The 72,089-nt window shown below is 36.3% G+C and overlaps 2 protein-coding genes across 2 annotated transcripts; both read left to right on the plus strand.

Moving 5' to 3' along the window:
• Nucleotides 1-24,009: 24,009 nt before the first annotated feature.
• LOC121420623 lies at nucleotides 24,010-26,304 on the plus strand. Its single transcript, XM_041615285.1, has one exon. It carries the CDS (start codon nucleotides 24,010-24,012, stop codon nucleotides 26,302-26,304), a length of 2,295 nt encoding a protein of 764 aa, XP_041471219.1.
• Nucleotides 26,305-32,871: 6,567 nt separating this feature from the next.
• LOC121420624 lies at nucleotides 32,872-58,462 on the plus strand. The gene is made up of 8 exons (XM_041615286.1): nucleotides 32,872-33,274; nucleotides 34,296-34,433; nucleotides 35,776-36,117; nucleotides 40,333-40,580; nucleotides 43,101-43,232; nucleotides 50,406-50,598; nucleotides 52,452-52,509; nucleotides 58,054-58,462. Exons 1-8 carry the CDS (start codon nucleotides 32,872-32,874, stop codon nucleotides 58,346-58,348), a joined length of 1,809 nt encoding a protein of 602 aa, XP_041471220.1. The 3' UTR covers nucleotides 58,349-58,462.
• Nucleotides 58,463-72,089: the final 13,627 nt, after the last annotated feature.

Consider the following 72,089-nt stretch of genomic DNA (forward strand, 5'->3'; position numbering starts at 1 on the left):
AGTGCTTGAAATTTTAAACAGCGTTTTTACATGCAGTGTATTATCCGATAATTCAATTCAATTCAAAAATGGTCTTTATCGATAATCAAACATGTTATCTTATAACTGATTTTGTAAGAATAGCGCTTCAATTGCATCTTGGAAAAAAATAACTTTAAAAAAATCAACAAGTATAAGGGAGCTATGATATTTATATATACTTATTTGTTATTATAAAGGATCAGCAGTTAATATAAAATACAGGCCACTGAAATGTTGTTGTAAGATTATAATGGTGGATAATTATCGAGTATAAATATTTTATTAACGCTGTAGAGCTCGGCTCTTTAAGATTATTTTTAAGAGCTGATCGGCTCTGACAAAGTCTCTAAATACCACTGTCAATTTTTTTCAACTCACTTGTGCTGTGACTCAGTGGTGTAACTACAAAAAAACTTTGGAAAAGGAGAAAAGGGAGGAGAAAGAAAGAGATACGTAGTGGGTGGGGGGGGGGAGAAAATATTGTACATAATATTTTTATTACATAAGATTTTGTTTAGATAACTTAATGAAACATAATTTTATTAAAGGGCCTATGGGTTCATCATTCATTTCATTGTCTGCTTAATGGGATTTATAATCCTGTTATAAACGTTCCGTTTTCATTTTAATATACACCAAATATATTTCGTCGCACTTCGAGTTATTATCTTTTTTATTTAGCGACATAGCACTATGCTTCTTCCCCTTCTTAATGTCTAAATATAAAACATTTCCAATCGGTGCTTACTTTCGCGTTTATAATGGATTGGTAAGACAATTATTGTCTGCTCTTCGTGAATTCCTAAGAAAAGTCCCTAAAATGTCAATTTTTGTGGTGTGAGTATATATTAAAATTTTCAGTTCGAGCTTCGCGTTCGCATCATTTGGTTAGTGAAATATGCAAGACCCCCTTGTCTTAGTTAATTCCTACAAACAAATCTTAGAATGCCCTTCTTCGGGTCTGAATTTAAAAAAAAAATCAGCTCGCCCTTCGCGCTCGCCATATTTAATTACTAAGATGCATGACATGTTCATGATTACAATGACTACGAAAAGTGCTTCATGTCATGCAGGTGTATAGGTGTAACAAAATCAGTATGTACATGAGGTGGCAATGGTGAGATAAATTATGTACGCTCTTCATGAATTCTTCAATAATAGTCCTAAGGAAATGGCCCTGGCTGGAAATATTCATATCCCAATAAATAGCGTAAAATGCACAGAGCAAAGTGTTGAAAATCTGATCAAAATCGGATAACAAATAAGGAAGTTATTGAATTTTAAAAATTTGCATTATTCCGGTGAAACAGTTCTAGGCATGTCTTCATTGCTCTTTGAATATTCATTAGATGGGCTGATGATTTCATTTCCCCATTTGTTCTTTTGTATTTTGTTATATGAAATTAGGTTTATTCAAAACTGTTCTACCAAGGGATAAAATAATTTGATTGACAACTGAAGAACTGATAAAGTGCATTAGTTGTTTATTGCCGCATCTTATTTCATCGTAATGGAGACATTATTTACACATGTATGAAAATGAAACAATTATGACTTCATGTAATAACATAAGAAAAGGAAAGTGGGGATATGACATCGTCAGCCCAACTAATACGTATTCATGACGATGTGCATATAACATAACTGTTTCACAAAATATTGATAAACTTTAACAGTCAACATGTTAATTCGTTATTTGCTATTCGATTTGGATAAATTTTTCAGCATTTTACTTGGTGAATTTTACTCTATTTATTTAGCTATGAATATTTTCAGCCTGGATCATCCCTTTAAAATGTCTCTGTTTCAGGTTAAAAATGTCAGCTCGCGCTTCACGCTCGCATTGTTTGTTTAGTGAGACAGGTGCGTAGCATGATTGAAAAAATGCTTATAATGTCTCTATTTAGGTTTGAATATCAAATATTTTCAGCTCGCCCTTCTCGCTCGCATTATTTTATCAGTAACATACATATTCGTTTCATGGCACAGTCCTTAAAATTATAGGTTAGTATACCTGGCAAGTGAGCGCGATTTGCGCGCCTATACTCAGTGACTCAAAATTTGTATTGGTGCCCCCCCCCCCCGGCCACTGATGTGACTTAGTTGATAAATTCTGTCAGCTCCTTTGGAGATAAATCCCCCCAAAAATAAATAATACAACCAAGAAACAAATAAATAAACAAATATTTGGTATAAAAGTGCTGAGAAATATATGGATAACATAAATGGATAGGAAACAAAATAGACCAAGCAACATACAGTTGTCCTCAAAATTATTCATACCCCTTGTGGAAAAACATTCTTTGGTAGATTCTTTACTTGTAAAAGCTATTGTGATGTAACTTTCTTTGTATCTTTTGTCTGCTTGTTGCTATGCATGATTTGACATATGAGCTGGCAAGTCTCATTAGCATAATAATAAATAGGGTCGAAAGTTATTTTTTGCACTTGTTCAAAATTATTCATACCCTTGCCAATACCTCAACAAAAATGTCCTTTTATGACAATGCGCATTATTTTCACTGTCTGGGAATGTGCTATTCTTTGTTCTATAGTTATTTCAAGATGTTCCAATGAATTAAATACCCTCTTTGTTAAACAAGCCATTAAACAATGATGGAAAATAGCATCTTTCTAAAAGGGTATAAATAGAGGAAAGCATTCTGGTTATTCTCAGTCTCTGATAATCATGGCCAAGAAGAAAGAGCTCAGTGAGGACCTACGGCAACGTCTGTGAATGCCCACATTGAGGGAAAAGGTTACAAGGCCATTTCAAAGCAGTATGACGTCCCTGTGGCAACAGTCCAGAGCGTAATCAAGAAGCACAAGAGGTACAACACTGTGAAGAACCTTAGTGGGCGTGGCAGGAAGTGCAAGGTGTCCCCTAAACTTGCCAGGAAAATCTGCAGAGAGGTCAACAACAACCCCCGGACCACAACCAAGGCCCTACTTGAAACGCTTGACCGGTCAGGGACGAAGGTGTCCCGGTCCACCATCGAGCGAGTCTTGCACAAAGGAGGTCTCCATGGACGCAGGCCTCGGAAGACACCATTGCTCAGGAAGAAACACCTGAAGGCTCGACTGGCCTTTGCTAGAGGTCATCTGAAGCAAAATCCAAGCTTTTGGTCAACCATCCTGTGGTCTGATGAGACGAAGTTGGGAGTTATTTGGCCATATGGATGTTGAATACGTCTGGAGGAAGAAAGGGGAAGAATACAATCCAAAGAACACTGTGCCAACCGTCAAGCATGGTGGTGGGCACATAATGCTATGGGGATGTTTCTCTTCCAGTGGCACAGGGAACCTCGTTAGAGTCAAAGGAATCATGAAAAAGGAGGATTACATCCAGATCCTTGATGAGAACTTGAAGGAATCTGCCGAAAAACTCCAGCTTGGCCCCAACTGGAAGTACCAACAAGACAATGACCCAAAGCATACCGCCAAGCTGGTGAAGAAATGGTTCAAGGACCATGATGTCAACGTCCTAGAATGGCCAAGTCAGAGTCCTGACCTGAATCTGATCGAGAACTTGTGGCAAGACCTGAAAGTCAGAGTGATGGCTAGGAACCCGACTAACCTGACCCAGCTTGAGGCCTACGCCAAGGGAGAATGGGCCAACATCCCGCAGGAGATGTGCAGGAAGCTTGTGGACACTTACAGGAATCGTCTAGAAGCAGTCGTAAAGAACAAAGGCTATGCTATTGGCTATTAATGAAAGACATTGGACTCAGAAAACCTAGGGTATGAATAATTTTGAACATGACATTGTTTGAATATCTATTAATAAAATACCCCTAAAAAGAGAAATTTCTTGAATTGTGCATTGTTGTTATTCTTTCACTAGTAGGTCACACATAAATCATAGAGAAACTTGATAAAATGCATTCATTTCATCACAAACATGAAAAATCACAAATATCAACAAGGGTATGAATAATTTTTAGGACGACTGTATGAGGAGAATTCAGCACTGTAAACATGAATCAACTTGAATTAGGCTTGCACAGTGGCCATTTTGCCTCAAATTTCATGAAATGAAAGCAAAATTAAAGGTCAAGACCACATCAGAAAAAATGTTGATTAAAACAACCTATTGTCTTTTTCAGGGGCCGCCGAACGGTTTTCAAAGTGGGGGGAGGGGGGCTGAGCCAAAAGTGGGGTGGCTGACCATGCAAAAAATCACAATCGTATGGTCATTTTTGCGTTTTTGTACACAGTTTTGGAAAAAAGTGGGGGGAGGCTGTTGCACCCACAAATGTAATAACGCCCACAAATGTAATAAAACTTTACCCACAAATGTAATAACACCCACAAATGTGATAACACTTTACCCACAAATGTAATAATTTCACCCACAAATGTAATAATGCACTTTACCCACAAATGTAATAATTTTTGATCGCCCACAAATGTAATAATGACTTTACCCACAAATGTTATAAATTTGAAGGGATTTTTGTTAATTAACCGGGTCAGGAAAAGAGACTTTGCACTTGTATGCTATATGAACGAATTACTATAGGATTTTAGTTTAGAACGGATTTGCCAAAAGCCCTTCAAATTTCCGGGGGGGGGGGGGGTAACAGTCCCCGACGATAAAAATATGGGGATAATATTTTCCTTGAAGTAGTTGTGAGGGGGCGATTGTCCATTGGGTCATCGTTACAGAACCCCATGGACTCGTATCATTGACCTTTGGACCTCTTAAAGACATTTGATCTCACTATATCCTGATAATAATTTTACACACACCGCGGACTATCGGACCCACGGTCTATCGGACCCGCGGCCTATCGGACTGTAACCCATTTATGGCACTGTAGAATTCCGATGTTGAATAATAAGAAGTTTTGGCAATTAAAATTTTCTAATTAGTAATTAGTAAATGGACATCTGCAGTGGTCATGGTGGTAAAGCAAGTGATGTACTACATGACGTTACAAAGTCTGTATTCTATTTTGATAATAATGATAATAATAATAATATACAGTTCTTGTATAGCGCATATCACATTATTAAAACTCTATAATTACCCACCCCTCAAACATTGATCATATATTGATTGTTAATGTTGTCATGCTGACCGGTGTAAATAGAGGGCTCCATGACATTTGCTCCGGCGAAAAGTGCTCCACACTAATGGAATGACCAATTTCAACCCTGGATTTAAAGGACAAGTCCACCCTCACAAAAAGTTGATTTGACTGAAAAGAGAAAAATCCAAAAAGCATAATACTGAAAATTTCATCAAAGCCGGATGTAAAATAAGAAAGCTATGTTTTTAAAGTTTTGCCTAATATCACAAAACAGTTATATGCACGCCCTGGTCGGTATGCAAATGAGGAGACTAGTGACGTCATCCACTACTTCTTTTGTATTTCATTATATAGAAAAGGGAATATTCTATTTTTCTCCTCATTGTCAAGTGAAACTATTAATTTCCCCCTAAACATGTGGAATTAGCATTGATTAAAAACTATATGGTTCAGTCGAGTTGGTCCTTACTGTCAAATCTGTAAGAAATGAAATATTGTGTAATTCAAACAATAAGAAACAAAATAAATAGTGAGTGAGTGACATATCAACTTTCTCATTTGAGTTGTCCATATCACCGTTTTGTGAAAAATAAGCGTCAAAACTTTTTTATTTTACATCCGATTTTGATGAAATTTTCAGCGTTTTGCTAGTTTGATTTTTCTGGGGTGGACTTGACCTTTAACGCTTTATACCCTATTCTAAACCTATTCTTAAACTATAACATTAAACCCTATTGCAACCACATAACCCTAACGCTATGTCTTCGAAGAAATAAAGCCGGAACAATTGTCGCCGGAGCAACTGTCGTGTCACCGCATAACGGAAAATTTATTTACCAGTCATTTTACTCCAGTGTTAAAATTACGGTGTTAGTTAAACACGTATCCATAGGTGTTTAGTTTAGTACAATTCATTACAGCACCTTAAGTTGCTATTTTAACCCTCCTCGGTGTTATGTTGAAAGTATAGGATATGATTTTGACGCCTAAGGGATTGACGTGTATATAGCACATCAAACTGGTGTCAGTTTAACACCCTATCAATTGTTTTACAGTGTGTATATTTTGACTAGTGTCCAACACAACTCACTGCAGTACGGTCTCTGTTGTAAAAATTTTCTCCCTCATTCACTTTAACAATATAGATTGAACTTGGAGCTGGGTTTCTTGGACAATACCAGGCCAGCGTCCCTTTGTCAGTATGATGTTTATTCTCATATATCCTTTTCAATAAGTGCAGCAGTGCTTGTCATTTCTTTTCATATTTCCTTCTCACTGAGTGCAATACTTATTTATCATAAACCTGTACATGGGGCGGTGGCTTCGGAGTGCACTAATCATGTTCTTGCTATTACCCAGTAATGCACCAAAACTTAGCGGTCGCTACTTTACCGAGCGCCATTTTGATCGCGAAGTAAAACATTAAATGGAATTGATGAGGTTTCTGTCTGGTAAGACGTTGTTATAGTGCCATTTGTTGGCCTTGCCACTGTTCTGCTATGGTTACATTTCCGAGTGAAGACTGTAATAGTTTTGCTGCCAATCAACTTGGGTAAGAGGACAACATTTACTATCTATTACGCTGACTTTTAACAGATTTATATAACACGGAAATCAATAAAATGCACATGTACAAAAGTTGCCTATTCAAATTAAACTGTCAGTTTTCATACATTTCAGTTTTGCAGAGTGGGGCAGGCCAATAAGCTGCAATTAAAACATTGCTTTCCTTTAGAAAGCAAAGAAGAACATGGTGATATAGGTATCCATAATTGAGGGATGTTTGACATAATTTCAAAGACTCAATGTTTTATGAAAACTGTGTATGATTTCACGATTCAATCTTGAAGATATGTATAGTACAATGGTAAGCTAATGCTACGGTCACTTTTCCCCTACGGCGATTCGAAAACGGCCGTTTTATTTTTTTTTTAACAAACCACTCATGGTACAAAACATGTTGAAATGGCTCTTTTTTGCCTTGCCGTACTGCCGCCGTACAGTAAATTTGACTGAGGTATTAGCCTTAAATTGTTGTGCTCACTCTAAACGTAAGGACAGCGAACACCCAACACCACATAAATCCAAAATATTTAGATAGAAGTACAGTTCATAGATCACTTTTTAATAATGTCACAACTCTGCCTAGGGACACCGTTAAAACTCTTACCCTCTTTGAAGTTGAAGACGTTTTCTTGTAGATAAGCACATATTATTGGTGAGAAATTAGAACCTCGTATCTCATTTTTTTAAAGGAAATCATTAAAACTCACAAACTTCTGTTTTAGAGTTCAAAATATATAGGCCTTAGTGGTATACTTCTTTTTATATACATTTTTATACTTATATTTTTTTCAATTAATTGAAAATCTATGAAAAGTGTATCAAGTGACAACAGTTAATAAATGTATTGCTGCTGTATAATGATACATTGTTATAGACTCTAAAAACACTGAGTAAAAATTTACCTAATATTGGTAGAAAGAGAAGAAGCATGATTGATGGGTTTTTTTAAATATATTTTTACCCAACCAACATGCATGTTTCCAATTTACCCAATGCTGGGTAAACCCTTTTTAGAGTGTAATCATTTGATGTTATTGTATATATATTATACATAAAAAATCATGTCAAGTGGATAAATTTGATTATAAATTCAAATTCACCTTCGTACAGTCATGTACATAAAATATGAGACCGTCCTCAAACGAATATATTAGGCACCTTTCGCAAATCTCTACAACGCGAGAATAGAGTCGGGTAACTCAAAAGTTAACGATTAATGGAGGGCGCCCTAGACCATCTGTCATGAAAGTTGTGAGTGAAATTTAATCCCACATTTTCACTAAAAACCGGCGGAGGACACACGATTGGTGACAAGAAAAGTTATTGGTCTTTTTGAACAGTGTTTCGTGAATTTTTGGGGACGAGATGAGTCTTAAGAGGCAGCTGAATACTCCAGAAAAGCCGAATCCGAATACGAAAATGGGGAAATCGAATATGTTTGAAGTGCTACGGGATGAGCTGATGGACTCCCCCGCGTCTTCGGCAAAGAAACCTGATGAATCTCCGATGAAGCAGAAAGTCGATAAAGATTTAGCTGATGCCAAGAACAGTGCAGCCAACGTCAGGCGAGGGCTCACTCTTACGTTTGATGAACAAGAAGGAGATGCCGATTCACCTCCACGATGGTTCAGTAAGTTCACCAGCATGTTAGATCAAAGATTTACTAATCTAGAACATTATATGGAGATGCTTGTGGTGGAAAAGGTTGAGAAAATCAATGAGAAAGTAAAAGCCAACGAGGAAAAAATATCAGCTTGTACTATCCAGTTGGATGAGGTTGTCAGGGAAGTGAACAAATTGAAAGCTGAGAACGAGGTTTTGGTATCAAAGCTGGACGACCTTGAGAATCGCAGCAGGAGAAATAATCTGGTATTCCATGGGATCCCAGAAAGCCGTGGAGAAAACACCCAAAAGCTCGTGGAGAATCTCATTCGTGATTTTGTCGGAGTTCAGCCATCCAGTGATGTTCCCAAGATATCTATTGAGCGTTGTCATCGCACACCCACTGTCCTACGAGCAGATTTACAAGCAGCCAAATCCCCAAGGGTCATCCATGTAGCTTTCTCAACATACGCTGGGAAAGAATTTGTGCGCAAAGCATGCATTGCTAACTTTAAGCAGAGCACCTACCAGGGGCAAAAAATCTATGTTTCTAACGCGTGGCTGAGCTGAGAAGGGGAAAACTAGACCAACTCAAGAACTTGAAAAGAGAGGGCAAGAAAGCATTTTTTATGTACCCGGCAAGGTTGGCTTTTAGAGACGCTGCAGGGAAACTTCATGTTGTTGGTTAAATATTTATTAGCTTATGTACAAGGAAACCTCATTTTATAGGAAAGCTGTTTACACAGTATACAGCCAGTCGGTTTAGCTGAATCATGGTATTTACAGTTGACCTTCTATTGGGTCTTTTTATTTTTATGTTATATTTTATCTTTAAAGGGGAATCCAACCCAAATAAAAACTTGTTTTTATAAGGAAAAGAAAAATTAGACAAGTTGATAGGTGAAAGTTTGAACAATATTGGACAAACAACAAGAAAGTTATGAATTTTTAAAAGTTGTAAATATTGGTAATCACTATACCCATGGAGACTTCAAATTGGCCGCATATGGGATGTCTTTGTGATGTAAGGCAAGGACTACTCTTCCATGTACTCCAATACATATTATGGCTAAAATGTCATTTTCCCAAAAGTTTTATTTCAAATTATATTTTTCTTTCATGAGGACATACTACAATATACTACCTGGGTTATATTTAGATTACTGCCCCAGGGGAATGGGTACTTAGAGAAAACCACAAATCCCTGATAATAAAGTACATGGCCTATGGGAAAGTTGTCCTTGCCCCTTGTCATAATTTACTTACACAGTTGCCAATTTGAAATCTACATAGTATTAGTGATCTCAATTTTAAAGCAGCTATAACTTTCTCATTGCTTGTCCGATTTCTTTCAAACTTTCACCATTCTGTTTAATTTATTTTTCTCCTTCCCAACATAACATTTTATGGCCAAGGCTGGATTCCCCTTTAAGTAGACCAAACAGATTAATTATTTTCTTTTGCCAGAAGTCGGTTTTAAGTGCATTTGTGTGTGTGTGTTTTTTTTTCCTATCTTTTCATCAGTGCACATATGAACAGGACTGTGTTTTGATTTGAAGTCCTGTCCTTTTATCATGTGCCCGCCTTCTTTTGTCTTTAATAAGAGTTTTCAATCTTTTCTGTTTTTTATTTATATTTATTAATTGTGAGAAGAAATACCCATATGTCATGAAGATCAACTATAATTTGTTGCTTGTGTTTTTCAATTATTATTATCCTTTTTTACAAAGCATGGTTAATATTTTCCTATGTGATGATTTTTACAATGAACTGCAGATAACATTCATATTGTGTAATTTTTGTATGCTTTGCTTGCTGGCAGTACCTTATTTCTGTTTGAAGAATTCAGCAGGCCTGCCTGTATGCATCAAGGTGGTTATTCAATTGGAATTATGGACATGAAATTCCTTACTTTTAACTGTAGGGGCTTACCAGATTTTGTTAAAAGACGAAAAATATTTCATTATTTAAGATCACTTGAGTCGGACATAATTTTTCTTCAAGAGACTCACTCTTCAAAATCAGACGAAGTTACCTGGAAACAGCAATGGGGTGAAAGAATTTGGTTTTCGAGTCATAATTCTAATAGTAGAGGAGTCGCTATTTTAATTCGTAATTCTGTGTCTTTTACTTTTAAATCACTGTATAATGACCCGAATGGTAGATATTTATTGTTATCTGCTAGTATCAATGATGTACCATTTATTTTAATGAACGTATATGGTCCCAATAACGATGACCCAGACTTCTTTCTGAAATTGTTTAGCAAATTGGACAATTTTGAGTATTCATCCATAATTTGTGCAGGGGATTTTAATGTTGTTTTAGGGCCTTTGGATTATCAAGGAACCAAAGAGAGACACTCAAATGTGAATGCAAGTAATATGTTACTTGCACTCATTGAGGAATTTAATTTATGTGACATCTGGCGGAATTTACACCAGAATGTTAAACAATATTCCAGACATCAAAAAAACAATCCCAAAGTCTTATCTCGTCTTGATTTTATTCTGGTTTCAGATAACTTTATTACAAATTTTTTGCAATCTAAAATAATTCGTGGTATTCAATCTGACCATTCTGCAGTTATACTGAAATTTAAAGGAATCCATCCAGTTAGAGGTAAATCTTTTTGGAAGTTAAATTGCAAATACCTGCACAATGATTCAAACTTTATTGAAACCATAAAACACAAAATTGAAGAATTTAAGATGATTCATATAGACTCAAAATGTAATGCTAACGTTTTATGGGATGCCTTGAAATGTACTTTGACAGGAACATGTCTGGAGTATTGTGCGAGGAAAAAGAAGGAAAAAAACTTTGCTAAAAATCATTTGTTGAAGGAAATAGAAGAAATTGATGGAAAATTGAAGGTTGATTCTGATAATGAAGCTTTGCTTGTTGAAATGGAATTTTTGACCAAGGTACAATAAAAATGTCAGATCTAAGTCAAAGCAGTATTTCTTGTATCAGAATTGGCTAAATAATGGAATTGTATTTATTTCTGATTTACTGAACCCCCCTCTCCCTGGCAGTATGTTATTTGAAGAGTTGATACTAGAGTATGATATAGCCCCTCATGAGAGGAGAAAATATAATTTCCTGATGAAGAATATTCCTGAAGACTGACTGTCCTACTCTGAGTTCACACCTGACACAATATTTGAGGAAATTAAAAGAAAACTTCTTGCAAGTCACAAAATCCCAAAATATGCTTATGGTGTCATGTTGAAAACTTTTTTACCTGAAAAACAAATTGAATATTGGGGGAATTTCAGTGAATGAGGTATAAATGATTGGGAGAAAATTCATTTAAGTAATTTGAAATCTACAAATATTACACGTATTCGTTCATTTTACTTCAAACTGTTTCATAGGGCTATAGCCCTGAACAATTTTTTATATAAAATAAAAAGGAAAGATTCCCCAGATTGTGTTTTTGTTCCTCATCACCAGAGACCTATATTCACTTATTTGTGGAATGCCCTGTAATTAAACCCATTTGGAACGAGATTATTCATGTTATGAGTAAGAAAATGAATACAGTGGTGAACCCCTCGATCTTTGAGAAGATGTTTGGTTGTGAGAAGGACAAATTTGTTACATTTCTGTTTCTCTTACTTAAATATTACATATATATATATATATATAAATTTCAAGGGAAAATTCCATCATTTGATGGTTACAAAACATATATTGTTACAAAAATTTAGAATATGCTATTGCAAAAAAGAATAACAAATTGCCTCTTCATTTCAAGAAATGGAGGTTTATATTTTGAATCCTCTATTGTATTTTTTATAAGGTGCCACAAATTTTAATGGCTGTAGAGTATTGCCCCTATACCCAAAATAATATTCAACTGACCTACCCTACTAGACGAAAACACTCATAAGAAAGTTGTACAGGATAATCAATACTGAGAAGGATGCTATCTGACAAAAAGGTGTAATATTTTGGTTTCTTTATAATGTTTACATTTTGCCATTTAATATGGTAGAAAGCTATTTTTTCACATAATGATGCTGAGCTTCAGCTTGTTTTGGCTTGCAGAGGTCATTGGCTCGCAGAGGTCATTCGCATCCTGTTAATGTGTTTTCTTTCCCCCCTTAATTCCACCAATAGGGCAGACATCATCCATTCAATCCTGATCTATATTCTGATTAATGATTGTGAAGCTTAGCGTGTAGTTTTACCAAGCAGACACCATGCTTTGTATTGTGTTTTCTCTAACTTTTTCCCTTTTTTTTTTGTTTTTTTGTTTTGTTATATTGTAACTATTGTTTTACATCTATTTTAAATCATTGTAACAATCACTTGTAAATTTGTAATTTTGTTGATTCAATAAAACATATAAAAAAAAGTTAACGATTAATCATAGACTCGAATTTCTAGATTGATTATACATTACAGTCAATACAATCAAACGTAGAAAACTGTTTTACAATCATTACCAAGCTTTATGTTACAGGCCCTATAGATCTTGCTTTTCCTTTGCAAAGCTCTTTCATACGATACCAGCATGCCATGCCATGCCGTTTGCCTGCCTAAGCTCGCGGCGGGACTGTACCTGTATCATGGCTATGACTCCAGCTGGCTGGAGTCATGCGAAATGTAGATTATGACATGAATAAGAAATTGGTTTTTCAAACAAATCGAGTACATATTGAGTAAGGAAAAAGTTACCGAATATAGGCTTGGATATAGATAATTACAGTCCATCGAATCGATATTGCATTTAATGTGCATTATTTGTGGATCACTGGCAATTGATTCCATGGGTCAGATCACCTCTCAAGCCGAATCATTTCCCATGCGTTGTCATGTACACAGCATGCAACAGGCCATAAACCGTCTAAATTTGCGTTTTTTTCTTTTGCCAGCACCGTCTACATAAACGATATGCCTCTAGCACACAATGTAATGGGCAGTATGTTTTACTTTTCCGCAGAAATGGGGGGTTTGCCAGGGGGTACACTTCCATTGATGAGTGGATACCAGGCGCGACCATGGGGTTTTGAAAAGCACCCTAAACAAGGGAAGGTCTTTTCCAGATTATGAAAATGCATCTCTCAACAAGTATTTGGGTTGTGACACCCTACAGGTAGTGGAAATATATCCCTTTTCACTATTTTAATCATTGTTTCTCACACCCTCATAACGCTGCATAGGCCTATACGTATACCAGGGACATGCACTCTTTCCCTTTTTTACGTGTGGTCGCGCCTGGTATCCACCATTCAATGGAAGTGGGTCCCCCGGGATGCCTCTCGAGCTCTGGGAGGAACCAAATTTGGATTTGGAAAGTCGTCCTAAATCAAATATATCGCTGTTATCATTAGTAGCAACCAGAATTTTGCACACGAAACGCAAATTGAATGTTTCCGTTCCAGATGCGAAACGAAAAAAAATCTCATGTCACACAATTTTCATTACAGGCCCTTACGTGACGGAGTTTTACGACCATGACGACGGGCCAAAAGTCTCTCCCAAAATGAACTACCGTTCTAAATAAGCGTACGCGTCCTCAAACGAAAGGTCGGGAATGTTTCATTGACAACAACTACTGAGCCCTTCCAACAGACATCAAAAAGATGTCCAGGATGTAAAATTAAGGGAATTTAAGCAAAAATTGTACTCTTCACTTCTATTTCCATTTCTATGCAGAACACCATTTGCATAGCAGAGATGGCCGATGATCGAACAGAGGATCCTACGTTGCTGAATAAGGTATAAAGATATTAATATTACTGGAATATCGTGTATCAACCTCTTTGGTTCAAACAAAGAACATATTGAATTTAGGATACAAAGCGTAAAAATAATATCAATAAAAAACATATGGAGTAATCGAATTTGGGGGTTATGGATTTAGCTTGTGTTCAGACTGATATTTTTACTGTCCCCGCATGTGGAGGATAACAGTACAAAGGTAAATAAAGACGTTTAGCGCTTCAATAAGTCATTACAGATTTTCTTTAGCCCTTCCTTGCTGCATAAGATACATAACACATATCTTAATTTCTTATATTATTTAAATTCATTTTCAGTTGGAAGGGGTAACGATAATTGCCAAGTCATCGAGTGAAGTGATTGGTCCATCAAAGGTATGTGTATAAATACAATTTCAACTATGTATTCTTTGCCATCAAGAAAAACAAAGATGTGGGTAGGACAAATCCCTAAGAGTAAAAATTCCAGTTTATGCTAATGCAGGTGTATCTTAATAGGCAAATAGTGCATGATTATGAACCAAAAATTAGATCTATTTACTCATTGTGTTATACATACTCTTTATCTGTAGTCTATTATGACAACAATCATTTATCATTTATCGTCCTTGAATTTAAAGATTACAATATGGTTTTCGTAAATACCAATTTAGTTTGATCATGTCCATAGCAACTGAAGATTTTGAAATATTAAATTATCCTACTTAAAGAATAATCAACTCAAGATGTTCTGCATCTACGTTTGACAATAAGAGAGATACATGTAGGAGACAATCATTCATTCAGACTGATGCATATGCCACGCATATACACCAACTCAATTGTATAGGAACTATAGTAGGGTTCCATCCAACGGTAACTACCATGGCAACTAACAGTATATATTATCCAATTAAAATCGAGCATCACATTGAAGTTATTGGCTGGAAGTACTGTTGTATTTTTATGCAAGGGGTCAAGGTATTGTTAGTGCTTCATTCACATCAATAATATGTAAAATATTTTATTTTCAGGTTAAAGGGCCGATGGGACTTAAGACACCAGTTCATCCACAGAAAGAGATGTCTGGTTTATCCCAGGTTTGTGTATGTTAAATTGTTGATATCATTTCAATCATAGATACATGTTTATTATGTGTGTATTCTTTGATATCAATATAGACATATGATGACATACACTGAAATGGGTTGGGTTAGAACTTGCGAGTGATTGGATCACCAGCACCTTTCATGCAGGAGCTGTAAATCAGGCTATATACACTGTAAAATGAAGTGCTAATTTAACACTTACAGTGCTTGTATAGTGACTGCAATACTAGTGCTGATTTTCTAGTTTAAATTTGAACTAGAAAATCAGCACTCGTATACGAAGTGCAGTCACTATACAAGCACTGTTAGCACTTCATTTTTTACAGTGCGTAGAAGCATTAATAGGGAGAATTAATATGATCACAGTTTGAGCACAATATTTGATTAATTGATATTGAAATATTAAATGTAAAGAAACCATGCACGTTCTACCACAAACAGAATGAAATTTTCGCAATGAGGTAAAAAATACTTTCTTTCAGATACCATCCCCTGTCAATAAATAAAATGTAATAAATTCATGAAACTATTAAAAAAAAGTTCAACACATGAAATCAACGATGTGTTACGGTTTATGTTTTAGATTCTAACAGCATCCACACTGTTTTGTTTGTTTTATCCAAAGTTATAATGAATAAGATTCCTTTTAAACCAGTCTCATTTTAATGGCTTTTCTAGCCTTTATATGCAATCATGGTTGCTGACCGAATTACTTATGCTTTTACTTAGTAACAAGTTCCATCCCATTTCCGTATTTTGTCTTTACTCTAATAGTTTGTTTTGTAATAAATCATATGTATTCAGGTCGATTTTACTACTATGGAAAAATGAAATGTATTTGAACTTGGAATTTAATAAAATGAACAAATTGACGTATATGATCAGTATTTTCTTTGGGACACACTGTAAGCATATCTCCCCGTTGTCTTAAGCATAATGTGCTAAATTAGCATTCATTTTTTACAAAATAATATTTTTTACAATTTTTTTATCAACATTAGAGGGAAAAAACTGTTACCTCCATTGAAAACAAACGCTTTCAATCAGCGACATAGGCCTTGCTTGGTTTATTTTTTTCCCATAACATCATTACACCTTCGACTACAATCGATCTATATAAATAACACCCCATTACAATGTGTAACTGCAGTGAAAAATCCTAAGAATTACAATAATATTCAAATGATGAAAAAAGCAACAGAAAATCTACCATGTCTACCAGAATTAAACAGTGTATAAAGGGTAAAAAAGACCTATTCCAGGTTATTGTGTTCGAGTACCTCTTTCCGCTGCTTCTCTAACTTTGAAACAAATAAACGTTATGGAAACTCCAGAAAATGGCATGCAAGATAGTATTAGGAGCACAGTATGTATCATATGACATGGCTCTAAAGCACTGATTTCGTGAGAACGTCTATAAAACCAAGGTTAAGTATTACTATATCATCGTCGATCTAGATCTGGTATAGTTACATGTACATAAACTGAACTTTGTGAAATCATGAAATCTAAGCTGAAAAACAATCACACTGAAGTTCGCCAATACAGATAGGCACACGTGGGACAGTGTATATTATATTGCTAGAATAAAGACCCAATGGAAGTGCCCGAATCCGCGCTTATTTTGCTTATTTCTCACAATTTCTTCCAGAATCCTTCGGCAAATATTTTTTATTCATATAGACAGACACTGGGGTGGTCATTATATTGGATTATGTCAAAAGTCATTTTAAGATCGTTACCACAACCGGAATTTATCTTTAAATTTGATTTAACTTTAAAGTCGAAGAGAAAAACTTACCACACATTTCGCTTTGAAATTAGAATTTAAAAAAAATGTTACCTCCACTGAAAACAAACGCTTTCAATTAGCGACATATAAATAAATATAAGGTGATTCCATGTAAAAAAAATCAGATATGCTTTCTTCCTAGTCTGACAAGGTTATTAAACACATTACATGGTGACCAAGTCTGCGATTTGTGTGATAATTGTGCAATATTGTGCTATTTATCATGTTTTATCAATTTTAACTATTCTTAACAGCACATATTGTGATTAAAATTGTATATTTATTGCCCATCTTAACTATATTTATATATTAGCATTGTGTAAAACATGTATAATTCAGTCTATGACTGCAAGTTTTGTCTTTGTTGTTTAAATAAAACTGAATTGATTTGAATTAATGAATTGAATTGAATGTATTAATTACTATTATTTTGTATCAGATCAGAAGCATATTTGCAATTTGATTTTCAGGTCAAAGAGCGGATAGAAGTAAACCTACGAGGCATGATAAGTGTACGTGACATGATAAAAATGTTTGATTAAAAAAATACAAGAGCTTGAGTGATGAAGAGTTAAATTCAATGGTTATCTTGAAGAAATTTTTTGAACTTATATTTGAAAGAATTAAGGCTTGGAGATTCTTTGATGTTACTATTGATAGTTCCCCAGAGTCTAGGGCCTTCAAAAGTAAAAATTGATTTTGCAAGGATGGTCCGGGGTAGTGGTAAATGAAATTCATCGGAATGGTTTTGTTTTTTTTGTTAAATGAAAAATTGAATATGGGTGGTAACATATTATTGTTTAACTGATACATGAATTGACCTAAATTATATTGGTACATCGCTCATTTGCTTTAGTTAAAAGAAAATAGTTATACATTGGTCCCATTTGTTCTACGGCGGCCGTACGGCGTTGAAAACAGTCGTTTTATTTATTTTTTTATTTAAATCACCTATATGTAACTGATACGTAAAAATGTTAATTGGCTGTTTTCGACTCGCCGTTCGACCGCCGTAGGACAAATGTGACCAAGGTATCAAGGATACAAAGCGTCAAAGTAATATTAATTATGAACCATATTATGGAGTAATCGAAATTGGGGGTTTAGATTTGGCTTCAAGGACAAATCCACCCAAACAAATAGCTGATTTGTCTTCAAGGACAAATCCACCCCAACAAATAGCTGAATAGAAAGAGAAAAATCGAACAAGCAGAACACTGGAAATCTAAAATAAGAAAGTTTTAACATTTTAAAGTTTCGCTTAATTTCACATAAGCACATTCTGGTCGACATGCTAATGAGGGGACTGATGACATCACTCACTCACTATTTCTTTTGTATTTTATCATATGAAATATGAAATATTATGCGGAACAAAGTTTTATTCATCCCTAAAACTGTGGAATTCCATTGTTTTAACATTTTGTGGTTCAAACAAGAGGTTCGTAATCGTCAAAACCCGACTCTCTCATTGCATATCACTGATATTGTATAATATCATATTAGCTGTTTTGTGAAAAATAAGTGAAACTTCAAAGTGTCATAACTTTCTTATTTTACATCCGATTTTAATGAAGTTTTCAGCATTATTCTTTATTGATTTTTTTCTTTTCATGGGGTGGATATATTTGGTGTTCCCGCAATGCTTGTGGGTGATGACTGTTAAAAAAATGTCAGCAGAATAGCGCTTCGAGAAGTCACTGCATATTTTATTTTGTCCGTCCTTGCTGTAATGTTGGAGTGTGATGTGAAAAACATGTCATAATTTGTATTTCTATTTTCAGGTGGTAGATTTAGAGATGTACGACGAGCCATCGTCGCCCGGTTTTTTTAAGGTATGTGTTAATGTTACGTCAACCATATGTTCTTTGCAATCCAGGATAAAAATGGATGTGGAATAAAGGCGAAACCAAGGAAAGTTTGTTTTCCAGTTTGTTGATGGAATCTCAATTATACTAATGCAGGTGTATTTTAATAGGCAAAAAGTGCATGATTATGAAACCAAAATGAGAAATATTAACTCATTATGTTATACATACTATTCATTTGTATCTGTAGTCTATTATGACAACAATCATTTATCATTTATCGTCCTTGAATTAAAAGATTACAATATGGTTTTCGTAAATACCAATTTACTTTCATCATGGCCATAGCAATTAAAGATTTTGAAATATTTTATTATATTTACAACCAAAAAAAGGGACAAAAATCATGCCAATTTTCAGACTGATTACTTTGAGTGATACATAGGCCACGCATAGACACCAAAATCAATTACTAAGGAACTAGTGGAGGATTCCATCCAACGGTCACTACCATGGCAACTAACAGTATACATTATCCAATCATAATCGAGCATCAAATTGAAGTTATTGGATGGAAGTACTGTAGTAACTTTTATGCAAGTGGCCAAGGTATTGTTAGTGCTTCATTCACATTAATGATATGTAAAATATTTTTGTTCAAGTTAAAGAGCCGATGGGACTTAAGACATCACTCCTTCCACATAAAGAGATGTCTAGTTTATCCCAGGTTTGTTTGTTTGTTATATTGTTGATATCATTTAAATCATAGATACATGTATATTATGTGTGTATTCTTTGATATAAATATAGACCTATGATGACATGACATACACTTAAATGCGTTGGGTTAGAACTTGCATATGATTGGATCACCAGCACCTTTTATGCAGGAGCTGTAAACCAGGCTATATACACTGTAAAAATGAAGTGCTAATTTAGCACTTACAGTGCTTGTATAGTGACTGCACTACTAGTGCTGATTTTCTAGTTTAAATTTGAACTAGAAAATCAGCACTCGTATACGTAGTGCAGTCACTATACAAGCACTGTAAGTGCTAAATTAGCACTTAATTTTTTACAATGCATAGTATCATTAATAGGGAGAATATATGATCACAGTATATAGACAATATTTGATTAATTGATATTGTAATATTATGAAAAGATACCATACACGTTATACCAGAAACAAAATGAAATCTTCGCAATGAGGTAAACAGTACTTTCTTTCAGATGTCAATATGGAATCTGGCAATAAATAAAATGTAATAATATTCATGAATCTATTAAAAAAAAAGTTTAACACATGTAATCAATGATGTGTTATGGTTTATATCTGAGATTCTAACAACATCCACACTGTCTTGTTTGTTTTATCCATAGTTATAATGAATAAGATTCATTTTAAACCAGTCTCATTTTCTTATGACTTTGCTAGGCTTTATATGCAATCATGGTTGCATGAACCGAATTACTCATGCTTTCACACAGTAACAATTGCCATCCCATTTCCGTACTTTGTCTTTACTGTAATAATTTTTTTTTATAATAAATCATACGTAGGCCTACTCCCGTTGATTTTACTACCATGGAAAAATGAAATGTATTTGAACTTGGAATTGAATTAAATGAACAAATTGTCGTATATGATCAGTATATTCTATGGGATACACCGTAAGCATATCTCCTCGTTCTTTTAGGCATAATGTGTATTCTATGTTTGGTTTATTTTTTATCCCATAACATCATTACCTCTTCAACTACAATCGATCTATATAAATAACACCCCATTACAGTGTGTAACTACAGTGAAAAATCCTAAGAATTACAATAATATTCAAATGATGAAAAAAGCAAAAGAAAATCTACCATGTCTACCAGAATTAAACAGTGTATAAAGGGTAGGTAAGACCAATTCCAGGTTATAGTGTTCGAGTACCTCTTTTCGCTGCTTCTCTAACTTTGAAACAAATAAACGTTATGGAAACTGTCCAGAAAATGGCATGCAAGATAGTATTAGGAGCACAGTATGTATCATATGACATGGCTCTAAAACACTGATTTCGTGAAAACGTCTATAAAACCAAGGTTAAGTATTATTATATCATCGTCGATCTAGATCTGGTACAGTTACATAAACTGAACTTTGTGAAATCATGAAATCTAAGCTGAAAAACAATCACACTGAAGTTCGCCAATACAGATAGGCACACGTGGGACAGTGTATATTATATTGCTAGAATAAAGACCCAATGGAAGTGCCCGAATCCGCGCTTATTTTGCTTATTTCTCACAATTTCTTCCAGAATCCTTCGGCAAATATTTTTTTATTCATATAGACAGACACTGGGGTGGTCATTATATTGGATTATGTCAAAAGTCATTTTAAGATCGTTACCACAACCGGAATTTATCTTTAAATTTGATTTAACTTTAAAGTCGAAGAGAAAAACTTACCACACATTTCGCTTTGAAATTAGAATTTAAAAAAAATGTTACCTCCACTGAAAACAAACGCTTTCAATTAGCGACATATAAATAAATATAAGGTGATTCCATGTAAAAAAAATCAGATATGCTTTCTTCCTAGTCTGACAAGGTTATTAAACACATTTACATGGTGACCAAGTCTGCGATTTGTGTGATAATTGTGCAATATTGTGCTATTTATCATGTTTTATCAATTTTAACTATTCTTAACAGCACATATTGTGATTAAAATTGTATATTTATTGCCCATCTTAACTATATTAATATATTAGCATTGTGTAAAACATGTACAATTCAGTCTATGACTGCCAGTTTTGTCTTTGTTGTTTAAATAAAACTGAATTGATTTGAATTAATGAATTGAATGTATTGATTACTATTATTTTGTATCAGATCAGGAATTCCCAATAATTTTCACATAAAGCATATTTGCAATTTGATTTTCAGGTCAAAGAGCGGATAAAAGTAATCCTACGAGGCCAGGCACCGATAGAAATAAAGTTTGTACGTTTGATATTAGTGATACTTAATTACATTTCTCTTAATTCAAACCATGAAAAAGCATTAACGCCTTCGGGGTGAAAATATCTAAAGGATATTGGGTGAGTGATCAAATGATGTTTAGATTTTGTCATTGTTGACGTTTTTTTTAAATCTAATTTTTAACACACAAGACTATGGGGAAAGATTAGTGTGTGACCTGAACAGGGCACCATGGGCATCAGGACACATTGCTAGAGTGCCCACTTCACCGACAAAACCAAATGCCTCCTATTTGCAAATATCCATATAAAATCACGATGCACATCTGCATGAAAAACACCACTACTGGATCTGTTCATTCCCACGGGAGACCAGTAATTTGTCCCTGGTGGATTTTATGCGAACTTTATTAGTGGCCCAGGAAATCCAGTGAGCACTGTAAATGCAACGTAACCAAGTTTGCCCATAGTCTGATTTTTAGCCCTTATAGCGCAAAAAATGCAGAAAAACATCATGTCACAATTTTTGAAGCATATTGGGTGAACTACAAAATGATAAAGGTTCGGATGGTTTCATTATTAACAATTAGTTTTGTTATTTTTTCCCAAATTTCGTTTTAACACACAAGTGAATGGGGGAATAGTTAGTAGTGTGTACGTGACCTGAACCGGCCACCATGGGCATGAGGGCACAATGCTAGAGCGCCTATTTCATCAATGACGCAAGAATAGGAGGCAGTGGGTTTAATCTTTAACTGATCGAATGATACCAAAGGGATGATACCTTCACCTTTTAAGGTTGGTGCTAAGAATTTAAAGTGCAGCAGGGTGATCATAACAATATATCACGCAAAGTTCATTGGTAGAACAGTTTTGTAAATTAGGTGGCTGCCAATATAAAATCTAATGTCCTTATTAGGTTAAAATTGATTTCCGAAGTCAGATAACTTGGTGTATGGGCTGCTTGTCTGTGAGCTTTGCCTATCAAGAGCGTTCTGTTCAATATCGCCTTTCTGTTTTTAGATAAAAACATGGAGGGAGGAATTTGTTCCTTGTTTAGTAATCCTGGAGGGCCTATATTTCATAAAGTTTGGGTAGGATCGTATTTAAAGAGTACGATTTTGCGTGTGTGATTTAAATTTCATATTATCTATTTCAACAGCCAAGCGAGTTGAAAGACGCCCTTTCCGACACACAGAGACTACATGTTTTTGATCATTTTGAATGGTTTGGGTATAAAATACATCGCTACCTAAAACCTGAACATAATGGTAAGTGGATTAATATCGGACTGGACTCAAAGTGCAAAAAGAAGTTCATATAAAGTATTATACAAGTATGTAATTATACAGCCCAACCATGTATGTTTTTTATGAAAGTATTTCATTTTGCAAGTTGATAATTGTACACGGAAAATGATTATGGATTTTGTGTTGTTCTCTAATGGCATTATTATTTTTTGAACGGATTAGCACACAAGGTCATATGGTTATAAGTATACATTAGCTTCATTATGAAAATCCTCCCATGGGTTGCGATTTTCAGTCAAGCCCTGGAAATTGAATCCGGTGGAAAATGAAAATACCATTCCACTATTTAGTGGAACATTCGAAAGTGACTTTGTATATTGATCATGTATACACAACAAAAAAAGTAAGTCCCCCCTTAAACAAACATCAATAATTTACAAACCAATGCGAGTTTTAATATATTTTACATGAGCGTCTAGGTAATTTATAAGCTACCCTCTGAGTAAATGAAAATGACCCTCTGGTCATTTGGCCTCCGAAGAAGATTCTGCTAGGATCGAAAGTTTAGGCCCCTTTTGACTCTTATTTACTCCATTGGCTCTTTTTTTAGATAAGCAGTTTACAGCAGCTTCTTTTTGTCATTGAATATTATGGACGTATTTTACGTCATGCTTCAGTGAGCACCATCAGAAGGCAAAAATGTCACTTTTCAAAAGTCACAAGCCAAATATCACGACTTTGATTCCATTTTATTGGAACTTATTCCACATTTTCATCATGAAAAATGTCAGAAGGCTAGTAAAAAGTTCTTTCTAAAAGACAATACAACTTTTTTGCTAAATTTCACGGTTGAATAAACACACGTCCAAATTGGATATTTTACTCGTTTCTATCAATAAAAATGATAGAATGAGGGCGCTATTTGAGTTGCAGCCTGGTATCTCCGTTTTACCTCTGATTTTATCATATTTTTATTGGCGTTTGATACTGTGATATTCATTATTTCGATGATATGAGTTGGACTTTGATACCAAAGAAGCAATAGGACAAATTTGGAAATGAGCTGGTACGTCTTGTTAATATATTTTGTGATCTTACTTTTTGGATGGTCATCGTCCATTACATGTACTGCTAAAGGCATGGAGCCATGGACCATCAAGCCCTATACGCCGGCCTCTTCTCAAAAGCCGATGAACTTGGATCCATCAGTGAATACACAGCTTCACTACACCCGCGAGCAGCTCCTCTCGTTACGTAATACAACAATGAAGCCTTTAGAACCCGTACGTAAAATCAGTAAAGAGTTGGGAATCACCAGACAAAAACGGGGTAAGCGTGCGGGGCGTCGTGTTCATCGCCCGATCAAATCATGGATCTCATACAGGAAAAATCAAATAAGGAACATTCCCTTGAGATCAAATGCTAATTTGAGGTTTGTGCAACGAGTAGTTGATACAAGATGTGAAAAGAACTACCCATCAATCATGTTGACTAATGTACGATCTATGAACAGAAAGTTTGATGAATTGTGTGCAACTATCAGTCATTACAATGCTGATATAATCGGTGTAACCGAAACTTGGTTCAGTGATTCGAATCCAGCTTCAGCCAATGCTATCCAAGATTTCAATCTGTTTCATAGGGACAGAACTGCACAACGGGGTGGGGGCATAGCTCTCTATGCAAGAGATGATCTAGAACCTGAAACCTATGAACTTGACCTTGTCCCGCCTCATCTTGAAATAATTTGGATTAAAGTTAATCTGCATGCTTACGGCAGAGGAAATGTCGTTCTCTTTGTCTGTGTGGTGTACTCACCACCTCGTACACAACATCATGATGATTATTATCAACCATCTGATCATTATGGGGATCATATTAGAACCACTCATCCTGATTCATCAATTATGATCATGGGAGACTTTAACGATCTACAAGTTGAAGAGTTTGTCACACACTTGAGTTTATCACAGATGGTCAAGCAACCCACAAGGAATGATCGCATTTTAGATATGATATTTACAGATCATCCAGAGCATTATAGTGAACCTGTTATCAAGGCTCCTATAGCAACTTCAGATCATGCTACTGTATTGATGATTGGGTCGTCTCAACTCTCTTCATCTAATGTCATCAAGAGTTTTGGACGCCCTCTTCGTGATTCCAACATTCGATCTTTTGGGAGATGGATAATCAACTACAATTTTGATTGGTTACAGTCGATCGATACTGCCGATGAAATGGTAGATGCCTTTCAAGACGTGCTCACCCAGGCAGAGGCTTACTACGAGCACTTCCCAATAGTCATCTCTCGTCGAAAGTCATCTGACAAACCATGGATTACACACCGCATCAAGGATCTTATCAGTAAGCGACAACGGGCCTATGATTCTGGTAATGGTGAGATGTTTCGTAAGGTACGGAATCTTGTTCAAAGAGATAGATCAAAGTGCAAGGAATTGTTCTATGTTCGGAGGGTTCAAGATCTAAGGAAGAGTGAACCTTCCCAATGGCATCGTCAAATCCGAAGCATGGCTGGGGTCAGCAAAGCCTCACTTAAATTACCAACCTGCTTTGGCCACAATGACTCACAGAAAGCTGCTAGGGTCAATGAGCACTTCGCTGGGGTTTGTAGCCAGCTTCCATCATTAAATCTTGGTTCCTTACCATCCTACCTACCTTCTTCTTCAAGACCACCTACGATCTATGCACATGAAGTATTCAATATCTTGCGCAATTTGGATGCTTCCAAGGCAATCATGACGGGGGATATCCCTATTAAACTTATCAAGGAATTCGCGTTGGAGTTAGCGGAGCCACTTTCGAATATATTCAATGTTATTCTTCGAACTGGTAGCTACCCTTCCTGTTGGAAAAGAGCAGTGATTACCCCCATTCCAAAGAAACAACAAGTTTCGCAACTGTCAGACCTGCGGCCTATCTCCATTACTGCAGTATTTTCAAGAGTGTTGGAGACTTTCATCTCAAAATGGATCAGTCGTGACCTCTCTCCTGTGATTGACAAGAAGCAATTTGGAAATGTTACTGGCAGTTCCACCACACATTACTTGATTAGTCTTCTGGACTCTATCGGGAAGAGCTTCGACAAGCCGGGTCACTGTGCATCCTTGTGCGCCATTGATTTCTCCAAGGCGTTTGATCATGTCAATCACAACATCGTGGTGAGAAAACTGATTGACTATGGTGTAAAACCTGCACTTGTGCCAGTTATTTGTGGTTTCCTTGATGGACGTAAACAAGCTGTCAAAGTTGGTTCTTCCATATCATGTGACCTGGGAGTTACATGCGGTGTTCCTCAGGGTACAAAATTGGGGCCAGTGCTATTTCTTACCATGATCAACGACGCCATGTCAGATTGCTACAACAGGTGGAAATATGTTGATAGTCTCGTTTGGCCGAAATTCGTCGTGTAAGTGAACCATCCATTCTTCAATCTCAGCTTGATCAACTCGTCCACTGGTGTGAATCAAATGACATGAAACCTAACCCGTCCAAATGTTCAGTTATGAACATATCATTCTCCAAACAGGCACAGTTTACGACTCTCCAGATTGCTGATGCTAAATTAGCCGCTGTTTAGCTTGACATTATTGGAAGTAATTCTTCAATCTGACCTCAAATGGGATATGAATGTTGCCACTGTGATATCCAAAGCTAGCAGGCGACTGTTTATCTTATATCGCCTAAAGAGGTGCAGAATCGAAACATCTGACTTGGTTGCTACCTATACTACGTACATCAGACCGGTATTAGAGTATGCATCACCTGTTTGGTCTTCATCCATAACTGCTCGCCAGTCTGATGACATTGAAAGGGTGCAAAAGCGAGTTTGTAGGATCATTCTTGGTGGATATCATTCCTACAGCTGGGCTCTGGACCAGCCTAATCTTGAATCGCTTAGATCCCGCCGAGAGGGTATTCTTCTTTCCTTTTCGCGTGATCTCCTCAGGTCGTCGCGCCATCGTGACTTTCTCCCCCAATCTCGTCAGTTTGTGTCTGGAAGGCAGTTACGGAACTCTCACCTACTACAGGAACTCAAATGTAGGACTGCTAGGTATTATCAATCTTGCATTCCATCTGTCGTCCGCCTGCTTAACAATGATATAAAGCCCAATGTCTAATTGTTATCATCCCGAAAGACACTTAATGACTTTTCATGAAACTTTTAATGATACATTTCAATGCAAGTAATATTCATATAACAATTTCTACATGTATACTGACATATAATTCCTCTGGGTGTAATCATGGTAATGGGTTCAGGTGTGAATATAAATTTGAGAATATTTCCCCATTCTATTTATTGTCTGTTTAATTTTGTATTTATATTACTAGATTATAATGAATTTTTATATTTTAATATTGACTAATCTGTTCAAAATTGCATTAATAACTCGTTTACTTGCGCAAAAATTTAATATATAATACTTCAACTTTGTATTGATTACTGAATTTTGTATTTATTGCACTGTTTTTTAAAGGTATTGTTTAACTTTGTGAGCAGCCGATTTAAAAAATTCTCAAACCAAGATGAAACATGTGTACAAGTGCATGTATTAGAACTAATAAACCCTGAAAACAACAATTATTGAGAATGAAAAGCTAAAACTACAAGGCAAACCCCGATCTTGTAAATAGGCGTCTTATAGACGCCTAAATAGTACACATAACTGTATGGGATGAAATTAAGATGGTGTTTCCGGTCACTTTATATTTCAATTTTTGAAGCACTAAATAATGATTTTCGACCGCAATTTTTTCAGGGCTTCATTTTTGTAACATATCACAGACACAGGTGATAAATGTGACCTTCTAGCTAAGATTTTTTAAAAGTCAAACCAATGTTAAACAATCACTTTAATATGCATTTCCTTTTGAACGATTTGTGGCAAATTATGATTAATCTATTCACTACTTTCAACGGACTCAACATTGTCATCATATCAAAATTTTAAGTGAATGAGGTCTAATACATGTATCATTTTAAATTTGTATCTTTTTTAAAACAATATATACACAACAAAAAAAGTAAGTCCCCCCTTGAACAAACATCAATAATTTCCGAACCGATTCGAATTATTGATATATTTTTACATGCGCGTGTAGGTAATTTTATAGGCTACCCTCTGAGTAAATGTTATGGACGTATTTTACGTCATGCTTCAGTGAGCACTGTCAGAAGGCAAAAATGTCACTTTTCAAAAGTCACAAGCCAAATATCATGACTTTGATTCCATTTTACTGGAACTAATTCCACATTCTCATCATGAAAGATAGTCAGAAGGCTTGTAAAAGGTACTTTCTAAAGTACGATACAACTTTTTTGCTAAATTTCATGGTTGAATAAACACAAGTCCAAATTTGCAACAATTGAATTTTTTACACATTTATATCACTAAGAATGAAAGAATATGATGACAGTTATTTTTGGGAAGAGTATCTTGAACAATATTCATCGCTTCACGGTTCAATGAACATTTATTAAAAACAAAAAATACGATTTTCAAATATCATAGAAAAGTATTGTTTCATTTTGGTAACTGAAATTGATCTTTTCTCAACTTTTTCGTTATGTTCACGACCATTTAACATGCTCCAATGATTCAAAGGCGTTTAATTAAACATTCACGCTTGAATGAACATGTGGAATGTGATCCTCTCTTTTTTACGTTATTGGAAAAATGCAGTTCGTAACTATGGATATCTGTTAAAAACCTCCTTGCATAGTTCATTTGATTTGATTTTTATGAAAATCCCGACGTTTAATGCATCAGTGAGCACATAATATTCGAAAATTATGCAAATGAGAAGAAAGTTCAAAGCCTTGGCCCCACTCTATGCCGTGTTGAATGGTTATTTTGGTGTGCACGCCTTTTGGATAGTGTTACTCTGAAGCCATGTGCAAAGTTTCATGAAAAAACTGTTGGCAGAAGTAGCAAAAACCGTCCATGAAACAAACCCTCATTTCATATTTATGAAAATGTTGACTTCTTCTCTCATAGACTTGTGTACATTATGAGTGCATATGTTTAAGAATAAGTAAACCCTCATTCAATATGGTGGAACTTTTTTTTCAAGGCTGTCTTTAGCAATGTCATTTGGCAGTAATGTTTATTAACCTATGGGCAGAATTCTGTGCAAAAATGAAATCGATATGTTTATTCATGGATGAGTGAGCACGCATCAAAGTGGGAAAATTGGTATTTTCAATGTCAGAGACTCATTTTAAAGGGTCATAAAGTGTATATTGAGGGCAAATTCGGTTTCAAATGTTTTTGTTTTATCATCCATCATTTCTATCACCACACACTTTTCGAACTTAAAACATTTTCATGGTTGAGCGAGCACATTCGAAAACTTAGGAATGAATACTCTTTATACGGCATAAATGTATTCTTTTCGTAACATTTTTTCATGATCAGTTTAATTTATGGGAAAATTAGTGGTGGACCCAGAATCTTAAAATGGGGGAGGGGTCTATAATCGGGGGAGCCACCAACATTTTCAAATTTTAACATGATCTATAGCAAGTTGTAAAGGATACTACCATAACCCCCTATGATGATACGTCACAGTACAGGGGCCGCGGAACGGTTTTCAAAGTGGGGGAGGGGAGGTGGGGGGTAGCTGAGCCAAAAGTGGGAGGGTGGGGGCTGACCATGCAAAAAATCACAATCGTATGGTCATTTTACATTTTTGTACATGCATTTTGAAAAAAGTGGGGGGGGGGCTGAACCCCCTCCCCCTGCTTCCGCGGCCCCTGCAATACAATGTGCTCACTCAACACTGAACATACGGTGTCAAAATTGTGTGTGGAGTGGCTAAATGAGGGAAAACCAGTATAACACCATACAATTCACCTAAAAAACAACTTTTGTCCAACATTGTATTTGCACAATCTGAAACACGACTCTTGTGACTTTCAAAAATGGTCATTTTTAATTAAATCTTTGATTATTCATGCATGACTCAACCGATCAATTTCATATTTACCCAGGAGTTGCCTAATGAGTGCAAAAATCCACCTACGAAAAATCATATCTCAAAATAATTCTGTTCAAATGTTACAGCAATTCGATTTAGGGGGGACTTACTTTTTTTGTTGTGTATATATATGTGAACCATTTGTAAACATTTTTTTTTTAGCCATTGGCTGCCAAATGTGTATTGTTTTTGGAATAAATAAACCATGAATAATATAATATGATAACAGTTATTTTTGGAAAGAGTTTCTTCAACAGTATTCATCGTTTCACGGTTCAATGAACATTTATTGAAAACAAAAAATACGATTTTCAAATATCATAGGCAAGTACTCTTTCATTTTGGTAACTGAAAATGATATTTTCTCTACTTTTTCGTTGTGTTCATGACCAATTAACATGCTTCAATGATTCAAAGGCGTTTAATTAAACATTCACGCTTGAATGAACATGTGGAATGTCATTAGCTGTTTTTTACGTTATTGGAAAAAAAATGCAATTTGTAACTATGGATATCTGTCACAGACCTCCTTGCATAGTTCCTTTGATTTGATTTTTATGAAAATCCCGATGTTTAATCCATCAATGAGCACACAATACTCGAAAATTATGCAAATGAGAAGAAAGTTCAAGGCCTTGGCCCCACTCTGTGCCGTATCGAATGGTTATTTTGGTGTGCGCACCTCTTGGATAGTGTTATGATTCTGAAGCCATGTGCGAAGTTTCATGAAATAACTGTTGGCAGAAGTAACCAAAATCGTCCATGAAACAAACCCTCATTTCAAAATTTTGACTTCCTCTCTCATAGACTTGTGTACATTATGGGGGCATATGTTTACGAATAAGTAACCCCTTATTCAATATGGTGGAACTTTTTTTCAAGGCTGTCTTTAGCAATGTCGTTTGGCAGTAATGTTTATCAACCTATGGGCAAAATTCTGTGCAAAAATGAAATCGATTTGTTTATTCATGGATGAGTGAGCACGCATCAAAGTGGGAAAATGGGTATTTTCACTATCATAGACGCCTTTTAAAGGGTAATTAAGTGATTTTGTGGGGAAATTCGGTTTCAAATGTGACTTCAATTGCTGTTGTTTTATCATCCATCATTTCTATCACCACACACTTTCCGAACTTTAAACATTTTTATGGTTGAGCGAGCACAATGGAAAACTTAGGAATGAATTCTCTTTATACTGCATAAATGTATTCTTTTCCTAACAATTTCTCAGGATCAGTTGAATGTATGGACAAATCAGTGGTGGATCCAGAATTTTAAAATGGGGGAGGGGCCTATAATCGGGGGAGCCACCAACATTTTCAAATTTTAACATGATCTAACAAGTTGTAGATGATACTACCATAAACCCCTATGATGATACGTCACAATTTGGGGGCCACGGAACGGTTTCCAAAGTTGGGGGGGACTGAGCCAAAAGTGAGGGGGGGGGGCTGATCATGCAAAAAATCAAAATCGTATGGTCATTTTTACATTTTTATACATGCATTTGGAAAAAAGTTTGGGCTGAAGACCACCCCCCCCCCCCCGCTTCCGCAGCCCCTGCAATACATTGTGCTCACTCAACCATGAACATACGATATAAATCTGGTCTGAAGTTGTTGAATGATGGATAGTAAAGAACAATGGATAGTAACACCATAAAATTCACCTGAAAACAACATTTGCCCAACTTTGTATTTGAACAAACTGAAAGAATCTTGTCATGGTCATTTTTAATTCAATCTTTAATTACTCATGCATGACTGAACCGATCGATCTCATTTTTCCCCAGAAGTTGCGTAATGAATTAAGAAAACCACCTATGAAATATCATATCTCAAACTAATTCGGTTCAAAAGTTACAGCAATTTGATTTAGGGGGGACTTACTTTTTTTGTTGTGTATATATCGAAAATATAGTACAAACAACATATTAAGAGACACTTTCAGAATAGATGAAATTTGGATCGTTTGTTGAATTATGTAACCCTTTGCAGCTGACTTAGCACACAAGAACAAAAAAATAAACAACTTCCGAACTCCTTAATGAAACATTCTGCTACTGGAAGGAAGTGAAAGTTAGTTGTTGAGCAGAGCTTTTATATTACATTGAAACATGTTTCAGTCTATGTTATAGTACCCTGCTTACCCGTCTGTGTGATGATATCAATACCAAAAACTAACGCATTAGCATATATCTTAATTCATCACTTAAATAATTTCGTCCTAGCTCAAATGAGATACTCCTGATAAATCCTATTTTATGAATTCCTTTTTCAGCCGAGGTCTCTGTTATTATTACACATGGAAAAGAATATCATCGGCCTATATCTTGGAATATCGATGACGATGGAGCTTGGATAGTATTTAAAGATGTATTACCACTACATCTAATAGAAATGATCTCTGCACTGGCTCCATTGTGTCAAAAAGTGGAACATATTAACGTTGACTTTGACCACGATCAGGTTATTCATACGCATGGATCACAACCTTTCATTCCAATGAGATCTGTCCTCTCCGTCTGCCTTCACTCAAGGATTTCACAACTCCATGACTCATTACAGACCGTCAGTAGGTTTTTTCCAAATGCAAAGAGTCTTGTGCTGGTTCGTGAAGGAGCATTATCATTTGACAAGTTTGAATTCACTTCCAAACACCACTCTGGCATCTCGCTGTCTTCATTGAGAAGATTGGAATTACGTATCGTACGTAATCTCGATACTCTTGACAACCTCTTTCTGTTGCTTTCTTCTTCCTGTAAAAACATTGAATCCCTCACCGTCACAAACGATGAAGCTCCCAAATGGGATAAGTCAAGCAGAGCCATTATAAAATGTAAATTACCTAACCTGACTGATATCCATCTTGAATTACGTGGGCACGAAGAACACTATGCACTTCAGATGATTACAAACTTACTACGAGAATGTTGTGTGATGAGTCCTAGTTTGAAATTTGTCAAAGTAGAAAGTGTACAGCTAGGAGATGTAGTAATGAAGAGTGTTGAATGGTCCCGAACATCATCAGATTGTTCGTTGCAAATTAAAGGTGCATCGGCGGCTGTACCCATAATTGACTTAATTGATCTTACAACTAGTGACCTTAAAGAGGTTAATGTACTTGCGCTTGTCAGTTGCAAGATTGATTTCGGTCAGTCTGAAAGTAAGTCCCCGCAAAGCCCGAATGATCTTGATACACTGCGGGAAATCAGGTTCGTTGGTTCAGAAAACCCACTTTCCGAATCTGACAGGAACAAGCTTTCGGAGTTGTATCCTAATGTCAAAGTGACTGAAAATCAGACGAGTCAGGAATCATCTGTAGAATCCCAGGAGGGTGCAGGGACACCTTCCAAGTTGGACAAAGCCTCCTCTCAATCACTCAAGACATCTGCCATAGGTGGGTTGATATTGATTGTTCTTCATCATGATTACCAGATAAATAGTGATTTATTCAAATTTACCTTTATGGAAATCATTAATACAAGGCTTCATATTATGTATAGAAAAAAGTAAAATCTTACAATAGGCACAATTGGGTTATTAGGCATTTACTTCCGCAGACACGGAATTAAAAAAAAAAATCCTCAGGAAAATTATACATACTAAATGAGATGGGCTAAACTATATCCCGTTCACTTTCTGATATTTCCCCAAGTACCATGATTCCGATGTTTCGCTGATATCTTCCCTTGTAAGAATAGATGATTCACTGTTGAAAGACATGTAGATATAATAATTTATAGTATATCACTTGTACTTAACGAACATCGGAAATAAACGAAATTCATTATCAATATTATACAGATATTGCCTACCTAGAGTTTGAATATAACATTTCCTCTCCCCGACGGAGTTATATTTTTCCCAAGGGACTATATTGTGCCCGAAGCGCGCAGCGCTGAGGGAAAATATTATCCCGAGGGGAAAATATAGCTTCGGATGGGAGTTGAAATGTTATTTATTAAACGATAGACCAGGCAATATCTGTTATATTATATAGTATATGTGGATTCGCCATCAGAAATTGCATTCATCATCTGGTTCAAACCCAAAATTATTGCTACAGCTCTGATCCATCTACGTCATAATAAACTTAAAAAAAAATCATCAAGCGCGTTCTTCATGCAATCGACGCGTTAACATTAGCGCGTACATCAAATAAACTACCTTGTTACGCAACTTGTTTGCAACGAGCGACGTCACCTTAGAGAATATAACGCCGCAATTGAAAATACAACGCAGTATATTCCCTTAGGTGACGTCAAAACCTAGAATATAACAAATGCAATCCTCGCAGCTATGGTCACGTGGTGGCGTATTGACCTTTGACTGATTCTAATCTACATAACCTATGTAATATATGGAACTACTTGTAAGGAAATTGGTGTTCATTTACACTAACCGTTGTTTATGTACAGATGAGCTTGATGAGGAAAAGGTTGAATTTCATGAAGATACAGGCTCACAGAACTCTGAAGGTGGAGAAGAAGAAACCTCATGGCAAGAAAAAGAAGAGGAATTTGACGTCAACCCAGGAAGCCTGCCCAATGAATCAGGTTCTGTAGGAGTAGAGTAATCAAGAAATAGTTTTCTTGTGGTACACAACAAGGATTTGTTTGATATTGAAACATGCTTTGTAGTTTGTATGCTTTTTAGGATTTCTGTCTGGACGAACATAATTTTGTAATGTTAACAGCACGAAAGATAAGGACGGAAGATAATAGATAACTGTGGATTATTTCCTTGTAATGTTAGCATGTTACTCCACTTTAGCGTTTTTTTTAATAATTTGATTTTAAAAAAGTACACTGCACCAATGGGGAAATAGATGTTTAAAAAATGCCAAAGTTGGAAAAAATCTTGTTCAAATACATGTACTACAGTGTGTATCAAAAATAGTTTACACTTAGAAAAAATCCTGTAAAATTATACATTTGTAATATCCTGAAGATTTTTCTACCTTTTACCATTGGTACAGATCCATTTAAGCAACACACGATATAACTGTCGAGAAATATTTCCGCTTGCTTTTGAAAAGTTAGTGACAAAAAAATTTCGCAGAACTTTGAACTAGTTATGGGAATAAAAGTAGACCTCAATCATGAAGAACACATTGGATTTAGCTAGTAGAATTGGTTTGAAGATATTTTTTACCTTTTTAACTTCTTTCCTTGCCCAAAAAACTTCGAAGAGTGCATTGTGCCCCATCCCACTCCCCCCACGCACCAAAGCCATCGTGGCGATATTTGCTTTACCCTGAGCTATGATTCACATGGAATTGCTTGGGCTTGATTTTCATTTTGTCAATCATTGTCAAGCTTGGAAAAGGTGTGGAGAAACAAGTATTAAATTAAAATGAAATGCAAACCCACTTTAAATGATAGAAACTTAGATGTCTGATATAAACTTTTGTTCAGATTTAGTTATGTCCTCAGATACAGCTGTCAGAAAAGGGTAAACGTTGTGAAATGCTTGAATGTATAAAGTGCAAGGGAAATATATGAGAAATGTTTCGCAGGGTAAATTTGATTTCGCCCTTTCCCCTTGACACAGTGTGATCGGAAACGAGCATTTCTGCCCAAACAGAATTCTGCGAGCTTTACAAATATGGACAGTGCTCACTCAAGTGTAACATGTCAAAAATTTTACTTTTATTGGATAAATGAGACCCAAACCTAAGATTATGTGTGAAAAAATTACCCACGTGTTGTATATTTTTGAATTCCCAGAGCTTTTTCAAAGTGTAAACTTTTTTTTGATACGCACTGTATATTCCTCTTATCATTTACATTGGATATTTCAGAATGTCCCCCAGTGTTTAGTGTCAAATATTATAATTTTGAAAGTAAAAGTTTTGCAAGAAAGAAGTGCAATATGAATATTTTTGATAATTTTCAGTACCTGATGAAGGAGATCTCGAGACAACCGAGTGCTGCAAAAGAGTTGGAGCTGATGGTGGCAAACTGCAACTAGAGTCCTTTGGGATTGAACTTGAGATACCTCCTGGTGCAATCGACAGCAAAGAGCCACATGAAATCTCTCTTCATGTTCTGACCGATACTCCTAATCTTGGTGACACCAAAGACGAGATGTCAGTCTGCTTTGGTGTCCAGTGCTTAGCTCCTGATGACTTAGTCCTTAGGATGCCGGTGACTTACACAATACCTCATTGCGCTGTTGCAACACGGTACTCCGGTTTAAAGGCAGTCTTGTACTCAGGAGAGGGGGAATACTCACCTCGTAAGAACTTTAACGTGCACGGCATACCTTGTTGTTTTATATGTGCTTTATTATGGAGGGTTTAAACCTGTCACCAAGATGTTCAGATAATTACCTACATCCTTCGGAAAACTTTTCACATGACGAGTTCTTGTCTGATCTGCATCCTCTAAAAGGGACAAAACATGATCTTAGCACTCGTCATGTCGACATCCTTTATGGGAGATGGTAACATGCTATGATCTTATGTCTTGTCATGTGTACATCATTGAAAACGGATGATCAGGTGACCAGATATCGGATCTTGAGATAGCCCTTGGTGCAATTGACATGTCTTTTAAAACAGACGATCAGATGCCGTCAATTTTTTGAGGAGATAGAAAATTTGCCAAGTTAATGGATCGAAGATGTTCTCATCCGATCATGCGAACCTCTTCTTCTATTATGACTGGCGACCCCCATTTAGATGACTGGCGAACCCCTTCTACCATTATGACTGGCGAACCCCTTCTTCTATTATGACTGGCGACCCTCGTCCATTATTATGACTGGCGAACCCTTTCTACTATTATGATTAGCGACCCTCATCCACTATTATGACTGGCGAACCCCTCCTACTACATGTATTATGACTAGCGACCTTCATCTACCATTATGACTGGCGAACCTTTTCTGGTATTATGACTGGCGACCCTCATCCATTATTATGACTGGCGAACCCTTTCTACTATTATGACTAGCGACCCTCATCCACTATTGTGACTGGCGAACCCTTTCTGCTATTGTGAATAGCGACACTCATCCACTACTCCAAGGCCTACAAAATGCTGCTGCTCTCCTGCTAACTGGTACAAAGAAATAAGACCACATCACCGCTATTCTCACAGAGTTGAATTCAAAATCCTCCTTCTTACTTTCAAGGCTGTGCATTGTGTAGCTCCAGGATACGTGTCTTCCCTTATAGAACAGCGCCGTGTACGTCCTGGCTTGCGCTCATCTAGTACTGGCATCACTCTTCATGTACCCATCACACACCTAAGGGGATTTGGAGACCGTGTATTTTCTTCTATTGCTGCACGCCTTTGGAACTCCCTCCCTTCTTCACTTCGTGAATTGGACAGCATAGAACTCTTTAAACAGTCTCTCAAAACTCACTTATTTCGGCAGATGTGTAGTGATTAACCTATTGGATGAGCCTGCGCCTTTGAATGTTTTTAACAGATAAATGGCGCAATATAAATGCTGTGGATCATCATCATCATCATCATGACTGGCGAACCCCTACTAATATTATGACTGGTGACCCTCATCCACTATTATGACTAGCGACCCCCATCTACCATTATGACTTGCGAACCCCTACTAATATTATGACTGGCGACCCTCATCCACTATTATGACTAGCGACCCTCATCTACCATTATGACTGGCGAACCCCTACTAATATTATGACTGGCGACCCTCATCCACTATTATGACTGGTGACCCTTATGATCAACGAACCCTTTTCCTCCTTATGACTGGCGACCCTCTTCCTTGATTATGAATGGCGACCCCCATCGTTGATTATGCCTAGCGACCTCTATGAACAAAGCCCCTTATGAATAGCGACCCTTATGACTATTATGACTAGCGGTCCTTATAGCTAGCGGGTATTATGACCAGTTGTCCTTATGACTGGCGGGTGGACCCCGATCAGACGACAAGATATCGGATCTTGAGATACCCCCTTGTGCAATTGACATGTCCACATCTTTTAAAAGAGACGATCAGATGCCATCACCTTAGTTATCGTTTTCAATTTTATTGAGGAGATAATAACATGCCAAGTTAATGGATCGAAGATTTTCTCATCTGATCATCTCTTCTCCCCCAGTATGTAGACATGACGAGTTGCAAGGTCATGGCATGTGACCATATCTTCTGCAGGATGTAGACACGAATGGATACGAGATCATGGCATGTGACCATATCTTCTGCAGGATGTAGACACGAATAAATACGAGATCAAGTCATACGATCATCTCTCCCGCTGGATGTTGACATGACGAGATCCAAGATCATGTCATGGGATGGTGTAGACATGATGTGATGATTGTCCGAATATCTGGGTGGCACTTTCTAGCTTTCATATACACTGTGGAGCGTTGTGGCCCAGTGGATTAGTCTTCGTACTTTGAAACACAGGGTCGTGGGTTCGAATCCCAGCCATGGCGTAATTTCCTTCGGCAAGAAACTGATACACAATGTGCTGCACTCAACCCAGGTGAGGTAAATGGGTACCGTAGGAAGTAATTCCTTAAAAAGCTGTGTGCGCTATGAACGCCTAGCTCCTTGAGCACCTAATAAGGTGGATATGTGCGCAATATGAATACCCTATATTATTATTAAATAAACAGTTACAGTACTTCATTCGAGAAAGACAAAAAATATCAGTATCGACTGTGACCATATTGAGTGACGCGTAAATTTAATTTCTTGAAGGGCTGGAAATATTTATACCTAAATAAATAGAGTATAATTCACAGATCACAAATAGCAAAATTATTGAGTTTTAAAGTTTAGCATTATTTGGTGAAAATATCATGAATCATGAATTTGATGTCACATCCCCACTTTCCATTTTCTTATCATATTATTACATGAAATTATAATTGTTTCATTTTTTCATACATGTGTGAATAATGTATCTCCTCTATAATGAAGTAAGTTGCAGCAATGAATATCTAATGCACTAAATCAATTGTCAATCCAAATTGTTCATTTCTTGGTAGAACAAATTTGAATAAACCTAATTTCATATGATAATACAAAAAAGAAAAAGTGGGGATAAGACATTATCAATTTGCTCGTTAAATATTCATGAAGACATGTCTACAACTGTTTCTCCGGAATAATGCAAATATTTTGATCAAATTTTCAGTGGGTTGTTTGAATGCTTTTTCTTTATCTGTTAAAATCATATCATTTTCAGCCCGGAGCATCCCTTTAACTTAAACAGAAAGTTCACCCTAACAAGGTAGTCTTAATACAATCGAAAATAGAGATTAATTTTGATAAACGTTTAGTAAAAATCCATCAAAGAATAAGAGAATTATTAATGTTTAGAACGTTAACTTTATGACGTCATATGCAAGCAGTTTCCCCATTTGTCATGTACTAGTAATATAAATCACATAGCTCATGAATTCAATGAGAATGAATAGGCCTACACATATTTAAAGAGAAAGCTGATGAATAAATATATTTTTCATTGAGAGGGAGGTATGAAATGATGTTTCTGATGAAGTAGCCACCGCAAAAAAAATAAAAAACAAAATATTTTTTTTGGTTAGAAAACGGCGCTTTGGGGAATCTGTATGACACGACATATATTGAGGAGCTGTTCGTCTGTGACGTCACAAAAAGGAAAGGTTTTATGCCTTTGACGGATTTTCATCAAACCCACACCATTTTTCAATCAACAATGACTTTTTTTCTGCTTTTACCAAAACCAAGTAAATCTCTAAATCAAGGTTTTTTTTATTAACCACTTGCCCTTAGCCACTGCTGTTTTTTTTATATAGTACTACAATCTTAGATTAATTAAATCATGATTTCAAAAATCTACCAGTCATTATCAATTTTGAAAAAAAAATTGTAATTTTATTTTTCATGGATTTAGCTCCTTTTGGAATAAAACCTTAGTAAATTGCCAAATTAAACATGTTTGATATTGACAACTGAACACGAAATGTATATATATGGGTAAGCAGAGTACATTTCACGTATTTTGTGATGTTTATTCACTGAAAATTACAAAATTAAAACAAAACTGATATTTTTTTCTCTTTTCTAAGGACGGTGACTTTTAAATATGTAATTTGAAAAGAAGCTAAATTAAATGATATTCATGAAAATTATAAAAATCTGTTATCTTCATCAAAATCTGCTTTGATGGTGTGAACTTGTATCCACAACATGTACCTACAATTTTGAATTCATAACTTAATGTAAAATAGGAAAAATAACAAATTTTAAATGACCTTACAGTGGACTAAGCTCCTTTTGGAACAAAACTCATATTTGCAATCATTTTTTACCAACCTTTCCTTTTTTTCAAATGTGATATGTTGCATTTGATTCGAAGGTCTAAGAATTATATTTCAGAAAATCAATTTTGGAAGTGGATTTAGCACATTTTGGAATGAAGCTCTACATAATATTTCTTAAACATTTCATTATTTTCCAATGCAGATGCAGTTTTTAAAGAACGGAAAGTACTCTCAAGGTTTGGAATACCCAGTTGTAACATTATGAAGGACGTGCTCGAACTCAAGATGGATCATTTTTCATGGGCGAAGATTAAGATCGGGATCAAGAGCTTTTTCTTCCGCGGAAAGAAGATGTGCTGTTGGCCATTTAAACAGAAGAACCTGCCCCTAGCTAAGAAACCCATCATCTTACATGCACACCTTTATGACGATGTGAAAGGGAACAAAAAGGTTCATCATTTTCACCTTCTTCTTAGACTGTCTTCAATTCTTTATAAGAAACCAGTTTAGGTCTGGTGAAGACCTCCGTGTATTTATGTCCGTTTATGCATTTTATTTCATAAAGATTGCAAAAGAAAGGCAAATCCAAACTCTTGATTAATTTCCTGATATAAAATGCCATAACGACAGGATGGTTCTAGGGGGACGGGGGGGGGGTGGTTGGAGCAGGGATAATTTTTAGGGTAGGCTTCTCTCTTTGGCGGAGACATTTAACTTTCTCTTTCTTTATTGGCTCCGTGTAAAGATTGTGTACACCACTACTCACCTAGGGAACAATCCCGTACCTGTCTTTGCGCAAACCGTTTTAAGTTTGATTTATTTAATAAAATTAATCATGGGAATAAGTTATTTTCATGGGTCGTTTTCTTGGTAGATCTGGCAAAAATAGGTTTCTGTGTAAGCGTCAGTTCTTTCTGGGCGGTTTAATAACAAAAGCAGTGGCGGACCGTGACCCGGAGGAGACAAGCATTGGGGGGGGGGCACAGCATTGCTCACAGACAATGCAGTGCCCCCCAATGCTTTGTCTCGTCTACTGAAAAGTGTGAAAATTAATATGAAATAATATTCGTCAGATAAGTAAGTTCGAAAAGTACTTGAAAAAAAAATACGCGTGGCGTGAGTAATGTACGTTCGTTGCATCACAAATTGTCACTCTACCACATATTGTCACCCAGCGACAATTTTGCAAAACCTGACATCACAAAATGTCACCCGTGCATACATTGTCGCCTCGCGACAATGTTTGCTGCACGTGCCGGTCTCAATTTTTTTAATCGTATTGTGTCAATTTGTGTCGGCAAAAGTTACCTAGAACCACATATTGTCGCCCATTGCACAAGTTGTTTTCGACCACCAGTCTGGTGTGTAATGTATGTGCGGGTGTATGTCGCTGTTTGTGGTAAAGCTGTGTGCGTTCTGTTAGCGGTGAGTGTTTTGTTGTTGTATGTGTGTGCGGGTGTGCGTATGTATATATGTGCGTATATCATTATTATTTATCTATTTATTCTATTAATTAAATCATTATTTTTTTTACTTTTATTTATTTATTTATTTTATTTTATTTATCATTATTATTATTTTTTTGGGGGGGTGGGGGGTTACATGTATATCCACTTGGTCTAGCAGTAGCACTAGGTCAAACTCTGTGATCGTCTAATACCATATGAGCTAAACCCATTTGCTCTAGCAACAGTTTGGTCTAACTTCCACTTTAATAGTCTACTGTATAGGACTTGGTCGAATTCTTCCTTGGTCTCATGACCACTCGGTATAATTGCCGAATCGTCGAATAGCCAAATGGTCTAATCGCCTTTTCGTCTAAATCCCAAATAAATATTTCCAATCTGTCACTGATAGGAATTGACCAAGTGGTGTTAGACTAATTACATATTAGACCAAATGTAAAGGACCCCATGGAAGAACAGTGGTATTTTATTAACACCGCTGAAATGGGCCATCCTCCATGTGATCTGTACGTTATATTAAATTGAGCATGTATATATTATATTTTTCATATGGAAATTAATACAAATAACAAACAGACCAAATGGAAATTAGACGGAATGGTAAATAGGCAAAATGACAAATAGACCAAAAGGTAAACTGGTTGTAGACGAAAAGGAATTTGACCATGACTTTGTATAGGATGGGGCTAAACGGCCGTTAGTCAAATAGGGTTTAGACCAACTGGCAATTTACCTTTGGGGGATGCTAATATAGAGAACAAAACTGATTTCTGGGATATATGAATGGTAGTGGGGCCCTAGAAGACGTCTCTGCGACAAGTTTCAAAATTGTCTCAAACCGTTGAAAAGTAGTCCAAAATCCGTCTCAAACGCGATATACCACCATCAGTTTCACGTAGTGTTGTTAACACACATACACACACACAGAGAAACATACTCAGTTTCCTACGAACTCTGCTTGACCTACTTTGTATGTTTTTTTTGTGTGTGTTTATAAAGACAAGCAAGTTAAGTGTCAAGTGAAATGGGGCGACAATTTGTGGGGTCCCCTCCTCCTCAAATTGTCGCCTAAATTAGCCGGAAATTCGTGAAGGGGTGACAGTTTGTGGTGTCAGTTTTTGCACAAATTTTCCTGGGGTGATTATTAAACATTTCGCCTTTGTCAGCTACATGTTCATAGGTTATTGAAATATAAGCTTTATTATCATATTTGGATTACCTTGTTATTGGGATAATTTATGCCTTAATTGAAGTAATTGATATCCTAACCGTATGTTTCTTTGACTTTTTAAAATACAGAACACGTAAAAATGAACCTTTTCATTCCTACTTTTTCAGATTACTTTTAATGTGTTACAAATCATTGCCATGGGTTTGTATGCACAAAACCTGATCAAGTGAAATCAGGTATCTTTATTCACGTCATATCAGTGATACATATATTTTATCTAATACTGTTTTTTAATCGGGTATTATCCTGTTTTTTTGTTTTCTTTGGTAACAGGTAGTGAGAGAGGATGAAGAGCAATTGGGATTTACTCCTGCTCATATCGAACAAAATGTCCTTATCCAGAATGCAGCAGTTGATCTTGAAATGGGATGTTATGTCAAGAATAAGAAGATTGGAGAAATTGCTGTAAGTTCAGTTATGGAAATATTAGACAGAGAGTGACAGAGTGTTGAATCGAGAAAAAGTTTAATAATTTTCATTGGGGTGGACCATTTCTAGTAAAGCTTGAGTAGTGATTTTTTTCTGGATCATGTCATATTTTTAACTTAAAAGTTGCTTTAATATGTAAAAAACGCCTTTTGCCCTCATACCCATATATGTTATATACACTTTTCTATCGCAACGCTCATTACATGCATTTATGCGTGCTAGTCACACCAGCAAAGGCGAGGCAAAACATTGAGTCTATTGTACTCTTTTGAAAGGCAAGCCAGCGAGCGCATTTTAGTCGGTATCACTAGTGTGACTAGTAACGGAGGTTGCTTTTTGGTGTCATTTTATCGCAATATCGGGGAATACATTTGGAGGTATTTTCCCTATATCTAAGCAAGTTAGGACATTAATACTGTCATGAAGCATATCATCCGTTCTCGTATTATCCTCTTTCGTGTAGAATGCTGATATTGTTGATACTAATGACAAAACAAAAAGATATTAATGCACATGCAAATTTTTGCCTAAAAACATGGAAATTTTGGCATAAATTCTTGTATTTAAAAAATATTAACCGGACTGTCCAGAAAACGATTGCAATCGATTTCTACTATCTAAATCATTAAGAAATGCGTATTTATTTAATATTTTTTCCATTGTTTGTGCAAAAATATGAAAATAATTGATTTTCATGAAAAATCCATGATGGCCTACAAAATGGGATCCTCTGGGCCTTCCGTAGGCTACAGGATATGACCCGGCAGCTGAATAAACTCCCTGAGCCCCCGGTCTAAAGAGCCCCAGTGGCAGTAGCCATGGTGGGAGTGTCGGCTGCCGCTCACTTAAAGGAAGCCAAAATACAGGGAGGGATGGGGTCCTGTCGGAAGGAGTGGAGTTGGAAGGGTGGTCTGGGGCTTGTTTTGTAGGAGTCGGTTGTGGGATGAGCGAGCTGTGGAGGTTTGGAGGGTCTCGTTGTGCTCCCTGTGGGGGTCCTTGGATTGGCGAACGTGCTCCGGAATAGCTGACTTTGTGGGCGGCTCTCCATTTGTTTTTGTTCACAGATTTTCTGATGTTTTTTCCCCCAATTTGAGGGATAGTGGGGAGGATTCGAGGGTTTGTGTGCGGAGCGGGTGGGAGTTGTCGGCGGGGTCTGTGGTTCTGGAGCGCGTTGGCCGGTCTGGGAGTCCCCATGGGGAGTGCAGCGGAACTCTTTGGGCTTCTATGGCTTGCTTATCTGATTCTGATGAGGCTTGCTCTGGATTGTTCCTCTCATTTTTTTTTCTTTTTCCGACGGGACCGTTTTTCTTCTTTTTTTTTGGTTTGCTTTATATACTCGTTTCTTATCTCTGTCTCTCTCACTTTTTATCTATGATGCAATATCTTGCCATTTTACATTAAACTTTGTAATTATACCCAAACTACAAATTCCAATGAATCTAAAGGTTTTCTATTATGTACCATTGTACAAGACTCATTATATATACACACAAAAAAGTAAGTCCCCCCTATCAAAAATCAAATTGCTGTAACTTTTTAATGGAATTATTTTGAGAAATGATATTTCGTAGGTAGTTTCCTACACTCATTAGGCAACTCCCGGGAAAAAGTGAGATTGATCAGTTGAGTCATGCATGAATATTAAAGATTGAATTAAAAAATGACAATTTTGAAAGTCACAAAAGTCGTTTTTCAGATTGAGCAAGTACAAAGTTGGGCAAAAGTTGTTTTTAGGTGAATTTTATATTGTGTTAATGCTGTTTTACTATCCATCATTTAGCCACTCCACACACAATTTTGATATCGTATGTTCATGGTTGAGTGAGCACAATATTGCAGGGGCTACAGAAGCAGGGGGGGGGGGGGCTGGGGGCCCCCCACTTTTTTCCAAAAGCATGTACAAAAATGTAAAATTGACCATACGATTGTGATTTTTTGCATGGTCAGCCCCCCCCCCCACTTTTGGCTCAGCCCCTCCCCCACACTTTGAAAACCGTTCCGCGGCTCCTGTATTGTGTAGTATAGGGGTTTTTGATAGTATCCTCTAAACTTGTTAGGTCTTATTAAAATTTGAAAATGTTGGTGGCTACCCCGATTATAGGCCCCTCCCCCGTTTTTGAATTCTGCATCCATCCCTGATTATTTTGTCCATAAATTAAACTGATCATGAGATTTTGTTAGGAAAAGAATACATTTATGCTGTATAAAGAGTATTCATTCCTAAGTTTTCGCTCAACCATGAAAATTTTTAAAGTTCGGAAAGTGTGTGGTGATGGAAATGATGGATGATAAAAACAACAGCAATTAAAGTCACATTTGAAACCAAATTTGCCCTCAATGTACAACATATTACCCTTTAAAATGAGTCTATGACATTGAAAACACCCATTTTCCCACTTTGATGCGTGCTCACTCATCCATGAATAAACAGATCGGTTTCATTTTTGCACAGAATTCTGCCCATAGGTTGATAAAATTTACTGCCAAATGACATTGCTAAATACAGTCTTGAAAAAAAATCCACCATATTTAATAAGGGGTTACGTATTCTTAAACATATGCACCCATAATGTACACAAGTCTATGAGAGAGGAAGTCAAAATTTTAACAAATATGAAATAAGGGTTTGTTTCATGGACGGTTTTTGTTACTTCTGCCAAAAGTTATTTCATGAAACTTCGCACATGACTTCAGAGTAACACTATCCAAAAGGCGCGCACACCAAAATAACAATTTGATACGGCACAGAGTGGGGCCAAGGCCTTGAACTTTCCTCCCATTAGTATAATTTTCGAATATTGTGTGCTCTCTGATGCATTAAACATCGGGATTTTTTCATAAAAATCAAATCAAATGAACCATGCAATTAGGTTTGTGACAGATATCCATAGTTACAAATTGCATTTTTGCAATAACGTAGAGAAGAGCTAATAACATTCCACATGTTCATTCAAGCGTGAATGTTTAATTAAACGCATTTGAATCATTGAAGCATGTTAATTGCTCATGAACATAACGAAAAAAATGATAAAAGATCAGTTTCAGTTACCAAAATGATACAATACTTGCCTTTGATATTTGAAAATCGTATTTTTTGTTTTCAATAAATGTTCATTGAACCGTGAAACAATGAATATTGTTGAAGATGCTCTTCCCAAAAATAATTGTCATCATATATGATAATTTTTATTGATATAAATGTGTAAAAAATCCAATTATAGGAAATTAGGACTTGTGTTTATTCAACCGTGAAATTTAGCCTAAAAGTTGTATCATCCTTTAGAAAGTACCTTTTACAAGCCTTCTGACTATTTTACATGATGAGAATGTGGAATCAGTTCCTATAAAATGGAACCAAAGTCATGATATTTGGCTTGTGACTTTTTAAAAGTGATATTTTTGCCTTCCGACGGTGCTCACTAAAGCATGACGTAAAATACGTCCATAACATTTACTCAGAGGGTAGTTTATAAAATTACCTACACGCTCATGTAAAAATATATCAAAAACTCGCATTGGTTCGGAAATTATTGATGTTTGTTCAAGGGGGACTTACTTTTTTTTGTTGTGTGTGTGTGTATATATACAGTGCGTCCCCCCCAAAAAATATACACTTTTGAAATGGCTGCCAATTAAAAACTGTAGCACTTTGGAGGAAAAAACTTATAGATATGGAAAGCCAATAAAGTCAACTTTCAAATGACCTCAAAAAGTTGGAAAACTATTCAGGCTTGAGCGAGCACTGCCCACTGAAACAAAGGGTATGAAAAATAGGTTGGGCCGGAATTAGCCTTCCAATTTTTTTCAGGTTTTTTTTTTGGTACTTGCAAAGTTGTTTTTTTTGGAAATTAAAGATCAGATGTGATCAGTTTGTTGTTTGTAAAAATTTAACTCGTTATTAAATTGAAATTTAACGATGGGTGATCATGAATTGCAATTTTTAGTGCAGCATCTTGTCTTTATTATGTGGATCTCAACAATGCATTCATGACAGTCAGGAGAAGAGGGGGGTAATATGACTTAGGTAGGTAAAGTACGTTGATTGGAAAAAGGTCAACAGAACATTTAGCAACCCCTCCTCCATCTCTACCCCCCCCCCCCCCACTTCTCTCCTCCTGAGAGACTAAGCTTGGCTAGGCTGGACAGGAATTAGCTTCACATTTTTTTTGAGAGGTTAGACCTTTGGAACTTAGAAAGCTAAGGGTGTTATGCTATTTATGAGTGAGATAAGTAATGGTTTCTTCAGGCAATTTTCATGAGTTACTAAATTGAATTTTAATGCATGAGTGAACAGAAATTGTAATTTCAGTGTAGCATTTTCATCTTGTAGACCTCAGTAGTGTGTTTGTGAGATTCAGAGTAATGTGATGGTACCTGTTACAAGCAAGAGGGTGAGATATGCTAAGACTTGGTTAAAAGGCCTTTCCTCTTTTTGTCCTTTTACAAATTAAAAGTCATATGCACCCTCCCCTCTCAACCTCCTCCTCCATTTCACAGCCCCCCCTTCTCTGTCTCACTTCCTGGATTGTAGCCTATTAAAAACTTAACTACCAAGTGACCGGTGGCTGATGGTGATTTTTTTTATTGAATGGTTACCAAGAAATTTAATGATTATGATGATTAATGAGGTAATTTATTGAAAAAATGAATGTTTGATTGATCACATTGCCCATTGAATGAGTTGATTTACTGATAAATTGTTGATTAAATGATTGATAGGAAAAAGTTGATGCCCCAATTTAGAATTAATTATCAAATCAACATTGTGCTCTGGACTACACGCATACATAACAATCGTCATCAGTCTCTCAACAGGAGGGGAGGGCGGGAAAGAGGGAGCGAGCGAGTGTTGACCCTTATTCCATCAACCTCCTTCTCCCACTTAAGTCCTATCTCACCCCCTATTCTCCCGACTCCCATGAACACATTGCTGAGATCCACATGATAAAGGTGAAATGCTGCCCAAAAAGAGATCCAAATGATAAAGTTGAAATGCTGCCCCCAAAGTGTAATTTATGTTCACTCATGCATTAAAGTTCAATTTAATAATTTAAAAGAATTGCTTAAGCAACCAAAACTGGTCACGGTTGATCATTAATTTATCACAACGCCCTTATCTTTGCAAGTCGGAAAGGATTTCGTTCTCAAAAACTGACATAAATTGGAAGGCTAATTCCAGCCCACCCTAGTTTTCATACCCTTTGTTTCAATGGGCAGTGCTCGCTCAAGCATGAATAGTTTTCCAACTTTTTGGTGTCATTTGAAAGTTGACTTTATTGGCTTTTCCCCCCAAATGCTACATTTTTTATTTGGCAGCCATTTCAAAAGTGTATATTTTTGGGGGGGACGCACTGTATATATATATATATATATATATATATATATATATATGTATATATATGTATATATGTTGTACATGTATAGCTTCACACACATTTGTATACTTTCTCCCATACGTGTATTGTATCAAAGCAATAGCTTTGATCCAGCTGAGGCATGGCGGCTTGTCATTGTTCAAAACCCAACTTCACCCGACAAAGGAAATTATAATTGGTATGGTGTCGAAAATCTGTCTACCTGACGGTCAATTGGATCAGGGTCGCCTATAGCCACTAACCCGTCTCTGTGGTCTAGTGGTTAAGGCACCGGCGTTCAAAGCTGGGGGCCCGGGTTCGATGCCCGGCAGAGACATTTTTTCGGCATCACCAATTTTTCCAAAGGGTAGATAGCTCTGGGGAACCTTGATTTAAGCTACGCCTACTATTGTTCTCTTCATCCACTGCTTTAGACAATATTAAAAATAAAAGAGTTGCCAAAGCTGTTGTACATGTATAGCTTCACACACATTTGTATACTTTCTCCCATACGTGTACTGTATCAAAGCACTAGCTTTGTATCAAAGCAATAGCTTTGATCCAGCTGAGGCATGGCGGCTTGTCATTGTTCAAAACCCAACTTCACCCGACAAAAGAAATTATAATTGGTATGGTGTCGAATATCTGTCTATATGACGGTCAATTGGATCAGGGTCGCCTAGAGCCACTAAACCGTCTCTGTGGTCTAGCGGTTAAGGCACCGGCGTTCAAAGCTTGGGGACCGGGTTCGATTCCCGGCAGAGACATTTTTCTCTTCATCCATTGCTTTACATATATATATATATATATATATATTAAATATATAGTGTATATAAGCTTTACACACACACACACACACACACATATATATATATATATATATATATATATATAAATATTATTTTCTGCTCAAAACTTGATCTTGATCTTGCTTTTTGAAATGTTGCGATTCGTTTTCTCTGTAATTAACATATCTTGCCCTGTATGTAATTCATTAGTTTGTGACCTGGGCTAATTTTCTTTTATTATGTATTAACTAACCCAGGGAGCCCAGGAGCTCACCGTGTATTCACCCATACCCACGGGAATAGGGTAGATGGAACCTCAAGAAATGAAAAATTCTCTCCTACCCCAGTCTCGATCGGCCATTTTGTTATGAATTTTGAAAGAATTAGGAGAGGTATCGCGACAGAACATTTCGTATTTTTGAGGTTCCAGTCTGTGCCTCGATGTCAGGATACTGCCACACGATAGACCTTCATCCATATAATCGTGATAAGTGCATAATTTATGTTTTCACAATTCATTTTGCTAGATATTTTGACCATAATCTACCCTATTCCCGTGGGCATGGGTAAATACACGGTGAGCTCCTGGGCTCCCGCCCCCTTCGCGGGCGGGAGCTTCCTGGGTTATGTATTAACCTATGTTCCTTTGTTTGATTTTGAATATTGATTAAAGTGATAAAGAAAAAAATGTCTTGAAATAATAGTCGACCATCACTACACTCGAGAAAAAAAATCAAAAAGGGCGCACCCAATTTGACCTCGGTTTCCTGCTCAACGAAACTTACGATTCGAAGCCAGCTACAGGTCGCGATTTCGCCTCTGAAATAGAAAGCATAAACAACACTCCAATAATACGTTTGCCATCGGCGTTCTGAAACGACGTTTGAAAACGCTGATTACGGTCTCTGCAATAGAAGCAGATAGCTGAACCACATTGTGTATTGTTAAATTTCTAGACATAAACTCAATCGTAATAATACCAGCAATGCCAATACTACACTCTCCAGGTTGTATCATTCGATAGACTGACAAGTGGAACCAGGATTTGTGAACCTTTTGAGCTGGATTTCAGTAATCAGCCAGACAATGTTGCAGTATCACTTAGAGCAGGACAAACCAAGAAACTGGAGGTCAAGTGTTTATTCCCATTAGACTTTCCCATTCCTCAAAAAGTAGAAAAGGCCTCGCAACTAGATACAGGTAATCGCTACAAATATGAGTGAGCATTCTAAATTTCCAAGCCCATCGAATCCTTAATTGCTCCAAGATAATTAAATCACTTGATCTCAACCCAGTGACCTAGGTTTTGATTGCTTCGAAAGCTTATATGCTTATACTTTTTTAAATTTTCATCCATGTTCTAAACTTTAAAAAGAATGGCCTGCAATGACAGTATAGCAGTGAAAAACAATCCTTAATACTCTGGTAATTTCTCATAGTATTTGGCTTCATACTTCACAACTGAATAGGTGCATTTCCATGATTTTACCCGGGTGGGGGGGGGGCACTCGACCAAAAAAGTAGTGGGGATGTGCCGCGGGCGAGACAGAAAACGGGGGCCTTGGAGCGGGCTTATTGTAAAAAGGAGGGTCCTCGGAACGGGCTTCGGAACTACAAATGTTTGTGAAAACGGGGGTCCTTGGAACGAGTCGCCTGTGTGTGAGTGCGTATTCATCCCTATGGAACGGGCAAACGTGCATTCAGCTAGCCCGGCGGGACGGGCGGCGCGTGCGCTAACGCAGATGCGATGGTCGGACAGCGCTCTGCGGCCTCTTTTCACCAAAATTGCGGCTAATTGTAGCAGATCAATACGGCTCGAACGGCGTAATGGAAAATATGCGAAGCTTTGGAGCGGATTTCTTTCTTCTTTTTTTCTCGATAAGAAGAAAATGCAATGCTTTGGAGCGGCTTCCTTTGTTCTTTTTCTAAATAAGACCAAAATGCTATGCCTTGGAACGGAAATTTGAGTGTAAAAACGGGGGTCCCCTCCGCGGCACATACCCACTATGCATTATATACTGAGTCCCCCCCCCCGGGGGGATATTTCACTCTTCCAAGTAAAGATGCCAATAATTCGGTTAAAAGTTAATGTGAAATATCGTGTCTTACAATAATGAGAAAGGTAAATAGAATTCAATATTACATTTCACAAAACAGTTATCTCACATCCTGGTCGGTATGCAAATGAGAATCATAACGTCTTCCTCTCACTATTTATTTTGTATTTTATTTTATGACTATGACGTGTTCTCATTTCCTCCTAATTGTCAAGTGCAACAATGATTAACTCCTCCCTCAGCAGGTGAAATTTGCATTTTTTAATGAAATATGGTTTAGTCAAGTTGGTCCTTATTGTCAAATCTGTAAAAAATAAAAATATTGTATAATTCAAGCAAAAAAAAAAGTGAGTGAAGGATATCATCGACTGTCCCATTTGCATGTTACTAAATCGTGCATATCACTGTTTTGTGATAAAGTAACCGACACTTTTAAATATCATAACTTTCTTAATTTCCATCCGATCTTGATGAAATTTTCGGCGTTATGCTAGGCTAGTTAGATGTTTCTCTGTTTATTCAAATCAATGTTTTTTAGATTGGACTTGATCTTTAATTATTTTGTATTTTATTTTATGACTATGACGTGTTCTCATTTCCTCCTAATTGTCAAGTGCAACAATGATTAACTCCTCCCTCAACAGGTGAAATTTGCATTTTTTAATGAAATATGGTTTAGTCAAGTTGGTCCTTATTGTCAAATCTGTAAAAAATAAAAATATTGTATAATTCAAGCAAAAAAAAGTGAGTGAAGGATATCATCCACTGTCCCATTTGCATGTTACTAAATCGCGCGTATCACTGTTTTGTGAAAAGTAACCGACACTTTTAAATATCATAACTTTCTTAATTTCCATCCGATCTTGATGAAATTTTCGGCGTTATGCTAGGCTAGTTAGATGTTTCTCTGTTTATTCAAATCAATGTTTTTTGGATTGGACTTGATCTTTAATTAATGTTTTTTTCCCCTGGCTGCTTCTCTCTTTATTTTTTTAGAACAACTAGAAGGTGCTACTGGTCAAACACCATGCCAACAAAAAGAAAAATCCCCAGAGTAAGTTGTGGTCATTTTATTCTGCTATATTTATACCATCATATCCAACACTTTTTCCATGATGTTATTACTTTTTATTTCATCTTTTATAATAATTTGTACCTAATATAAAAAAATAGCTCAGTAGAATCACAATAACACACGCTCATTTAGCATCATACCTAACCTTGGAAGTTGGTCCATTCGTCTTTAAGCGGTGGCTCTGACATCATTGACATGTCTGAGACGAGACCAGCGGCAGACGACGAGAATTGGCGATACCCGTGAGCGCGAGAGCGAGCGACGTTAGTGACTGAACTCGAGATCCTCGTACTAACTCGTCGTTTTGCGAATATTATTTTTCCAGTCGGTAGGTATGTGATATAAATATCACAACAGACACATGGCCTTGTTTAAAGGCAACATCCTACCCGGCTCACACTCAGTCACCAGCACACCCCGTCAATAATAACACATCTCGCAAACGATCGTCATCGCATTCCACACACTCGATCATTACTACACCGTCACACCATTATTACATTAAACTGCACAAACGCCATTATCATCACACCCACACACACTTAATCATTATCACACCCACACACGTTCATTCATCTCATCACACGCGAGCTATCATCAACACGCTAATCAATCACATCCCACACACGCGTAATCATCCGGTAATCATCATTACATTCCCTCAAATCACTTTCACACTTTCCACTTTGGCGAGTTATAGCGAGTTGCCAAAATTAGGCACTCGCGATAACTCGCATAAAGCTCACCATGAAACTCGGGATAACTCGCAACAACTCGGAATGGCTCGGCGGAGCTCGTTCAAGCTCGGGACAACTCTCCTTGAAGTCGTGAGCAGTTTCAAAATTTTTGAACATGTTGAAAAATTTTGCTCACTCGCTGTAACTCGTGCTGAACTCACCTACTCGCAGAACTCACAATAACTCGGAAGAAGCTCGAGATAAACTCGTGATAACTTGCCCCACATTTCAAGGCACTGCACCCCCACGTGAGCCATAATCATATCATGTAAAGTATCATTTTAAAGAGAACTAAATGATCCATTTATTGATATTAATTACACATTGATATTTACGAAAACCGACGTGGTATTATCGATCGAATTCAGATTTCAAAATCTTTTTTGAGGAGTCTATTTTAAAGTGAGAGCACATTTTAACTGACCCACGCACGTACACGTACTTTTAGAAATACTGTTGTCATTGCATTATTAAAGTCAAAAGAAACCGCTGAGAAACTCACTCATCACCACGGAAAAAAGAACAGTGGCTTTCAATATTGTGTCATTTCGCCGCTTTTGAATTTTGACCTTGCCCCACATTTCAAGGCACTGCACCTCCATGTGAACCATAATCATATCATGTAGGATATCATTTTAGATAAAATTACATGATCTATTCATTGATATTAATTACCCATTGATATTTACGAAAACCGACGAGGTATTATCGATCAAATTCAGATTTCAAAACCTTTTTTGAGGAGTCTATTTTAAAGTGAGAGCACATTTTAACTGACCCACGCACATACACGTACTTTTAAAAATGCTGTTGTCATTGCATTATTACAACTACCAACAAATAAGGAGAGAAATATGCCTCGATCCAAGAGTTGTGACCATTCAGGTAGGGAAACTCCGAAAGCAGATGTCATTCAAACAAGGGTAGAAGTAAAAGAAGTGCAGGAAGAGACAATTGAAACGGAAGAGGAGGTCAATGACGAGCAGAGCAAGGTAAAAGAACCAGACACCATACTAGACCAGGTCCACGTGGAGCGCCTCTGGCAGTCTCACCTAAATCAAATACCCCCAATCGGCAAAAGTCTATTGATCCTAAATGACCTTTGACTTTATGTGACTTGAAACTCAAGCAGGATGTTCAATAATACTTTAATAACCTCATGTCCAAGTTTCATGAACTAGATTCAAATATTTTCTAAGTTCTGATGACATTTCAAAAACTTAACCGTAGGTTAAGATTTTATTGTTGATTTCCCCAACATGGTCTAAGTTCATTGACCCTAAATGACCTCTGACCTTGGTCTTGTGACCTGAAACGCATGAGGGATGTTAAGGAATGATTGAATAACCCTATGGTCAAGTTTCCTGAACTAGGTCTAAAGGTCTAAGTTATGATGTCATTTCAAAAATTCCAAAAATGTGCATTTCCCGACCCTTGGTCGTATGAAACTCTTACCACTAGTAGCAAAATCTTGATAACTCATTCATAGCTCGCTTTAAGTTGTGTAAAGGTCACTGCAACTCATACTAAGCTCGGTCTGACTCGTTTCTCTCTTGGTTCACTCGTACAGCGAGCGTAGTGGACTCGATGTCGAGTCTTTTGACACTCAAGCAAATTCCAGAAAAAATGTAAATTTCAACACACCAACAAACACCATCACACCCTGCACACATTCATTCATCATCACATTCCCACAATCACTTCTCTCTTATGTTTGATAATAATATAAGTAATACTATTTATGATGATATAAATAGCTTTCATTAAACATAAGAGAGAACGTAATTTGTGGTTTTATTCCATCAAATCCTTGCAAACATAAACTTTGACGATTTCATCCGATTTATTGCCCTCTGTAAATATATTTCCCATAAAAATGAGATATTTTGAACTTCGATCTCGGGAAATACAAAATTGAATATAAAAGTATTCCAAATGATAAAGTGCCCCGAGTCTATCGACAACATTGATACATTCCTGCTCTTTGAATTGACACTCGATCTGAATAATAATTTTTTTCGCTATGATGAAGATTTTGAAAATAAACGGAGGGGCATGCAGGGTCGTGCGACAAACATTTGGAAGAAGTGTTAATCCCCACTATCTGAAATAGAGAGTGTTTCTGTTAGAGTGTGTGTGTGATAATTTTTTTACAGACATGTAACTATAAGAAATAATGATTTATAATTGGGACCAACATGTAACATCACATCTTCAATCACCAAACTTTAACTCATTGGCATGTAAATTGTGATCCTCCTATACCACAACCCCATTGACGCCGTTAGACGCCGCAACGCCACACTGCTGGAATAATATGAGGGAATGAAGTGGATTTCAGCTAAACTCTCTTATTACCCCCCCCCCACAACTCCACGATAATGACGATGCTGATGCAACGCCAAAATAGTGGCAAAATGACGGAATGAGACGTACCGATTGGTTGACAGCTATCCTGCATGAAACCATGGAAACAGGAATGTTAAATTGTAAGCGACCCCCCTGAAATTATGTTCACTGTGTAACCAATATGACATTCGAGGGCCACTAATCATTGATGCATCCCTATGGTCACCTTAATCAAGTGCTTCACGAGGTCACCGTTAATTCATAATTATCAAATTACAACATGGTTTCTTGCAGATGTCTTGAAAACTACTTAGCTTTTAATAGCTTTATCCAAAACCTAACAAAGATGAGCTGCTTGGCAAACATCTACCTGCATCCAAAATCTGCATCCATAACCCGCCACACACAGATGAGCTGCTTGACAAATATCTACCTGGATCCAAAATCTCCACTCAAAAGAGTGAACTTGACCAACACACTTCCCTAATTCTATTTTCTCATCATCAATCCCTACTCTCCACACATAAAAAAATCTCCATGTCCAACTTGACCGCTTTGTCTAACATAAACTTAGAAATTAATTACTTTCAACCCTACAATGGCTCTTCGCTTTTTACCTCACTGATTTCAACAAAAACTAGGCTAATTAATAATTAATAAATCAATAATTAATTAATAATTAATGAATAATTAATAATTCATTAATTATTAACTATGTTAATCCCTCTACCGGAAGTTGTCTATCCAGCCTACTACATCTTATCACACGCTCCATCATCACATCCCACACACGCTTGGTCATCATCACACCCTCACATGCTCAATCATCATCACACCCTCACATGCTCAATCATCATCACACCCTCACACGCTCAATCATCATCACACCCACACATGCTCAATCATCATCACACCCTCACATGCTTAATCATCATCACACCCTCACATGCTCAATCATCATCACACCCACACACTCTCAATCATCATCACACCCTCACATGCTCAATCATCATCACACCCTCACATGCTCAATCATCATCACACCCTCACATGCTCAATCATCATCACACCCTCACACGCTCAATCATCATCACACCCACACATGCTCAATCATCATCACACCCTCACATGCTCAATCATCATCACACCCTCACATGCTCAATCATCATCACACCCACACACTCTCAATCATCATCACACCCCCATTATATGCTCAATCATCATCACACCCACACATGCTCAATCATCATCACACCCTCACATGCTCAATCATCATCACACCCACACATGCTCAATCATCATCACACCCTCACATGCTCAATCATCATCACACCCACACACTCTCAATCATCATCACACCCCCATTATATGCTCAATCATCATCACACCCACACATGCTCAATCATCATCACACCCTCACATGCTCAATCATCATCACACCCACACATGCTCAATCATCATCACACCCTCACATGCTCAATCATCATCACACCCTCACACATGCTCAATCATCATCATCATCACATCCACACACTCTCAATCATCATCACACCCTCACACTCTCAATCATCATCACACCCACACATGCTCAATCATCATCACACCCTCACATGCTCAATCATCATCACACCCTCACATGCTCAATCATCATCACACCCTCACACATGCTCAATCATCATCATCATCACATCCACACACTCTCAATCATCATCACACCCTCACACTCTCAATCATCATCACACCCACACATGCTCAATCATCATCACACCCACACATGCTCAATCATCATCACACCCTCACATGCTCAATCATCATCACACCCTCACATGCTCAATCATCATCACACCCCACATGCTCAATCATCATCACACCCACACATGCTCAATCATCATGATACCCACACATGCTCAGTCATCATCACACAAACATTCACTCAATCATCACCGCACCCTCACATGCTCAATCACAATCACACCCTCACATGCTTAATCATCATCACACCCTCACACGCTCAATCATCATCACACCCTCACATGCTCAATCATCATCACACCCTCACATGCTCAATCATCATCACACCCACACATGCTCAATCACCATCACACCCACACATGCTCAATCATCATCACACCCACACATGCTTAATCATCATCACACCCTCACATGCTCAATCATCATTACACCCACACATGCTCAATCATCATCACACCCTCACATGTTCAATCATCATCACATGCTTTATGGTTCTTTACTGACTCAAATCAACATTTTTCTTGGATTGAATTGACTTTTAAGAAGTAAAATGGAGCATATATGATATATATATATGATATAATGATATGACTAGAAATAATTTGGGAGTTGAAAGGCAGTAATAGAAGAAATTAGCAGTCTTTTAAGAATTTTATTCTGTATTTATTTCAAATAAATAATCTAGGATGAATCCTGCTCGAAAGAAGGACTTTGATGACATCCTTAAAACGGTTGCAAAAAAGGTTACCTCACGTCAAGACATAGATGATCTGGGAAAGGCTCTTGGCTTTGGACCAGAGGATATCAACCGTTACGTTGAGGAAAACAACAAAGGACCGGGTGTGTCGTACATGGGAACTCTTTCCATGCTCCGAGATTGGAGTAAGAAGCAAACAAATGATAAAGACCGGAAAACCTTACGGACTGCTCTAGAAAAGGCTGGTCAAATCCGTCTCGCTGAAGAACTATTTAGAGAATGATTTAATGGAACTCATGAGTTTTGTGAACTATGTTGTTAAACGGAGTATTGGATAGAGGGGGTCAGTTGGCAGGTCCTCAAAAAGTAGCTTCTTTTATCCTCGTGATATTCACGATTAGAGGGGTTCGCATTATTTTCATGCAGCCGAAGTTGTTGTTTTACACTTAATTTGTGTTTGAGCACAAATTATCTTTAAATTATGATAACGCTGAAGATCTAAGCTTTCATATGATATTGATTTTATACGAAAAATTATTCTAGATGGGTCAGCAGCCTCCTTTTATAGGCCAAGTACATTTCGCATCTAATAAAACAAGAATACTTCACTCTGATTGGTCATAGAGACCAAACACCCAAGCAAATTCCGACGTTTCTACATTGGACATCTGCAAGATCACACTTACGATGTGGTTATCTCTTCGAATTACCCGCTGTGTTGTTTTGAAAACATTATTCAGCCAATCAAAACTCTGGATTTTATGCTACTCAGAAATTCCAGAAATCTCCTATATTATCGTGATGGAAAAGTTACGTGCTGACCCATCTAAAAGGTGCCACATACAGAGGAATAAAATTCAGTTTGAGTCATCTATTTAGGCCTGAAAATCACTTATTAAATAATTTTATTAAAAAAACGACCAATAAGAGTAACATTTGCCCTTTCCTATGGTACAAGAATAGTCAGTTTTATTTGAATAGAAAGTGGTTAATTTTTTTAGATTTTAAGTCTCACGGTTCACGAGATTGTGCAGGAAAATCTTGCTCATTAGCTTACGAGCATAGGGAAAGAAACAGATAGAATGAGAGAAAGACAAACAAGAGGGTGAGTTTAATATGACGTTTGTAGCCGAGAAGGGGTGTGCGAACGTACACGGATGAGTGTGTGTCTGCGTGTGTAAGATCAAATGTTATTGATTCGTTGTGTTTATGGGAGTAGCGGTGCGTGTTTGTGTGTGTGTAAGGGCAGGCATATTTTAATTGACACGATTGCAAGGTTTTTATTTGCATTTTATGAATTGTATCATAGAGTCAATGCAGTTCATTGAAATAACCATGTATTAATAATAATGGATTTGAAATTCTTGTAACCTCATTAATTCGTGATTTCTATACTGTATATCAAATGATGAAATAGACATTTTGTATTATTTTCCTATTGGATATGTACTAAATTTCATACGCAGAGAGGTATTGCAAGTTATCGTAATATATATTTTGTACTGTATTTATTGATTTTCTGTGCATAGTGAAATATATCACAAAGCATGCCAATCATGAAAATTGATAACAAAATAGAAAAGAGAACAAATTTGAACTTTATCAAAAGGTCGAACTGCCTTTGCGAACGTACACAGATGAGTGTATGTCTGTTTGTGTAAGATCAAATGATATTGATTCGTTGTGTTTATGGGAGTAGGGGTATGTGAGGGTGTGTGTGTGTGTGTGTAAAGGCGTGCATATTTTAATTGACGCAGCTGATTGCAAGGTTTTTATTTGCATTTTATGTATTGTATCATAGGGTCAATGCAGTTCATTGAAATAATCTGATCTGAAGTTTATTAACATGTATTTCATAATGTTAATGAAAAGTCGTGGAACCTCATTAATTCATGATTTATGTACGATATTTTAAATAATGAAATACACTTATATTTATTTTCTTATTTAGATATGTACTAAATTTTGATATTGAAAGTTGTCGTAATATATATTTTGTACTGTATTTATTGATTTTCTGTACATAGTGAAATATATCACAAAGGATGCCAATCATGACAATTGATAACAAAATAGAATAGAGAACAAATTTGAACTTTATCAAAAGGTCGAACTGCCTTTGCGAACGTACACGGATGAGTGTGTGTCTGTGTGTGTAAGATCAACTGATATTGATTCGTTGTGTTTATGGGAGTAGGGGTATGTGAAGGTGTGTGAGTGTGTGTAAGGGCAGGCCTGTTTTAATTGACGCAGCTGATTGTTTTTATTTGCATTTAATGAATTGTATTATAGAGTCAATGCAGTCCATTGAAATAATCATGTGGTAATAATAATGTATTTGATTATGTTAATGAAATTCTTGGAACCCCATTAATTCATGATTTCTGTACTGTATTTCAAATGATGAAATACACATTCTGTATTATTTTCCTATTGGATATGTACTAAATTTGATACGCAGAGAGGCATTGAAAGTTGTCATAATTAATATTTTGTACTGTATTTATTGATTTTTCTGTACATTGTGAAATATACCACAAAGCATGTCAATCATGAAAATTGATAACAAAATAGAAAAGAGAGCAAATTCAAATTTTGCTCAATAGATCGAACTGCCTTTGTCAAAAAATCCCAGAAAAGCTGCATGCTTGTATGAGAGGCAAGCCCTGAAACTTAGTATTAGTGTTATAATATATAGTAAAACTTCAAATCTTATAATGCAATCTGTGTTTTTTTTCTTCAAATCAATTTATCCACCTGAAAATTAAATTTAAATTGTTTTTTTTTCATCGTTAAAAACAAATAAATATACAATGATACATGTGAAATTGACAAATACAAGTGGGAGGATTGCCCTACTCAGCAGTATCAATTGCTGGTCTACGGATGGGACCTCAGTTTCAATTTGCCTCCATTGCAATGCCCTATAAAGAGTCACATGTATGCACGTTGAGATTGTTCATCAGTGATTGCCAACCCCTCCCCTCACCATCATTAAAAGAACTTAATGTTCTATCCCAAAAATGGCAAAGGGGTTCTATTTTTTTTAACTTACAGCGGTTGAAATGAAATAACACAAGTCTTTCACAAAAATTAAGATTTTGTTTTGTTTTAGATATTTCGTATCATTTCTATTATGCGTGAATTGGATGCTGTGTCTCAAATATGTCAATATGTATTAAACATGCTTTCCTACGTTACCCAAGTGAGTGAAACTTATTACATGAATAAGTAACTTGTTGAGTTATGCATTGTCTAGTAGGAATATTTCAGAATACATTCTAAGATCGACTTGTACATAAAGCTAAGCATTTCCTTCTCTTAATATGCTTTTATTTTCAAAAAGCAAAATATCATTTTCAGCCTTGTATTCTTCATTATTTGTCATATTTTCATGTTTATTTCTCTTTGTTATTTAAAAATTATCTCACGTTCTTGTTTTAGAATAATGATTCTACTCATAAATGTATATATAATCTTGTTTTAGAATAATGATATGAAACACCTAAGAGGGATTAGTTGGCAATATATATACATGTATATAGGTTATACATTCTACAATATTTGTGCTCCAGTCTTTCAGAGCAGTTGTTATTCAAAGAATACACGGAGAATTTGTAAAACTATCTTAGTCATTTGGATATATACACACAAATGCATGTCAAATGTGTATTAACCAACACTTGAAGAGAGAAGATTTGCAAGGGGTAAAAAGAATGCAGAAAAATCAAATCATCCTCTGTGTAAGACAAGGTTATCTCGAAAAAAAAATAAACCAACATTTTACTTCGTTCTAAAAACATCAACAATTTAAAAAATAGAACACAAGATTTGAAAATAGTCAACTGCCTTTTCCGGTTGACATACTTTTACTAGAAAAGGCTTAGACTATGGTCACCTCTCCCCTCATACAGTCACTTTTGTCATCATCAAAATTGTGTGCAAAATGCCAGTCTCCTCTCCTTCAGTTCGTCTTTTTGTTTTAACGTACGATTCATATCATGTTATATTCAATTATTTATTTTACGATTTTTTACCTAAACTTTTTAAATGTGCGGTTTTTATAATGTTTTTACTGTGTCATTTTATTGTGCCTATAAAAGCTTGTAAACATAAATTATCTAGCTTCAGCTCGTTTCATGTGCGGCAGCTATAAATATATTTGATAATCGTAATAAATACCGTTTGTAATTGAACTGAATGATTTTTTTAGAAGGTATATGAAAATTGATAACGCAAGAATTGTATTTTAACGATGCTTCAGGTAAATACCTATTCATGGCCATTCGCAGCCGATGGGGAGGCATGGGACAGTTGCCTCGATAAACTTATAGCTTATACTGAAGATCTCAAAATTCACAAAAAATGTGAACGATGTAAATTTGTAAATATGTAAATTTTGCTCAGTGAATTTAGTTAGATATAAATATTTTCACCCCTTTGACTGCATGTCAGCTCTGGTGAGCGTTTCATGAAAGGATTGGGCGGGTGTTTTGTCAACCAAGTACCATTTTATCCAACCCGACAGTTGGCATAGGAACAGTGCTTCTCAGCCAATCAGAATCAAGGAAAGATGTCAGATCTGACTACTTGTCGGACATAAAATGTTGATGGAACGCTCCCAATGCATATCCTCTAGGAAGAAGATCTTGAGCTTTTTTGGTCGCGGTTGGGACTCAGCAAGTTTTTTTTACAAAAAACCTAAAACTTCCTAAAAATCTAAGTCACATATTGGAATGTGGATATGAGTTGTACTGGGCATCTAGGGATTCAATTAATTATTTTTTTCAATCAATTTCAGATTAAGAGTTATGGGTGCAAGAGGCCCTTGTCATCATGATAAGAATTCAAATCTGTTTTAGTTTCACAATATCGATTGAAATCGGTTTTGATATTAATAGATATAAATGCATTGATTATATCTTATATTTTCTTTTGCATAAATGGGATATATATATTATAGTTGAAAATTTATGATAGCTATACTATACCCTACTTTTGTAAAAAGGCAGCAAGTACCCACAATGTGATTTTATGTATGATGAGAACATTCATTTCTCATTTACTTTATATCAACTATCAAGATCTCACCGCCGCGGCCCGGGTTCGACTTCCGGTATGGGACACAATGCTTTTCACGGGTCGTGTGGTCCAGTGGTTGGAGCGTTGGACTCATAACCGCAAGGTTGTGAGTTCGAATCCAAACTCTGCCATTGTCTCCACTTTCATAAAAAGGCCCTAGAGTGATATCTGTCGTCTATAACGTCAGCCACTATGGCTGATTAACCTAGACGTAAAATGTTTCCAAGGTAATTGGCTATATACCAGCTTGGTGTTTACCAGCAAAAATGCTGTCCTGCCGAGTTCCTACGGGAGTTACCACAAACAGAAACAGAAGATAGTTTACCAGCCATACAAAGTAGGTTGCGGCTTATAAAGAAAATATAAACTTGTGAATTGGAAACCCAATGTAGATTAACAATTAACGTGTTACCTTTGTCAAAGTATGATGTTATGTAGCGATATTCATTGATAATAATTTGTATTGGCTATGATGATTATCACGTGTGTAGTATATTGACAAATGATTTTATTTTGCACAACTGGTACCTTGCAAAATCACTGTACTGATAAAAGCATCTCTTAAATTCTGCCCCCCTCAGGCGTTGGTCACTTTTCAAATACGTTACTACAATGTATGGATATGAACGTCCCCGTAATAATCACATGATCATACTGATTGTCAAAATCATTTATTCATTTTGTTTGTAATTTATTGATCTGTATTAATCAAGATTATAGCTATTTGCGCAAATGAATTTCTAATACAATGTAAATGAATTAACAAATAAGATTTAAATAGAATGAGTGCACACGTTACATGTTTCATCTCAGTTGAGGTGTATGGTTACAGTGTCATTTCATCAGGCTTTAAAGTCTTCATTTTTTATTCTTTGAGCAGAAATGGGGACAAATAAGAAAGTCGTGAAATAATTCCTTTTTTAAAGTATGATTGATAGAGATCGCACGCGTGATTAGATTTATATTGCCTTCCGTGCATAACCTGTGAAACTTCTGAAGGAAAATCCTAACATTAATACCAGTGGCTTTTCAAAAGCACATCAAGGAAATGCATTTGATTGTTATTATTTTGTGTTTGAGTGTGTGTTTGTGAGTGGTTAACAATAATTGGGAATGGTTAATGATAGATATACGGTAGCCTTAACGTTATTTCTTAAGTTATATTGATATTGTGCACAGTTTATTCGTACTCATACTGATATGAACACAGTTTATTTGTATGTATTTCATGTAAGTATCATACCTTCGTCAACATGTTTATTAATTACATATGTAATTGATGTGGTATTAATGTCAAATGCTTTGTTGTGGGGTTAAATTGTTTATTCACACTCATATTAATATGAGTATAAATTGTAATTTATCATGTTTATACTATTAGGATGTACATGTATAACGTATTTCTACAACTGTTATACTTATGAACGTTTGAGTTTTTTGTACTACTGTATTTTGAACCTTCTTTCATATTTGGAAATAAACAGGGTGAATGAATGCAGCGTGAAATATCTTGTACTTCGAGATTTAATGAAACAAATGATAAATATGAATAATGTCCAACTGAATAGAACGGGAGAACATGAGAGAAAGAGAGCTCACACGGATGATAGGTATGGTAAAAAACAACAGCAACAACTAGAGAGGTAAGAGGAGACAGGCAGGGAGGTGTGACATATCTAAAAAAAAAGAGAGAGAGATAGAGAGAGGGGGCTTAAAAATACACGATTTTTTTCTGCGACGTCACTTCCTCACAACATCATTTGTCTAAATAAATATTTTCTGTTTCGTTTTTCCCGACAAGAGAGAAAAAAGTGGGGAGGGAGAGAGGGAAGGAGAAGGATGACTCACCGGGAGAGAGCTCATAATGGTGATAGGTACGGGAACAAAACTGCGGATAGACATATGTAAGGGTGGGACAGGCAGTGGAAATAATAATAATAATGATATTAATCACACCAAATCATTATTATTGTTATTTACCCAGGATAGCCACTTCAGTTCCTAAAACTGTGCTTCCAGCGGGCCCTGCTATTATCAAAGACAAAGAGTGAGGGGTTAAAAAATAATATTTTTAAAAGAGATTTTACAAATAAACAATTTTTATGCGAATTTGCTCCCTCAGAAGCATCATTTTTCTAGAAGAAAACTATTTCCTTTTTCCTAACAAGAGAATAAGGGGTTGGGAGGGAGATAGAATATGGGCAGGATGAGAGAGAGAAAGAGAGGGAGGGAGAGAGAGATGGACAAAGAGAGAAAGAGAGAGAGATCAATGGGAGAGAATATGACGAGGGGATAATGATAATGAATGGATATTGGATCCATACACCTCCTTTTACATTTTGTGAACATTATAATTTATTCCTGAAGGAAAATTCCTTGCAGATTTATCTGCAAAATTTGTGGTTTGATAAAGGATAGTAAACAATAAGGTTAGTATTTCAAATGTTAATGAACATTTGTTTGTATGTTTAATGTTCACCAGTAAGAAATGTTTTCGTTGAATACGTTTCACCTATAAAAAACACGATTTTTTAAAAGTATATACAGTAGTCCTCCAACCACTGAAAATAAGTTATCCAAACTCATTAGTTTATGTCACAATTAAACCATTAAAACGACCATTACAAATATTCATAGGCATTCACTGTCACCATCAAGCTGCCAAGTGTGATAAAAACAATATCATGTTGATGTGTGTATACCCCTATATGCATAGCCATTTCAAGTGAGCGAGTCCATGCATCATTGTGATGTTTAATAAAAAGAACTTATGACAAGAAAAAATTATAAACAGTTATTACTCTATGTGCATCTGCAGTAGACATATGATGGCAAGCAAATTCTGTATTTTATTTCATTAGGCCTATTTGCAGGATCTCTTCGTCCTACGTGTAGAATCCGAAATAAGGGATCTCTTCATTGAATCGTCGAAGTATTAATTTAATTTCATAGCTTTCATGTTGTAAATGATTTTTTTCTCTCGAAAAACCTGTTTGAAAATTGAGAATATGAATAATATCATACCAACGATACGAGTCCTTCTGTATGTCAAATTGAGTTAAACCATGAGATTTAGTTGCTTATACATGAACCTGTCTTACTTTCAACTATATCAGGAAATTCCAGTTCAATTTGTATTTATTTCATTCTCGATAAAAACGATTATAAAGCAAGGTATGAGAAACAATTTATTTACAAGCAAGAGTAAAAAATTAAAATCAAATTGGGAATGGCATAAATAAAGCCAAGTTGCCTTGTGTAAGCGCAATTCTCAGAGCATTGATAACATGACATGGTATATAGAAACAATAAGATAAAGAATTAAACGTGATATATAAACGACATTAAAAACAAAGACCGAAAAAACCAACCTACAAGAAAAATATAAATATGCATGTTTAAGAAATAGGAACTGGTTCAATCTTTTTTAATGACCTAACAGACTTGTTTTCAATGACATCTCTAGGGGTGGAGTTCCAAATCACAGGGAAATTGTCGTACACATTTCATTACATTATTAGTTTTAACTGGACGTAGGTGGAATGATCTTTAAAACGGGTATTGTGAATATGTATCCCGTAAAGAAGGGTAATTATTTTATGGATATTAAGAGGTAGTATATTCTGTAAATTAAAAAAAAACAATTAATGCAATGGAAAAAATAATACACATCATAAATATTAAGAGACTTTCTATTTAAATAATTTGTCTAATTTCGTTGTTGTTTTTTTTTTCGTTTTTTGCAATTGCCTCAAACAACACGATAACTAAGATATGACAACATGAAGTAATTCTTGATTACCTCGAAATGAAAAGGCCCTGTATATTTTGGAACTGCATGGTCGTTCTATGCTCAATATCGTGTTATCGAAGTTATAATTAATCCCCTAAAGAGGTAAAACTCCATAATTACCAACTCATCAAACATCGATCATATTTTGATTTTTAATCTTTTCGGACTAGTGCTACGCAAAAACTATCATGTTGACCGGTGTATATAGAGGGTTCCACGGCAATAGCTCCGCTGTACATTCAACACTAATGGAATGGCCAATTTCACCCCTGGATTTTACGCTAACATAATACCAAATTGCAAATACATAATCCAAACCCTATATCTTCTAAGAAATAAAGCCGGGACAAAAGTCGCCGGAGCAACTGCCGTGTCACCATATAAAGGAAAATATCAGTCATTTTAATCCGGTGCTTAAATTACGGTGTTAGTTAAACATGTATCCATGGGCGTTTAGTTCAGTACAATTCATTACAGTGCCTTAAGTTGCTATTTTAACCCTCCTTGGTGTTATGTTGAAAGTATAGGGTATGATTTTGACACCTCATGGTATGACCTATATAGGTACATCAAACTGGTATCAGTTTTAACACTCTATTAGTTTTTACAGTGTGTACATGTAAACTGGTGTCCAACCCAACACACTGCAGTACGGTCTCTGTTGTAGAATGTTTCTCATTCGTTCACCATGTTCACTTAATTTATAGGAGCCGAGTTTGTTCGATTTATTACCTGGGCATGGTCCCTGTGTCAGTGCGATGTTTATGGCATTTTATTTATTTTTTATTAGTGCAGCAGCGCTTGTCATTTCTTTTCATATTTCATTCTCACTGTGTGCAATAATAATTTATTGTAACCTCGTACACGGGGTGGTGACGTGCGGAGTGCACTAATCATGTTCTTGCCATTACCCAGTACCATGAGTACCTAATTAATGCAGCCGCCGCTACTTTCCCGAGCGCCATTTTGATCGCGAAGTGAAACATTAAATGGAATTGATGAGGTTTATGTCTGGTAAGACGCTGTTATAGTGCCATTTGTTGGCCTTGCCACTGTTCTGCTATGGTTACATTTCCGAGTGAAGACTGTAATAGTTTTGCTGCCAATCAACTTGGGTAAGAGGACAACATTTACTATCTATTGCGCTGAATTTAAACAGATTTATATAACACGAAAATCAATAAAATGCACATGTACAAAAGTTGCCTATTCAAATTAAACTGTCAGTTTTCATACATTTCAGTTTTGCAGAGTGGGGCAGGCCAATAAGCTGCAATTAAAACATTGCTTTCCTTTAGAAAGCAAAGAAGAACATGGTGATATAGGTATCCATAATTGAGGGATGTTTGATATAATTTAAGACTCTATGATTTATGAAAACTGTGTATGATTTCATGATTCAGTCTTGAAGATATGTATAGTACAATGGTTTGCTAATGCTACGGTCACATTTCCCCTACGGCGATTCGAAAACGGCCGTTTTATTATTTTTTTAACAAACCACTCATGGTACAAAACATGTTGAATGGCTCTTTTTTGCCTCGCCGTACGGCCGCCGTACAGTAAATTTGACTGAGGTATTAGCCTTAAATTGTTGTGCTCACTCTAAATGTAAGGACAGTGAACACCCCAACACCACATAAATCCAAAATATTTAGATAGAAGTACAGTTCATAGATCACTTTTTAATAATGTCACAACTCTGCCTAGGAACACCGTTAAAACTCTTCCCCTCTTTGAAGTTGAAGACGTTTTCTTGTAGATAAGCACATATTATTGGTGAGAAATTAGAACCTCGTATCTCATTTTTTTAAAAAAAGAAATCATTTAAAACTCACAAACTTCTGTTTTAGAGTTCTTAATATATAGGCCTTAGTAGTATACTTCTTTTTATATAATTTTTTTATACGTGTACTTATATTTTTTTTTCAATTAATTGAAAATCTATGAAAACTGTATCAAGTGACAACAGTTAATAAATATATTGCTGCTGTATAATGATATATTGTTATAGACTCTAAAAACACTGAGTAAAAATTTACCCAACATTGGGTAGAAAGAGAAGAAGCATGATTGATGGGTGTTTTTTTTACAAAATATATTTTTACCCAACCAACATGCATGTTTCCAATTTACCCAATGCTGGGTAAACCCTTTTTAGAGTGTAATCATTTGATGTTATTGTATATATATTATACATAAAAAATCATGTCAAGTGAATAAATTTAATTATAAATTCAAATTTACCTTCGTACAGTGTAGAGTGTAGAGTCATGTACATAAAATATGAGACCGTCCTCAAACTAATATATTAGGCACCTTTCGCAAATCTCTACAACGCGAGAAGAGAGTCGGGTAACTCAAAAGTTAACGATTAATCATAGACTCGAATTTCTAGATTGATTATACATTACAGTCAATACAATCAAACGTAGAAAACTGTTTTACAATCATTACCAAGCTTTGTGTTACAGGCCCTATAGATCTTGCTTTTCGTGTGCAAAGCTCTTTCATACGATACCAGCATGCCATGCCATGCCATTTGCCTGCCTAAGCGCGTGGCGGGACTGTACCTGTATCGTGGCTATGACTCCAGCTGGCTGGAGACATGCAAAATGTAGATTATGACATGGATAAGAAAGTGGTTTTTCAAACAAATCGAGTACATATTGAGTAAGGAAAAACTTACAGAATTTAGGCTTCGATATAGATAATTACAGTCCATCGAATCGATATTGCATTTAATGTGCATTATTTGTGGATCACTTGCAATTGATTCCATGGGTCAGATCACCTCTCAAGCCGAACCATTTCCCATGCGGTGACATGTACACAGCATGCAACAGGCCATAAACCGTCTAAATTTGCGGAGTTTTTTTTTTCTTTTGCCAGCTTCGTCTACATAAACGATATGCCTCTAGCACACAATATAATGGGCAGTATGTTTTACTTTTCCTCAGAAATGGGGGGGGGGGGGGGGGTTTGCCAGGGGGTACACTTCCATTGATGAGTGGATACCAGGCGCGACCATGGGGTTTTGAAAAGCACCCTAAACAAGGGAAGGTCTTTTCCAGATTATGAAAATGCATCTCTCAACAAGTATTTGGGTTGTGACACCCTACAAGTAGTGGAAATATATCCCTTTTCAGCATTTTAATCATTGTTTCTCACCCCTCATAACGCTACATGGGCCTATACGTATACCAGGGATATGCACTCTTTCCCTTTTTACGTGTGGTCGCGCCTTGTATCCACCATTCAATGGAAGTTGTTCCCCTGGGCTGCCTCTCGAGCTCTGGGAGGAACCAAATTTGGATTTGGAAAGTCGTCCTAAATCAGATATATCGCTGTTATCATAGTAGCAACCAGAATTTTGCACACGAAACGCAAAATGAATGTTTCCGTTCCAGATGCGAAACGAAAAAAAATCTCATGTCACACAATTTGCATTACATGACGGAGTTTTACGACTATGACGACGGGCCCAAAAGTCTCTCCCAAAATGAACTACCGTTCTAAATAGGTGTACGCATCCTCAAACGGAAGGTCGGGAATGTTTCATTGACAACAACTTCTGAGCCCTTCCAACAGACATCAAAAAGATGTCCAGGATGTAAAATTAAGGGAATTAAAGCAAAAATTATACTCTTCACTTCTATTTCCATTTCTGTGCAGAACACCATTTGCATAGCAGAGATGGCCGATGATCGAGCAGAGGATCCTACGTTGCTGAATAAGGTATAAAGATATTAATATTACTGGAATATCGTGTATCAACCCCCTTGGTTCAAACAAAGAACATTTTGAATTTAGGATACAAAGCGTCAAAATAATGTCAATAAAAGACATATGGAGTAATCGAATTTGGGGGTTATGGATTTAGCTTGTGTTCAGACTGATATTTTTACTGTCCCCGAATGTGGAGGATAACAGTACAAATGTAAATAAAGATGTTTAGCGCTTCAATAAGTCATTACAGATTTTCTTCAGCCCTTCCTTGCTGCATAAGATACATAACACATATTTTAATTTCTTATATTATTTAAATTCATTTTCAATTGGAAGGGGTATCGATAATTGCCAAGTCATCGAGTGAAGTGATTGGTCCATCAAAGGTATGTGTATAAATACAATTTAAACCATGTATTCTTTGCCATCAAGAAAAAAAATTGATGTGGGTAGGACGAATCCCTAAGAGTAAAAATTCCAGTTTATGCTATGAAACAGTACAAATAAGTTTGACATCAAACTTTCACGCAAACAACAAAAGATGATGAAAAAATGTAAAACAAGTTGATTATTAAAATAAATCATAACTAAATAGTTATATATAAGACTGCATGATACACATGAAATTAGAAAGAATATTTAACATTACAGAGTGGGGACATTTTTTAAGTGTTTCAATATTCTTTTAAATTGTATAAAAGTCTTAACTGATTTAACATGATTAGGGAGGGAATTCCAAAAATGTATACCATTATAATAAAATGTGTTGCCAATTTGACCTTTTCTCATAGGTACAACAAAGTCAAACAGACTATTTCTTGTTTCATGCCCGTGAATATTAGATGACCATGTAAAGTTTTTTGAGATGTAATGATATTCGTTTGAATAGAAAATTTTATGAACATGGTGAAGTATAAGTTGTTGCGACCTCAAGTCTATGCGAAGAAGGCCAGCTTTTTCGATTTCATTCTTCCCAACATGTGTTCTTGGGTGTAAGCAAGTAATAAATCTAACAATCTTATTTTGAATAATTCTAAACTTTTTTTGATCAACCTTTCCAAGACTGCAGTACCATGCTGCATTAGCATAATCAAATAAACACTGTATTAATGAAAAGCTTAAAATGCGTCTGGATTTCGTATTCATGCAATTTTGATACCGGTATAGAAATTTCAAGTTAGCATTATAGTCCAGTCAATCTAGCCAGAATAGGGGGGTGACCCGCCACTAATTGCAACACTTGATTTTCCACTGCAATGCTTTCCAGGAAGGTCCCCTTAACAACATACTAAAAGTCCCAAAAAATCCAAGCAGTGGAAATTTATGAAATTTGCATATTATGCAAATAAGCCATAAAAAATTTGAAAAATAAGGAAAATAGTCCAAAAATTACAAATTAAGTGCCCAAAACAATTTAATT

This window comes from Lytechinus variegatus, chromosome 8 (genome assembly GCF_018143015.1).
Source record: "Lytechinus variegatus isolate NC3 chromosome 8, Lvar_3.0, whole genome shotgun sequence".
NCBI classification, from domain to species: domain Eukaryota; kingdom Metazoa; phylum Echinodermata; class Echinoidea; order Temnopleuroida; family Toxopneustidae; genus Lytechinus; species Lytechinus variegatus.

Bases quoted from the DNA above. Each gene is read 5' to 3' on its own strand.
- LOC121420624 (XM_041615286.1), top strand. From the start codon at position 32,872: ATGAAGAGTGTTGAATGGTCCCGAACATCATCAGATTGTTCGTTGCAA. The intron at 33,275-34,295 runs GTGGGTTGATAT...GTTTATGTACAG, and splicing joins ACTCAAGACATCTGCCATAG to ATGAGCTTGATGAGGAAAAG. The intron at 43,233-50,405 runs GTAAGTTCAGTT...TACACTCTCCAG, and splicing joins AGAAGATTGGAGAAATTGCT to GTTGTATCATTCGATAGACT.
- LOC121420623 (XM_041615285.1), top strand. From the start codon at position 24,010: ATGGAGCCATGGACCATCAAGCCCTATACGCCGGCCTCTTCTCAAAAG.